We start from the raw sequence: 72,089 nt of genomic DNA, 5'->3' as shown, positions 1-72,089 counted from the left end.
GTTCTCTTGGTCAGAGAGGGTCCCCGGGTGGTACAGAGCTGGGCAGGAAGAGAGACTCCTTGACAACCAAGAAACAGAACGATGATCCGCCTGAAGAAAATGACTCCTCCACTGGGCAAAAAAACGTATCTGGAAAAAGGTTGCTGCCCAGGAGGGGTCAAGAAAAAATGCCCATAGTGAAGTATTACATAAACAATTTATTGTAATTAAAATGACAATAGCAGAGGGGATGCATCCAGTAAAAACAAACAAGAACAGACAGGACTAACCGTCCTGTCAGTTGTAATAGCCGTCGGAGCTCCACGATGCTCCGACAGCTTGACGTCACGGCGTGCCTTTGCAATGCCCCACTACCTTTCCTAGGCACCCACATCCGAAACACTTACCTGACTCCTCCCACCGCTCCAGCACTGACTAGGCTGCAGCACCACTCTTCCACTTCCTGCTTTCACAGGAGACACCAAGAGCAGTGGGAGCCATAGGCTCCTTCTGTTGTCAGTCAAACTCCTGTGAGGTGGGAGTTGGGGCATGGCTTACTGAAACTGTGTGTGTCTATGGCTGCACACAACCTGTCTCATTCTGCACTGATGCCATTCATATATGCATTGTATATTTTCAGTGAATACAAGGCGCTCTCTCTGATTGGACAAGGCGAAGAGGAGGGGCGGTGTCTTCATTACAAAAAAAATACAAGACTTTTTATGAATGGCGGCGGTGCTGAGCAAGCATCCCCCTGTGGTCTGTGTGCATAGCGGAAGCCGCACAAAAGAACCTGAGCAGGACAACGACAGTGATTTCCAGCTCCCTCAGTGGTCCAGTAAGCATGAGATATGCATGCTAACATTATGCCAAGCTGTAGGTATGCAAATAATTCCTGGAGCTTAGTTTTAATTACTAAAGGTATTACTAAAGGCCAAACATAGATCAAAATTTGGTTGGTTCAACAGGGACTGGCTGAGTTTTGATCCATGTATGGACAGTTTGGTTGTACAGAAGCAGGGGCGGACTGATCATTTGGAAACTCGGGCACTGCCCGAGGGCCCGGGGTCAGTAGGGGGCCCCATGAGATGCCCCTGGTACCTTTTTAATAGGCTTTTTTGAGTTTGGGCAAGGACACAGGGGCCCCATGATCCCCTATTGCCCGGGGGCCCCATGAGTTGTCAGTCCGCCCCTGTACAGAAGTCTAATTATTGGCTATAGCCGGTAGTGCTGATCAGTGTATTCTGATGGTGGGGAAGTCTCACTGCTGTTAGCATAGAAAGACTCAGCAGGGAGGATTCCCCCATCCACATCAACTGTGTGAATGGGGGAACTGACTCTTTTTTTTTGTTCAACCAGTGGGAATGGAAGGTGAATGTTAGTAAGTAAGGTAACCTATGTACACTTTGAATACCCAATCATGTGTAAGAAAAAATATTTTTTAAAAGCAGGATTTTTGGTAGCACATGCTTGTTGGATTGAAGTAAATACCACTTCAACTTACTTAGCAATCTCAGCGAACATTCACTTTTCTAAGTGTAAATTATCTATTTCTTTAATAAATTCATCTCATTATTTTCAGCACTGTTTACTTAGCGGTAGTATACAGTGCCTTGATAAAGTATTCATATCTCTTGAAATGACATTTTGTCATGTTCCAACCAAAACGTAAATGTATTTTATTGAGATTTTATGTGATAGACCAACACAAAGTGGCAAAAAATTGTGAAGTGGAAAGAAAATGATAAATGGTTTTAAAAAGTTTTTACAAATAAATATCTGGAAAGTGTGGCGCGCATTTATATTCAGCCCCTCTGAGTCAGTACTTTGTAGAACCACCTTTCACCAGCTGTAGAACCAGCTGCAAGTCTTTTTGGGGATGTCTCTACCAGCTTTGCACATTTGAAGAGTGAAATTTTTGCCCATTCTTCTTTGCAAAATAGCTCAAGCTCTGTCAGATTGGATGGAAAGCATCTGTGAACAGCAATTTTCAAGTCTTGCCACAGATTCTAAATTGGAATTTAAAAAGTTGTGGCCCTTGAAGAAAGCAGAACAGGACACCTCCTTCTGGGTCTCTGAACATGTGCTCTGATTCATGCTGAGATAGTCCTTTTCCTTCCTTAAAAGTGATAGGAGCATTCCCCAGTACAGTCTGATCTCACCAGCTGTCCAAATCATGGCTCATGCCCTTGCATTGAGAAGGTTCTGGATCTCTTTTATCCTCGGAGTTCTCACCTGATTGTGGTTCTCGCCTGATTGTGGTTATGGCAGAGGTGCAATCAGCCAGCAGCAGGAGCTTAGTCTATTCCACACACCTGCTTGCTTCAAGGCAATACTTTTTTTCTTTTCCTCATCATCCTACAGACCCTCTAGCCTTGCCCTGTTTCATCAGCCAATCACCTCCAGAACTGAATCAGACCCAACCAAAATGGCTGCCCACTGCACTGGAGAGACTTCATAGATGATTGTTGCAAAACAGTCTCCTTAAAGATGACTGCTGAGTTTCTGCATTAATGAATATTCAGTTTAACCATGGTGTCGCAAACATGCGCAACACACAGTGAAGGACGCAGACTCCATCTTGTTAAGAGTATATATTTTTTCTCTCATTTCTCCCTTTCCCCCCCTTCCTTCTTGGGAGACATGTGGCCAGTGTATGTGTACTGTGTATGGGTCACTGGCAGGGCAAGGCATCCCTAGTTCGGTGCCGAGCGGTCTGCGAAAGTGTAGCCTTTCTCACCTAGGCCAGAATAAGGCCAGAGTTCCCAAGAGAATTGGAGCCTCACTGACCAAAATACCTGTGTAATTTAACACCTCATAAAGAGATAAGGCCACTTTCCCAGGGATTGAAAGAGGTTTTAGCCTCATAAAACCTAGCAGCGTACATGACAGAATTAAATGAACACTCCTCAAATCAATTTTTATCCTATGTCTCATATCTTGGAATATGGAAGGCTTACACAAAAACCAGGCATCCCGTCGGATTGGCTAGGAGCAGGCGAACAGTTTGATGGGTCAATTATCTCAGACCATAAGGGGAGCTGAAACATAGAACTCGTGAACCATAATTCATATCTAGATAATCATCAGCCTTGTCTGCATAATAAAATACCCGCGGGAGGACTGTCGCTTGTGCAGACGGAAAGTTATAGACCTGAATATGAATTATGAAAGATGTTGGTTCCAGATTAGGGTTCCGCCTGACGATCCCTCCCTAAACAGGGGATTGGTCTTTCACTTCAGAACCACCCCCTGCTGCGAAACTTTAAAACAGGCTGCCAAGCCTCAGGAATTTTGAGTTGAAGAATTCTCCCATTTTTCCATCGTAACATAGGGAGATCAAAGCACCCTCCTGCTCTGACTTTGATCTGCTAAACCCAGGACTTTGGCAAGTACTTTAACCCTTTCACCTCTCTCTGATATCTCTTTATTGTACTATGGTTCTCTGTATATTTATATATATATAACTTAATTACATCTTCTCTGTAAATATTTTATTGCACCTGTTTGACCCTTTTAGTAATAAATCTCTCTTTCTGAAAGTGTTGAACTGTTTCTATAGTTCTTAATTGCAATTTACGAATCCCTGCCTTTGAAGAGACGCTACTGTTTGTTTAAACCTCTGTATAACTGGCCTGCAGACTGTTTTATACAGACGATTATTTCAATCATTATAGTGTTATAACTGATAACGCAAGTTTCCTCTTTCTCTGTACAAAAAGGAGGTGGTGGCAGTGTGGAGGGTTAGTTGCGTAATTAACCCGATCCAGTAACAATCGCTCAGGCTGACGGCACATCGATCTGTTGTCCATTAGCTGGAAAATCGTTGTGCACGTTGCAGCTGGTGTGGCATTGTTACGCACGTCACATAGCGGTTTTAGATCGGCCATTCCTTCGGTCACAAGTTTGGTGAGAAGGTCGGGGGTCTGATGCCGTGCTCGCGACACCTGGTTACACTTCAGAAGTATAATACAGCAGTAAAAAAAATGTCTTCAGCTACAGTCCATGTTACAGGTATGTGGCATTTCTCACATTCAGCAATGAAACTGTGATGGAATGAACAGACTGATGAAATTAATGAAAGTCATTGTTCCTTTTCAGGGAGTATTGGACTGAACAGCTGAATGACATTTTACCCCCAAGTCAGTTGCTGCCAAAGGAGAACATTGTTTATGCCCCTACACCATAACAATCAGCAAGCTGTGCAGGCCAGGTGCTAAACTTACACAGTGCTGAACATGCACTGAGAACAAAGTGTCCAAGATAGACACTTCAGCCTCATTGCCACCCCCACTTTGCCTCCATGAGTGCTGCCTGAGATGGCCATCTCAACAGGCCTCATGGGCTTCATGGCTCTGCCCTAGCCATTATAAATATTATATGTTCCTTGAAAACATGCCACGCTATTCCTTTTAAATATACCAACCATAACATGTATATAAAAAACAAAATTCATACATACCGATCAGCCATAACTTTATGACCGCCCACTTGATATTAAATAGTTCCTTGCTACCAAAGCAGACCCTTTTTCCACCATAACTGCCCTGAACCACCAAGGCATGGTCTCACTAGACCTCTGAAAGTATGCAGTGGTATCTAGCACCAAGATGTCAGTAGCAGATCCTTTACGTCCTGTAAGTTGCAAGGTGGGGCCTCCATGGATTGGACTTGTTTTACCAGCACATCTCACAGATGGACAATTGGATTGCGATCTGAAGAATTTGGACTCAAAACCTCAAAACCTTGTGTTCCTGAAACCCTCTTTGAACCATTTTTGCTTTGTGGCAGGATACATTATCCTGCTGAAAAAGGTCACTGCTATCAGGGAATGCAGTTACCATGAAGGATTGTTCTTGGTCAGCAACAATGTTTAGGTAGATGGTACATGTCAAAGTAACACCCACATGAATAGCAGGACCCAATGTTCCCCAGCAAAAAATTACCAAAAGCATCACACTACCTCTGCCAGCTTGCCCATAGTGTGTCCTGGTGCAATCTATAACTCAGGTAAACATTGCACAAGGCTCTGGCCATTCACATGATGTAAAAGAAATTGTGATTTATCAGACCAAGTCACCTTCTTCCATTGCTTTGTGGTCTAGTTCTGATGCTTTTTTCCCATTGTAGGCACTTTTGGCTGTGGTCAGCATGCACACCCTGACTAATTAAGCAACAAAGTTGAAACATCCCATAAGTGTGAAAGCGAATTAAAGTAATAAGTAGTTCTTGATGATATTCACTTAATATCATATCATGTGACTTCCTCTTCACCATCGTAACATGCAACCCCACTGAGGTCACTTGCACACTTTAAACATATGAGTAAACTTTATGAGTAAATGGCATCAATCAGCAAGACTTCACTGCAGCTTCTCAGAAGTATATACTGCCACAAACCAGATTCTACAGTGAAGTCTTGCTGATTGATGCCATCTACCATCATTTAAGAGTTGAATAGGTGAGTACATATCTGTTTCAAAGAACAGAAAGTTTTTAGCATTTATATGCAAACAGGAGTGTTAAAATAAACCATGGTCTTGAAAGGCTAAGATCACCTTTAGGAACATGTCACATGTCAATGTTGTATTTATTATTATTATACAGTATTTATATAGTGCCAACAGTTCGCTCAGCGCTATACAGTCAGGTCCATAAATATTGGGACATAGACACAATTCTAACATGTAAATCAAAGAAAATAAGTGAGCGCTTTAAAGGACGAGCAGCTGAAACACATAGGACAACCAAAAAATTCCTCACATAAATATAAAAGTAAAGTGCAGCGCTAAAGAAAACAAAAAACAAAATAAAATAAAATAAACGCACATAAAGTCAATAAAAATAAAAATAAGTCCGCAAAAATATGAGGGAGGGGGGAAGGGGAAGGCCCTAGGCCAAAAAAAGTCTCAAAAAAAGAAGGACGACTTCAAATGCCCATATACACTGATCAAAGATGTATATACTGCGGTAGAGATGGAGTTTGAAGATGTAGTCAGGGAACAGAGGTAGATGCAATCCCCGGATCAGTGAAGATCCCCAGATCAAGGAGACAAACGTTCCACAAGACAGCAAGGAAGCAGTCACAGCTCCACCAAAGAGAAACACCACTCCTTCACTTCATATCAGCGGCATCTAGGAGGAGATACTCCTCATAAAAAGAAAAGCCCATGGTGAGGTACATTTAAAAAGCATTTATTAAATAAAACAGGATGCATCCAGAGTATATATGAAAATGCACACCGCTAGTAAATAAACATGAAAACTAGCAATGGAGGCGGAACAGGACTAACCGTCCTGTCAGATGTAGTGGCCGCCGGAGCTCACCAGTGCTCCGACGGCGTGGCGTCAAGGCGTGCGCAGGTTCCTCCTTACGCGTTACGTGCCAAGCACATCCTCAGAGGAAAGAACCGGTGTACGCCGTGGCGTGCCAATCAGAGCTAAATAAGCCAAAAGGCGCATGCGCAGTAGCCAGGCGCCATTTTGTCGTAGCTCTCAGAAGTATATGTGTCAATCCGGAATTAACAGGAGGGACAACGGGTAATACAACAATAGAACCAATACATCATTAGTACAAAAAGATATGTCATATCATTAGTAAATGATGGAACAGGTAAAAAGGGAAGGTATAATGCAACCAAGGACAATATCATGAAAATATGCCGGATAAAAGGACGCATTATCGTCGTAGTAAAATGCCAATACACTCATAGTTCCAATAGGAGCAAAAATGAGTTAATTATACTGATAATATGGTATTGGTAAAACGAAAAAATTGTATTAAAGAATCAGAAATAAATAAAAGATCCCGCTAAAAGGAGCAAAACGGAGCAAAAAAAGGGGGATCACACATGAAGAATAGGTTATGGAAAAAATAATAATAATAGCAATGATCATGACATGGGCCAGTGACTACATGTACCACAACGAAGTTATACATAGTATGAACCATAATCACATAAAACAGAAAATTGCATAAAAAACATAAAAGACATAAGATGGGGAAAAAGGAGGGGGGGGGGAGAGAGGGGGGGGGGGGTGGTTGACCCCTTTGAATTCAGCTATTGTCAATAAAGCAGTTTACGTCTAGTTCGACGTTCAGGCCACGTGGATGTAAAGTATCTAGCTGGCAGATGTACCTAGTCTCTAGCTGCGACACAGCCCGGGTTTTATGAGTGCCCCTCCAATGGGGGACAACAATGTCAATTCCAATGAATTTCAAAAGGGAGGGGTCTCTCCCATGCTGACGTCTAAAATGTAATGAGAGAGAATGGTCTTTAAAACCCTTTTTAATGTTATTGATGTGCTCCCTGAGCCGATCACGTAGCCTTCTTGTGGTGCGGCCTACATACTGCTTGGAGCAGGGGCATTCAAGCAGGTATACTACATATTTGCTATTACAACATATAAATTTGTCAATGTCATAGGTGTTGTTATTAGAACTAGATCGGAAGGCAGTAATTTTCTTTTTCCTAGTGCCATCTGCTTTGCAAGCTATGCATCTATTGCACGGATAAAAACCTTTAAAATTAAAAAGTGCTAGCGGTTTGATAGGGGGATTAATCACATTGGGAGATATAATATCTCTAAGAGTAGACGGCTTACGGAAAATGACCTCTGGTGAGTGAGGTAAGATTTGGCTAAGGATGGGGTCAGCTCTCAGAATTTGCCAATTCTTCTTAATAATGTGACGGATAGATCTATGTTGGATGGAGAAGGTGGTAATGAAGGGGCATACTAAATTCTTGGGGGGTTTGGGGTTAGATGTAAGCAATTGTTCCCTTCCCATATCTGCAACCATATTGATGGTGCCATCAAGCGTGGACATATTATAGCCTTTTTCAATGAATCTATCCTTCAGAATTAAAGCTTGTGAATGGTAATCTTTCAGATCGGTACAGTTCCTCCTGATCCTCTGGAACTGGCTTTTAGGGATGTTAGAAAGCCAGTTTGGATGGTGACAGCTATCAAGAGGAATGTAACTATTCCGATCCGAAGGTTTGAAGTAAGATTTGGTGACAATCCTACCTCCAACGTTCATAAGAACCAGATCAAGATAATTGACTTCCATCATGCTATAGGTGTATGTTAAATTGATGTTACTAGTATTGTGATTCAGTGTTCCAAAAAAATTAATAAGAGATTGTTCACTGCCATTCCATAATAGCAGGACGTCATCTATATACCTCTTGTAGAAGGATAATTCAGGCCACTCCCTAGCATAAATGACCTCCTCCTCCCAGTAGGACATAAAGAGGTTAGCGAGGCTGGGGGCAAACTTAGCCCCCATAGCCACACCTTTAATCTGCAGATAAAAATTACCATTGAACCACATATAGTTCTTTTTCATAGCAAAATCCAACAGTTCAAGGATAAAGCCCGTATGTGGTGTAGTTAGGGAGCTATGATTTGTTAAATAATATTCAACTGCCTGTAACCCTTCGTGGTGGCTAATACTACTGTACAGAGCTTCCACATCTGCAGTAACCAAGTAAGTGGTGGTGTTAGTGGCCACATCTTGTATGGTGTTTAATACTTGCTTAGTATCCTTTAAGTAGGATGGTGTAAGAGCAACTATCGGTTGAAGGAAATGATCTATGTAGGCTCCAATCTTGGAGCACAGGGAATTGATCCCACTTACAATAGGCCTTCCTGGAGGGTGTACAGCATCCTTATGTACCTTGGGTAGAATGTACAAAATAGGTAATTTAGGTACTTTAGGACACAGAAAAGCCTTTTCTTTCTGATTAATGATCTTGTTGTCAAACCCTGAACTAATGATGCTCTTAAGAGATTTCTTGTAACTTGAAATAGGGTTTGTGTTCAAAGGTAAGTAAGTGGTGGTGTCGTTCAAAATTTTGTGCACCTCATCCACATAGTACTGCTTATCTAAAATGACTACACCCCCACCCTTATCCGCAGGGCGGATAACCAAATCTTTCTTCTCCAATAGAGAGCTCATAGCCTTTCTACTTGAAAAATCAGTGTGGTATTTTTTAATGGGAAGACTGTTCAAATCCCTAAGAACCTGTTCACGGAAAAGACCCACTGCAGAATTGGCTTGGGGTGGTGGGTTGAAGGTAGAAGCATTACTCAAATTAGAGTAACTGGATGCGACAGGCTCCCTGCTAATGGGGTTGGAAAGGAAATATCTCTTGATGGACAGTTTCCTAGAAAATTTGTGAACATCTATGAATGCTTCAAATTTGTTAAGGTATCTGGTAGGGGCAAACTTGAGACCTTTGTCAAGTAGTTTGATCTCATCCCCAGTGAGATCAACTTTACTGAGATTAAAAATCCCATTGCCTAATATTTCCTTTTTTTGGGGGTGTACATGCGTTCTCCTTCCTCCTCTTTTCCCTCTTTGTTTCTTTTTGTCCCCTGACCAGTCCCTAAAAAATGCCCAGGTTGTGGAGCATGAGGGTAATAATTCTGGGGTCCCTGTGACATGAGGGGAACTGCATAAATAAGAGGAGGTGGATAGGGCCCGTTGGGTGGTCTAGAAGGACCAGCATTCCTTGGTGTTCCTGATTGTTGGTATTGGTGATTGGGGTAATAATTCCCCTTAGAAGAAGGGCCGCCCTGGTGATTAGATCTATATGGGCTGTTATAGTTGTTAGATTGGGGTGGGCCTCTATAATAACCGTGTCTGGGTGGAGCATCCTGATAATCTCTATAATGTGAGTCAGGATAAGCTTGCTGATGGGGCCTAGAGTGACCCTGTGGGTGCCATCTAGAATCCCTGGGGCCTATGTTGGATTCGGGTATATAAGATAATGGTTCAAACCTATTCTGAGTAGGTATAAATGGAACTAGAGGTGCAACCCAAGGTTGGTTAAACCTCTTTTTAGCCCGTTTGTGTTTAGGGGGTTGTGAGTAAGGTAGCTGTACTGGTACAGATGGTGTAGGTATTGGTGGCAACTCCTCAGGAGACAGTTGCCACTTGAATACCAATTTAGAGTTATAATCATTGCTGTCACGAATATACTTTTTCTTTTTCTTAACTCTTTGTTCATTATCAATATCCTCTAAATGTTTTTTGAGTTTATTGGATTCTGTTGTATAGTCTTCCATACTCATAAATGGTACCAATTTATCTTTAATCTGACTGATCTCATTATCCAAATGTCTCAATTTTTTCTTCTTTCTGGTTAGAAGAAATTTTAATAACTCAATACCAACCGAGTTAAAAAATTGGTACCACTCTGAAAGGGTGACTGAATCGTCCGCATCAGGTGGGATGCTCCATCTGAGAGCTCTAGGTACCATCTGTTCTTTGATGTACCTCTCTAAGAAGGAGACATCCCATATGGTTTTCAGTTCAGAGGTAGTAAGATTATTTAAATGTAGAAACATACCCTTAAGGTCATTGGATTCATGAGAGAGTGTGTATATGTCATCCGGGATTGCCATCCTAGAGGCTCTGATATCAAATATATCTCCCATGATTCAATAGGACAAAAAAAGCTGCTACAAACTATATAATGGTAAATAAACGTGTAAATCAAAGAAAATAAGTGAGCGCTTTAAAGGACGAGCAGCTGAAACACATAGGACAACCAAAAAATTCCTCACATAAATATAAAAGTAAAGTGCAGCGCTAAAGAAAACAAAAAACAAAATAAAATAAAATAAACGCACATAAAGTCAATAAAAATAAAAATAAGTCCGCAAAAATATGAGGGAGGGGGGAAGGGGAAGGCCCTAGGCCAAAAAAAGTCTCAAAAAAAGAAGGACGACTTCAAATGCCCATATACACTGATCAAAGATGTATATACTGCGGTAGAGATGGAGTTTGAAGATGTAGTCAGGGAACAGAGGTAGATGCAATCCCCGGATCAGTGAAGATCCCCAGATCAAGGAGACAAACGTTCCACAAGACAGCAAGGAAGCAGTCACAGCTCCACCAAAGAGAAACACCACTCCTTCACTTCATATCAGCGGCATCTAGGAGGAGATACTCCTCATAAAAAGAAAAGCCCATGGTGAGGTACATTTAAAAAGCATTTATTAAATAAAACAGGATGCATCCAGAGTATATATGAAAATGCACACCGCTAGTAAATAAACATGAAAACTAGCAATGGAGGCGGAACAGGACTAACCGTCCTGTCAGATGTAGTGGCCGCCGGAGCTCCCCAGTGCTCCGACGGCGTGGCGTCAAGGCGTGCGCAGGTTCCTCCTTACGCGTTACGTGCCAAGCACATCCTCAGAGGAAAGAACCGGTGTACGCCGTGGCGTGCCAATCAGAGCTAAATAAGCCAAAAGGCGCATGCGCAGTAGCCAGGCGCCATTTTGTCGTAGCTCTCAGAAGTATATGTGTCAATCCGGAATTAACAGGAGGGACAACGGGTAATACAACAATAGAACCAATACATCATTAGTACAAAAAGATATGTCATATCATTAGTAAATGATGGAACAGGTAAAAAGGGAAGGTATAATGCAACCAAGGACAATATCATGAAAATATGCCGGATAAAAGGACGCATTATCGTCGTAGTAAAATGCCAATACACTCATAGTTCCAATAGGAGCAAAAATGAGTTAATTATACTGATAATATGGTATTGGTAAAACGAAAAAATTGTATTAAAGAATCAGAAATAAATAAAAGATCCCGCTAAAAGGAGCAAAACGGAGCAAAAAAAGGGGGATCACACATGAAGAATAGGTTATGGAAAAAATAATAATAATAGCAATGATCATGACATGGGCCAGTGACTACATGTACCACAACGAAGTTATACATAGTATGAACCATAATCACATAAAACAGAAAATTGCATAAAAAACATAAAAGACATAAGATGGGGAAAAAGGAGGGGGGGGGGAGAGAGGGGGGGGGGGTGGTTGACCCCTTTGAATTCAGCTATTGTCAATAAAGCAGTTTACGTCTAGTTCGACGTTCAGGCCACGTGGATGTAAAGTATCTAGCTGGCAGATGTACCTAGTCTCTAGCTGCGACACAGCCCGGGTTTTATGAGTGCCCCTCCAATGGGGGACAACAATGTCAATTCCAATGAATTTCAAAAGGGAGGGGTCTCTCCCATGCTGACGTCTAAAATGTAATGAGAGAGAATGGTCTTTAAAACCCTTTTTAATGTTATTGATGTGCTCCCTGAGCCGATCACGTAGCCTTCTTGTGGTGCGGCCTACATACTGCTTGGAGCAGGGGCATTCAAGCAGGTATACTACATATTTGCTATTACAACATATAAATTTGTCAATGTCATAGGTGTTGTTATTAGAACTAGATCGGAAGGCAGTAATTTTCTTTTTCCTAGTGCCATCTGCTTTGCAAGCTATGCATTTATTGCACGGATAAAAACCTTTAAAATTAAAAAGTGCTAGCGGTTTGATAGGGGGATTAATCACATTGGGAGATATAATATCTCTAAGAGTAGACGGCTTACGGAAAATGACCTCTGGTGAGTGAGGTAAGATTTGGCTAAGGATGGGGTCAGCTCTCAGAATTTGCCAATTCTTCTTAATAATGTGACGGATAGATCTATGTTGGATGGAGAAGGTGGTAATGAAGGGGCATACTAAATTCTTGGGGGGTTTGGGGTTAGATGTAAGCAATTGTTCCCTTCCCATATCTGCAACCATATTGATGGTGCCATCAAGCGTGGACATATTATAGCCTTTTTCAATGAATCTATCCTTCAGAATTAAAGCTTGTGAATGGTAATCTTTCAGATCGGTACAGTTCCTCCTGATCCTCTGGAACTGGCTTTTAGGGATGTTAGAAAGCCAGTTTGGATGGTGACAGCTATCAAGAGGAATGTAACTATTCCGATCCGAAGGTTTGAAGTAAGATTTGGTGACAATCCTACCTCCAACGTTCATAAGAACCAGATCAAGATAATTGACTTCCATCATGCTATAGGTGTATGTTAAATTGATGTTACTAGTATTGTGATTCAGTGTTCCAAAAAAATTAATAAGAGATTGTTCACTGCCATTCCATAATAGCAGGACGTCATCTATATACCTCTTGTAGAAGGATAATTCAGGCCACTCCCTAGCATAAATGACCTCCTCCTCCCAGTAGGACATAAAGAGGTTAGCGACGCTGGGGGCAAACTTAGCCCCCATAGCCACACCTTTAATCTGCAGATAAAAATTACCATTGAACCACATATAGTTCTTTTTCATAGCAAAATCCAACAGTTCAAGGATAAAGCTCGTATGTGGTGTAGTTAGGGAGCTATGATTTGTTAAATAATATTCAACTGCCTGTAACCCTTCGTGGTGGCTAATACTACTGTACAGAGCTTCCACATCTGCAGTAACCAAGTAAGTGGTGGTGTTAGTGGCCACATCTTGTATGGTGTTTAATACTTGCTTAGTATCCTTTAAGTATAAGTCCCTAACTACACCACATACGGGCTTTATCCTTGAACTGTTGGATTTTGCTATGAAAAAGAACTATATGTGGTTCAATGGTAATTTTTATCTGCAGATTAAAGGTGTGGCTATGGGGGCTAAGTTTGCCCCCAGCCTCGCTAACCTCTTTATGTCCTACTGGGAGGAGGAGGTCATTTATGCTAGGGAGTGGCCTGAATTATCCTTCTACAAGAGGTATATAGATGACGTCCTGCTATTATGGAATGGCAGTGAACAATCTCTTATTAATTTTTTTGGAACACTGAATCACAATACTAGTAACATCAATTTAACATACACCTATAGCATGATGGAAGTCAATTATCTTGATCTGGTTCTTATGAACGTTGGAGGTAGGATTGTCACCAAATCTTACTTCAAACCTTCGGATCGGAATAGTTACATTCCTCTTGATAGCTGTCACCATCCAAACTGGCTTTCTAACATCCCTAAAAGCCAGTTCCAGAGGATCAGGAGGAACTGTACCGATCTGAAAGATTACCATTCACAAGCTTTAATTCTGAAGGATAGATTCATTGAAAAAGGCTATAATATGTCCACGCTTGATGGCACCATCAATATGGTTGCAGATATGGGAAGGGAACAATTGCTTACATCTAACCCCAAACCCCCCAAGAATTTAGTATGCCCCTTCATTACCACCTTCTCCATCCAACATAGATCTATCCGTCACATTATTAAGAAGAATTGGCAAATTCTGAGAGCTGACCCCATCCTTAGCCAAATCTTACCTCATTCACCAGAGGTCATTTTCCGTAAGCCGTCTACTCTTAGAGATATTATATCTCCCAATGTGATTAATCCCCCTATCAAACCGCTAGCACTTTTTAATTTTAAAGGTTTTTATCCGTGCAATAAATGCATAGCTTGCAAAGCAGATGGCACTAGGAAAAAGAAAATTACTGCCTTCCGATCTAGTTCTAATAACAACACCTATGACATTGACAAATTTATATGTTGTAATAGCAAATATGTAGTATACCTGCTTGAATGCCCCTGCTCCAAGCAGTATGTAGGCCGCACCACAAGAAGGCTACGTGATCGGCTCAGGGAGCACATCAATAACATTAAAAAGGGTTTTAAAGACCATTCTCTCTCATTACATTTTAGACGTCAGCATGGGAGAGACCCCTCCCTTTTGAAATTCATTGGAATTGACATTGTTGTCCCCCATTGGAGGGGCACTCATAAAACCCGGGCTGTGTCGCAGCTAGAGACTAGGTACATCTGCCAGCTAGATACTTTACATCCACGTGGCCTGAACGTCGAACTAGACGTAAACTGCTTTATTGACAATAGCTGAATTCAAAGGGGTCAACCACCCCCCCCCCCTCTCTCCCCCCCCCCCTCCTTTTTCCCCATCTTATGTCTTTTATGTTTTTTATGCAATTTTCTGTTTTATGTGATTATGGTTCATACTATGTATAACTTCGTTGTGGTACATGTAGTCACTGGCCCATGTCATGATCATTGCTATTATTATTATTTTTTCCATAACCTATTCTTCATGTGTGATCCCCCTTTTTTTGCTCCGTTTTGCTCCTTTTAGCGGGATCTTTTATTTATTTCTGATTCTTTAATACAATTTTTTCGTTTTACCAATACCATATTATCAGTATAATTAACTCATTTTTGCTCCTATTGGAACTATGAGTGTATTGGCATTTTACTACGACGATAATGCGTCCTTTTATCCGGCATATTTTCATGATATTGTCCTTGGTTGCATTATACCTTCCCTTTTTACCTGTTCCATCATTTACTAATGATATGACATATCTTTTTGTACTAATGATGTATTGGTTCTATTGTTGTATTACCCGTTGTCCCTCCTGTTAATTCCGGATTGACACATATACTTCTGAGAGCTACGACAAAATGGCGCCTGGCTACTGCGCATGCGCCTTTTGGCTTATTTAGCTCTGATTGGCACGCCACGGCGTACACCGGTTCTTTCCTCTGAGGATGTGCTTGGCACGTAACGCGTAAGGAGGAACCTGCGCACGCCTTGACGCCACGCCGTCGGAGCACTGGGGAGCTCCGGCGGCCACTACATCTGACAGGATGGTTAGTCCTGTTCCGCCTCCATTGCTAGTTTTCATGTTTATTTACTAGCGGTGTGCATTTTCATATATACTCTGGATGCATCCTGTTTTATTTAATAAATGCTTTTTAAATGTACCTCACCATGGGCTTTTCTTTTTATGAGGAGTATCTCCTCCTAGATGCCGCTGATATGAAGTGAAGGAGTGGTGTTTCTCTTTGGTGGAGCTGTGACTGCTTCCTTGCTGTCTTGTGGAACGTTTGTCTCCTTGATCTGGGGATCTTCACTGATCCGGGGATTGCATCTACCTCTGTTCCCTGACTACATCTTCAAACTCCATCTCTACCGCAGTATATACATCTTTGATCAGTGTATATGGGCATTTGAAGTCGTCCTTCTTTTTTTGAGACTTTTTTTGGCCTAGGGCCTTCCCCTTCCCCCCTCCCTCATATTTTTGCGGACTTATTTTTATTTTTATTGACTTTATGTGCGTTTATTTTATTTTATTTTGTTTTTTGTTTTCTTTAGCGCTGCACTTTACTTTTATACAATTCTAACATGTTTGGCTCTATACACCACCACAATGGATTTGAAATGAAACAAACAAGATGTGCTTTAACTGCAGACTGTCAGCTTTAATTTGAGGGTATTTACATCCAAATCAGGTGAACGGTGTAGGAATTACAACAGTTTGCATATGTGCCTCCTACTTGTTAAGGGACCAAAAGTAATGGGACAGAATAATAATCATAAATCAAACTTTCACTTTTTAATACTTGGTTGCAAATCCTTTGCAGTCAATTACAGCCTGAAGTCTGGAACGCATAGACATCACCAGACGCTGGGTTTCATCCCTAGTGATGCTCTGCCAGGCCTCTACTGCAACTGTCTTCAGTTCCTGCTTGTTCTTGGGGCATTTTCCCTTCAGTTTTGTCTTCAAGTGAAATGCATGCTCAATCGGATTCAGGTCAGGTGATTGACTTGGCCATTGCATAACATTCCACTTCTTTCCCTTAAAAAATGCTTTGGTTGCTTTTGCAGTATGCTTTGGGTCATTGTCCATCTGCACTGTGAAGCGGCACACAATGAGTTCTGAAGCATTTGGCTGAATATGAGCAGATAATATTGCCCGAAACACTTCAGAATTCATCCTGCTGCTTTTGTCAGCAGTCACATCATCAATAAATACAAGAGAACCAGTTCCATTGGCAGCCATACGTGCCCACGCCATGACACTACCACCACCATGCTTCATGATGAGGTGGTATGCTTAGGATCATGAGTAGTTCCTTTCCTTCTCCATACTCTTCTCTTCCCATCACTCTGGTACAAGTTGATCTTGGTCTCATCTGTCCATAGGATGTTGTTCCAGAACTGTGAAGGCTTTTTTAGATGTAGTTTGGCAAACTCTAATCTGGCCTTCCTGTTTTTGAGGCTCACCAATGGTTTACATCTTGTGGTGAACCCTCTGTATTCACTCTGGTGAAGTCTTCTCTTGATTATTGACTTTGACACACATACACCTACCTCCTGGAGAGTGTTCTTGATCTGGCCAACTGTTGTGAAGGGTGTTTTCTTCACCAGGGAAAGAATTCTTCGGTCATCCACCACAGTTGTTTTCCGTGGTCTTCCGGGTCTTTTGGTGTTGCTGAGCTCACCGGTGCGTTCCTTCTTTTTAAGAATGTTCCAAACAGTTGTTTTGGCCACGCCTAATGTTTTTGCTATCTCTCTGATGGGTTTGTTTTGTTTTTTCAGCCTAATGATGGCTTGCTTCACTGATAGTGTCAGCTCTTTGGATCTCATCTTGAGAGTTGACAGCAACAGATTCCAAATGCAAATAGCACACTTGAAATGAACTCTGGACCTTTTATCTGCTCATTGTAATTAGGATAATGAGGGAATAATTCACACCTGGCCATGGAACAGCTGAGAAGCCAATTGTCCCATTACATTTGGTCCCTTAACAAGTGGGAGGCACATATGCAAACTGTTGTAATTCCTACACCGTTCACCTGATTTGGATGTAAATACCCTCAAATTAAAGCTGACAGTCTGCAGTTAAAGCACATCTTGTTTGTTTCATTTCAAATCCATTGTGGTGGTGTATAGAGCCAAAAATGTTAGAATTGTGTTGATGTCCCAATATTTATGGACCTGACTGTACATTACAATGGGAGACAATACATGAGACAGTACAATAACAATACAATGCGATACACGAGGGGTTCGAGGGCCCTGCTGCTTGGAGCTTACAATCTAGGAGGGAGAGGATAGTGGTACGGGAGGAAAAGCTGTGGGGGATGGGGTGGTAGGAAGAGTGGAGGAGATCGGCATTTAGCAGAGGGCGGGGTAGGCTTCCCTGAAGAGATGGGTTTTCAGGGTGCGCCTAAAGTAGAGGAGAGTAGGTGATAGTCTGATGGATTGGGGTAGGGAGTTCCATAGCATGGGTGATGCCCTGGAGAAGTCCTGGAGGAAGGCATGGGAGGAGGAGACCAGGAAACTAGAGAGAAGGAGGTATTGTGAGGAGCGGAGAGTGCGTTTTGGGTGGTATTTGGATATCAGGTTGGTGATGTAGTTTGGGGCAGAGTTATGGACAGCTTTGTACGTCAGTGTTAGCATTTTAAATTTGATCCGTTGGGTAATCAGAAGCTAGTGGAGGGATTGGCAGAGGGGGGTGGTGGAAACGGAGCGGTTGGTAAGGTAGATGAGTCTGGCCGCCGTATTCAGGATCGACTGAAGCGGGGATAGCCTGTGGCGAGGCAGGCCAGTGAGGAGGGAGTTGAAGTAATCAAGTCGTGATATGATGAGGGAGTGGATGAGTTGCTTAGTAGTTTCCGGGGTTAGGAATGGGCGTATTTTGGAGATGTTGGTGGAGTCTGCATGAGTTTGTTAGCGATTGGACTTGGGGCTGGAAGGACAGATTGGAGTCTAGAATGACACCAAGTACGGGGTGGGACTGAATTGTCATTATTTAGTGTGTAACATGTAACATAATCCCAAGCACCTGCTTCCCACCCCTAGAAGCCCGCCCCCCACCCCTCATGACAGCATCAGGGAGTTTCTTTTCCCCCGTAGCCCCTGTCACATTTAAAATCAATGCATTCAAGTGTGGCTCTGCCTACACATCTGCACCATTCATTCACAGAGATCTGTGAATAAATACACTACAAGTCCTCTCTGCCATTGCTGCAGACAGATTTGTAGTTCTCAATAGACTACAAGTGGAGTAATCAGCACACTCACAATCCATTGACACTTCCTCCAGCTTTCTAATTGAAAGCTTGTACAGAGGTAGGGGCAGAGAGCTGGAGGAAATGTCTGCCTGACCCTGACAGTGCACCCACGATCCACTGATCACTGTTGCAATGCTTTGCAGGCTCCTGTTAAAAAAATAATAAATGCACATTTTTTTCCTGCAAACACATCTACATTTATTATTTTTTAATAAAGGTGAACCTAGCTGTTAAGGCTGCAACCACCTTTGATCAGGGCTACTAATCAATCACTGTAGTACCACTGCAACTTTGTGTAGTATACTTTCTTTAGCCCACAAAAATTTATTGTCTGTAGCATGAAAGGGGCAGTTGAGTTTTTCCTCAATTTTCAGTTCTCCCCAGTCTTGGCTGTCATAGTGCTGCAAGTATACTTCTCAAATCAGAAACAACAGAAGACATTACATACATACTTCCTGCAAAACTCTTGCTGCATTGCTCAAGCTGATGCCAAATTTTGCACCAATATGACATGCTGTACATAGGGGACAAGAATATTTCCCATCCACTGTCTGTAGGAATGACAACTCTTACATCTCCCCCTAGTGGACATCTGATTGAAATACATTGTTTGTACCCAGATGTACCAGTATCAACATGGCTGAATCCATTAGACCCGCCAAGGCACCTTCTATGTGCAATACAATTACAAAAGGCCAAGTATGGTCAGTGCATGTCATTATTTACAATAAAACGACAGAGGTTATGAGGAGGATTGCCACTGATTATGGGGTTATTACTTATATTGATGTTTCTCAACCTTTAATTTTCAATGCCATACAACAAATATTTACCAAATACCATCTTCTATATGTCAATTTTTCTCAGATTTCCCTTCAATTCTGTACACTTATTGCCCATTCCATTTACATATACACTGTATTGCCAAAAGTATTGGGACGCCCATCGAAATAATTAGATTCAGGTGTTCCAATCACCTCCATGGTCGCAGGTATATAAAATCAAGCCCCTAGGCATGCAGACTTCTTCTACAAACATTTGTGAAAGAATGGGTCGCTCTCAGGAGCTCATTGAATTCAAGTGGGGTACCGTGATAGGCTGCCACTTGTGCAATAAGTCCATCCATGAAATTTCCTTGCTACTAAATATTCCACGGTCAACTGTTAGTGGTATTATAGCAAAGAGGAAGCAACTGGGAACAACAACAACTCAGCCACGAAGTGGAAGGCCATGTAAAATGACAAAGCGGGGTCAGCGCATGCTGAAGCACACAGTGCACAGAAGTCGCCAACTGTCTGCAGAGTCAATAGCTAATGACCTCCAAGCTTCATGTGGCCTTCAGATTAGCACAACAACAGTGTGTAGAGAGTACTTGCCTGGTTGCATTGTGCCAGGTGTAAAGTTTGGTGGAGGGGAGATTATTTATTTTTAATTTATTTCAGGTACTTATATAGCACCGTCAATTTTTACACAGCACTTTACATATATATTGTACATTCACATCAGTCCCTAACACTCAAGGGGTATACAGTCTAAGGTCCCTAACTCACATTCATACATACACATACTAGGGCCAATTTAGACAGGATCCAATTAACCTACCAGCATGTCTTTGGAGTGTGGGAGGAAACCGGAGTACCCAGTGGAAACCCATGCAGGCACAGGGAGACCATGCAAACTCCAGGCAGGAAGTGCCATGGCTGGGATTCGAACCAACGACCCTACTACTGCCAGGTGGAAGTGCTAACCATTTAGCCACTGTGCTGCCCAGATAACTCTTAAGGCATCAGCATACCAAGACATTTTGGACAATTTCATGCTCCTAACTTTGTGGGAACAGTTTGGGGATGGCCCCTTCCTGTTCCAACATGACTGCGCACCAGTGCACAAAGCAAGGTCCATAAAGACATGGATGAGCGAGTTTGGGGTGGAGGAACTTGACTGGCCTGCACAGAGTCCTGACCTCAACCCAATAGAACATCTTTGGGATGAATTCGAGCGGAGACTGCGAACCAGGCCTTTTCATCCAACATGAGTGCCTGACCTCACAAATGCACTTCTGGAAAAAAGGTCAAACATTCCCATAGACACTCCTAAACCTTGTGGACAGCCTTCCAGAAGAGTTGAAGCTCCTATAGCTACAAAGGTTGAGCCAACTTAATATTGAACCATACTGCGGGGATCGTCAGCCTTCTTTACAACTTACCTTTTTGTGAAGCGGGTCCGGTGTCACCCCGTATAGGTTGCATGCCGACGATCCCGCAGGATGGATTGGATCTGCGGATTAGGGAGCATAATGGATCAGACTCCGATCCATTATGCTCAATCCACAGATGCGAACCATCCTGTGGGGATCATTGGCATGCAACCTATACGTGGTGCCACTGGACCCGCTCCATGAAAACGTAAGTTGTAATGAAAGCTGACGATCCCCGCAGGATGGATCGGATCTGCGGATTGGGGAGCATAATCCAATCCATTATGCTCAATCCGCAGATCCGATCCATTCTGCGTTTATCGTCGGAGGGGGTGTCACCAAATGTTATCGCACAGAGTGACACCAACCCTAGGTTTGCCCCTGTGTCCAAATACTTTTGGTAATATACTGTATATAAGTGCTTTCAAAACAATTCTTTAAAATAACCAATAATAATCTAAATAGTTTGTATTTAGTACACTTTCAAACTGGTATACTTTTATTTGATCTGAGAGGACTGAGTACCCCATGAGCCTTTTTTCGAATTACCCCTACAGTATCACATGGGTGTCATACAAGTGTGTCATATAATATGGTGTCAGGAGCCCAGGATAGCTGAGCGCAGGGCTCTCAGTAATGATACACCCCGATAGGAGAAACATGTTGGAGAAGCTATGGCTGACTTTTAGGGGCTGTCATCCTCATCACTATCTAGTAAGCCACAATGGCAGCATGAACATTAGCATAGAAAAGATAAATAAGATTACCTTACACCATAATTTGTGGCCTCTGGGCCTTGGTGAGATTGATACCAATCAGCCTTATCATGGGATCTAGAATAAACTGAGGATCTCAAAACATGTGAGAATGTGCTCCTGCACTGGATCTGGGGATCCCATGGGATTGTTGAGTGATGTCATCCCTGTAATCACCAGAAGCTTCTTTTACTTTTTTTCCCCCTAATGTTTGGTCCAAAAATAAATAATTCTGCATTTTTACATGGGGGCTGAGGACCATGACTGCTTTTTTTGTCCAGGATTCCTTCAAAGGTATTTATTGAGAAACTAGCAATTTCTGCTTCTCAGATACGACTGATAGTTACATAGTTACATAGTTAGTCTGGCTGAAAAAAGACAAAAGTCCATCCAGTTCAGCCATAGAATTACATAGATACCAATGGTCTTTTTTATCTTTCTGTAAGTAGCCCATTTTTTTTCCACAGACTGCCACTGTAAGGATCATTCGTTTCACAGACCAGCAATGTAAGGGGCATTCTTTTCATTGACCAGCAATGTAAGGGGCATTCTTTTCATTGACCAGCAATGTAAGGGGCATTCTTTTTATTGACCAGCAATGTAAAGGGCATGCTTCTTACTTATCACCAATGTAAGGGACACTCTCTGCCAATCCCTCCACTGGCTTCCACTCACCCAACAAATAAAAATTCAAAACACTAACAACAGCTTACAAAGCCATCCACAACTCTGCCCCCAGCTACATCACCAACCTGGTCTCAAAATATCAACCAAACCGCTCTCTTCGATCCTCCAAAGACCTTCTGCTTTCTAGTTCCCATGTCACCTCCTCCCATGCTCACCTCCAGAACTTCTCCAGAGCTTCTACTATCCTATGGAACTCCCTACCCCAATCTGTCCAGCTATCTCCTAATCTATCTACCTTTAGACGATCCCTGAAAACTTCTCTCTTTAAAGATGCCTATCCTGCTTCTAACTAGTAAACTGCCTTTTAATTCCTCCATGAGCTCATCCCCCACAGCTATTACCTTTTGTATCACTGAACCTTTCCTCCTAGATTGTAAACTCTTACGAGCAGGGCCCTCTGCTCCTTTTGTACCAAATTGTATTGTAACTGTAATGACTGTAATGTCTACCTTCATTTTGTAAAGCGCTGCACAAACTGTTGGCACTATATACTGTAAATTCTGTATAATAATAATAATATTAATAATAACATTCTTCTCACTAACCACCAATGTAAGGAGCATTCTTCTCACTAACCACCAATGTAAGGGGAATTCTTCTCACTAACCACCAATGTAAGGGGAATTCTTCTCACTAACCACCAATGTAAGGGGAATTCTTCTCACTAACCACAAATGTAAGGGGCATGCTTCTTACTTACCACCAATGTAAGGGGCATTCTTCTCACTAACCACCAATGTAAGGGGCATTCTTCTCACTAACCACCAATGTAAGGGGCATTCTTCTCACTAACCACCAATGTAAGGGGCATTCTTCTCACTAACCACCAATGTAAGGGGCATTCTTCTCACTAACCACCAATGTAAGGGGCATTCTTCTCACTAACCAACAATGTAAGGGGCATTCTTCTCACTAACCACCAATGTAAGGGGCATGCTTCTTACTTACCACCAATGTAAGGGGCATTCTTCTCACTAACCACCAATGTAAGGGACATGCTTCTTACTTACCACCAATGTAAGGGGCATTCTTCTCACTAACCATCAATGCAATGTAGAATTTTTCTCACTGTGCACCAATGTAAGGGCACTCTTTTCACTAACCACCAATGTAAGGGGAATTCCTCCCATAGACCTGCAATATAAAACACATTCATCCCACTGACCCTCAATTTAAGGGGCATTTTTTCCACCGACCACCAATGTAAGGTAAGTTCACCTCACTGATCACCAATGTAAGAGCATTTTTTAACTGATTGCCAATGTAGGGGATGTTCTTCTCACTAATATAAGGCATCTGTCCCAATAACCACCAAGGTAAGCAGCATTCTTCTCCCACTGACCAACAGGTAAGGGTCATTCTTCCCACTGACCAACAGGTAAGATACATTCTTCCCACTGACCAACAGGTAAGGAGCATTCTTCCCACTGAACAACAGGTAAGGGGCATTCTTCCCACTGACCAACAGGTAAGGAGCATTCTTCCCACTGACCAACAGGTAAGGAGCATTCTTCCCACTGACCAACAGGTAAGGAGCATTCTTCCCACTGACCAACAGGTAAGGAGCATTCTTCCCACTGACCAACAGGTAAGGAGCATTCTTCCCACTGACCAACAGGTAAGGGGCACTCTTTCTAATGACCACTAATGTATGAGGGCATTCTTCTCACTAATAAAGGACCATTCTTCCCATTGACCACCAATATATGGAACTGGGTTATGCTTTCATCTTGCCACCAACTAGGCGAGCATGACATCACTTGACCTTATTGTAGGATCCTAGGTAAACTGAAGATCCCAAATCTTGTGAGAATATTTTCCTGCACTGGAGCACATTCTTGCAGATTTCAGATTCTTAGCGCTCCTGGGATTTCAATGAAATGCTGAGTTATATCACCCTCATAACCACTGGAACTATATTTTTCTTTTTTCTCCTATTTGTTTGAAAAAAAGATTCATACCATTGACCACTAATGTAGGGAACATTCTTCCTATGGATCACCAATGCAAGGGGCACTTTTGTCATTTACCACCAATGTAAGCAGCATTCTTCTCACTGACCACCGATGTAGTAAGCATTCTACTTACTTACCATCAATGTAAGGAGCATTCTTCTCACTGACCACAGATGTAGTAGACATTCTACTTACTTACCATCAATGTAAGGAGCATTCTTCTCACTGACCACCAATGTAGTAGACATTCTACTTACTAACCATCAATGTAAGGAGCATTCATCCCACTAACCACCAATGTAAGAAACATGCATTTCACTGACCGCCAATATAAACAGTTTTTTTTATTACTGACCACCAATGTAAGTGGCACTCGTTGCACTGACCATCAGCGGTTTATGAACGGAGGAGGCGGACTTTCAATCATCCGGCCATCTTTCTTTTTTGTTTTTCATTTTGTTTCATTTTTTGTTTGTTCTTTTTTGGGTTTTTTTGTGTGAGAACCTATAGTATGGTCAGCTATGAATGGAGCACAGGGGTAGAAAGGAGGGGTACTCTTTATTTATGGTGAATACTATCCCAGATGGGTTTTTTTTTCTTTTTTTTTAATAAAAAAAAAAGGATTTTCACTAAACTTCAGCTATAAGTGTCCAAACACAGTGACTATAAGGACTGCTTATTATAGATCCTCCGTTTTCCTGAGAATATTTGATGTATATTTGCATAATTTGGCATTGGAAGATTTCACTAAACAGGCTTCAGTCTGAAGTTACCTGGACAGGTGATCCCTGCAGTGACTAATCAGGACTGTACTTAGCTGAAGGGATGCCAAGGGTGGCGGTTTGTTCACATGACTGCTTTGAGAACATGCAATCCTCCTGACAAAGAGGGCTGGGCAGGAACTAGGCTGCCTTCAGGTATCTACACTGAAGAACCTCGAGAGGGAGGAAACCTGCCTGTGACATCACCGGGGGAAGCTTTAAAAGAGCCCAAAGAAAAGAGCAGTCAGCTGAGAGCCGGCTACATCGCGGACGGGACCGAGCCATGGACAAGTCTGGCGCCTAGGCATCGCACTGACAGCGCAGCGACATCGGACTACCAGCGATCGGAGCGGAGGACTCAGCGCTTCCCGACATGCAGGTAATTCAATGGCCGGGATCACAGTCGGGGGATCACACAGAGAGCTGTGAACTATACCAAGGTGTGTGTGTTTTCTGTGATACATTGTAACTTTGTAAGATTGTAGTGGAACAAAAGACAAATAGGTCTTCTCACAGCTGGGGTGAGAAATTCCCAACTGACATGTCCCGAAAATTCAGGAGTAGCTTCTAAATGATTGGCTGCAGAAGCTGATGATCTTGTATGACACTGGGAAGAGGTTCTGCAGCAGACACTTCTGTTTAAGCTACACCAGTAACCCAGCTTAAAGTGAACCTGTAAAAGATTGACTGCTGAAGCTCTTACTGGTGGATGGTATTGTTCAGAAGAAGCAAAGAGGTTCTGCAGCAGTGCCACTTGTGTGTTTACTATCTACAGAAACTATTACTAGTGCCTAACACTGTTGGGAGGGAACAAAGAGGTTCTGCAGCAGTGCCACTTGTGTGTTTACTATCTACAGAAACTATTACTAGTGCCTAACACTGTTGGGAGGGAACAAAGAGGTTCTGCAGCAGTGCCACTTGTGTGTTTACTATCTACAGAAGCTATTACTAGTGTCTAACACTGTTGGGAGGGAACAAAGAGGTTCTGCAGCAGTGCCACTTCTATTTTTATAAATCTGTAACCCAGTATAAAGTGAACCAGTAAAGACTGGCTGCAGGAGCTCTAACTATAGTGGGTGAGAGGGAACAAAGCGGTTCTGCAGCAGTTCCACTTTTATTTTTGCTACATCTGTAACCTAGCATAAAGTGAACTAGTAAAAGATTGGCTGCAGAAGCTCTTTCTGGTGGATGGCACTGTTAAGAAGAAGCAAATAGGTTCTGCAGCAGTGCCACTTCTGTTTTTGTTGAATCTGTAATCCAGCCCAAAGTGAACCTGTAAGGGCTCATTCACACTTGACTTATTTCTAACTCTTGCCAAATGCCCCTATAGTATTTGACAGGCGATAGACAGGCGTTTGGGAAACGTTTTTAACGCTACTCAAATGGTCCCCAAATGCTTCCCAAACGCCCTATGTGTGGTTTTGAGGCGTTTGCTAGGCACTTGCCAAGCTTTAAAACTGCACCATAAACGCCTATAATGACGTTTAATGGTATTAACGCTCCGCAAACCGCCCCACAAGTGTCTGCCAGCCGTTTCAGGAGTGTCACCATAGACTTGAATGGGAGGCTTCACCTCCTCCTGACTGGTCATGAGGCGTCAGTTTTGCCGTGACACAAGCACTTCAGTGTGAACAGCACTGTGTGCTGCCATGTGCAAAATTTTTATAGGCATTTGAGCGTTAAAAACTCTTCCCAAACGCCTGTCTGATTCCTGCTGACAAAGCTAGTGTGAACGCAGCCTAACATTGGCTGCAAAAGCTCTTACTAGTGGATGACACAGGGAACAGGGAGCAAAGAGGTGCCACAGCAGTGTCACTTCTGATTTACTGTAGCTACATCTGTAACTCAGCATAAAATGAACCTGTAAAGGATTGGCTGCAGAAGCTCTTACTAATGAAAGCAAAGACGTTCTGCAGCAGTGCCACTTCTCTCTTAGCAAGATCTGTAACCCAGTTTAGTGAACCAGTAAAAGATAATGAGTGGCACTGTTTATAGGGAACCAAGAGGTTCCGAAGCAGTGACACTTCTGATTTATCTACATCTGTAACCCATTATAAAGTGAACCTGTAAAAGAATGGATGCAGAAGCTCTTACTAGTGCATGACACAGGGAAGAGGGAGAAAAGAGGTGCTGCAGCAGTGTCACTTCTGATTTATCTACATATGTCACCCAGTATAAAGAGAACCTGTAAAAGATTGGCTGCAGAAGCTCCTAATTGTGGATGACACAGAGAAGAGGGAGCAAAGAGGTTCTGCAGCAGTGCCACATCTGCCAGCCCTTCTGTGTGTTGGTTACTTTGTGTGTCGGTTCCCAGATTAGTGCTTTGTCACTGTTGGAGGTAGATGGGTTCAGATTTCTGGAGTCTCTGTCCAACCTGACTCTAGAATGGCAGCAGGGCACAGAGGAGCCAGAGATCACACTGGAAAAATGAATAATGTATTGGCTTTGGTAATGTTCCATGGGAATATGCCATGATTGAAAGGGATAAACGATAACAAAAACATGGCAGGTAGACTTCCTAAGGCAGTGGCTTAGTGTTTAGCAGTTCTGCCTTGGAGCATTAGGGTCCCTGGTTTGGACTACCAGCTACTGTCCAGCACAGTATCTGCATGGAGTTTGCATGTTCTCCATGTGCTTACATAGGTTTCCTACCACACTGGTAGGTTGTATGGCTCCTGTCTAAATTAGGACTAGTATGTGAGATAGGGACTTTAGATTGTGTGCTCCTTGAAGGCAAGCACTGATGTGAATATAGTTTGTAAAGCACTGCGTAAACTGTTGGCACTATATAAATACCTGAAATAACTAACTGGTTCCTCTACAATGAAAGCAATCAGTTGCAGGTCCTTTAGCCCCCCATTGACACCTAGTAAGCATGTCTGGGCATTTTTCTTTTACTTGTGCATATGCATGTTTTTAAAATGCTTTTCAAGTGTTTGCGCACATGTCTTGGGTGGGAGAAGCACAGGAGTACAGTTGTTGAGGCCACAAAAAATGCGCAGATGCTTGTGTCTCAAGTTTACAGGTTTTTCCATTGAAGTCTGAGGCCAAAATGAGAAATGGCTTTAAAAAAACTCATATACCTTTTCTGGCTGCATGTGACTGAGTGTGGAGATGTGAACAGCCTGAATTAAAAAGAATCAGATTCCTACTTCTGAGCGTCGTTGTGCGTAGGCTTAGGTGTAAAACACATGCAAAGATGTGAACGGGGGCTTAATGGAATTTAAATACACACACGTAGATTACACATGTGTACACATGTTCACAGGTTGGGTGACGTTCTCTCTCAGTCCAATCTCTGCCCCACCACTCTTATCACTTATACAAACACACGTCGGCTAAAATACAAGGAGTTGTAAAATAAAATGATTCTACACTTGTAAGTGTATTGAACTTTGAACTGGATCTTTGCTGCTATGCATAGGAATACATCTGCTGAGGAACTACAAGTGGGCAGCACAGTGGCTAAATGGTTAGCACTTCCGCTGGCAGTACCAGGGTCATTGGTTTGAATCCCAACCACAGCACCACCTGCCTGGAGTTTGCATGTTCTCCCTGTGCCTGCGTGGGTTTCCTCCGGGTACTCCAGTTTCCTCGCACACTCCAAAGACCTGCTGGTAGGTTAATTGGCTCCTGTCTAATTGGCCCTATTATGTTTATGTATGAATGTGCGTTAGGGACCTTAGATTGTATGTCCCTTGAAGGTAAGGCTGCCCATACACTATACAATTTTCTGTCCAATTTCTTTTAGATTTACCTTCAACTATGTAGTGCAAGAGCCTGCCTAATTGGATACAATTTAAAGTGTTAGTTTTGACCTCCTATTATATGGCTTTTGGTAAATCTAAACCAAAAATCTCAAGAAAATTGTATAATGTATGGCCAGCCTTGGGGACTGATATGAATGTACAATATATATGTAAAGCGCTGCGTAAATTGACGGCGCTATAGAAGTACCTGAAATAAATAGGCATCTACAAGCAAATCCAGAATTTAGAAACCAGTCAGTGTGTGTATAGGAGAGACCAAACTTTTTTTAGGGAGCCATAGACCATAGTAAAAAAAACAAAAAAGGTGCCAGCTGTAATATTTGAGGCATTGGTGACCAAGCTTCTGGGGTCATTTCCATCCCTCCAGTTGGGCTTCCATGGTCATTTCCATCCCTCCAGTTAGGCTTCCATGGTTTTAAATGATTTGCTGCAACCTCATACATCTTCTATGAAGCTTGGCATATAAAAATAAAACTGCCATGAAAGGTTTGTTTTCTTAAAAAGAAAAAAAAAAGAAAAAAAAAAAGTGATAGGTGATGAGTAACGTGGAGATTTCCCAACATTGTAAAAGAAATGGCCTACAATAAGCTACAATTCAGTACTTTACTTACAAAGTTATTGGATAATTGCAAATGATGCTCGTGTCTGCTGCAGCTGTGCTCTGACAGTACGAGTCTACATGACCAAAAACAATTTTGCGGTCAGTTTGTGTCAATGGTCAGTCACAACACGACTCCCAACTGTTCTTTATTTGGAACCAAATCCTTCTGTCCCTGTTTTTTCAGTCGTTGGCCTGAGACTTCTACCTCTTTAAGTGTTGTTTAACCAATAAAAGTGTTTTGCTGCAACAAACCTTTTATCTAGCCTTTAAATGATAGGATCTTATCATTTGAAAGGAAAAGAAGTGTAAGGGCCCATACACACCAGAACCTGGTGAAAGCCATGTTCTGTGCATGTTTCCCACACCGTGTTTAAAATGAACTGGGTGTGTGATCTGCTGCAGGTGTCAATGTATTCCTAATGACACCCCAAATGCAGATCGCAATTGCACTGCATTTGCCTGCAAGGGCTCGCATAATACCGTAGTACCATTTGATTCAGTTGCAGTGCATTTTTAATAGTAGTACAAGCTCTACTTTTGGTGTGATGCAGTGCGTTTTCAGCCTGTGATTTGGGAAAAATTCACAATGGTCTGAATTGTACACAGTGAACCAGCACTAAAGCAAGTGTTGATAACCATCATATATGGAGACCATTTTATTTCTAGCGTACAAAGGCCCTATTCACACTTGGGTGTTGCTGTAAAATGCGGTAAAACATTAAAAGAATAAAGTAAGGTGTATGCATGGCACTTTTCATTGTGAATTATACCCCAACACACTGTATATTAGAGGATGAGATCTGATCACAGCGCACCATATACTGAGTCTTTTGGTGTGCCATATTGCTAAGAAAGGGTCATGCGGATTTTTGGATTGGTGCATTGGCAGTCCGTTCATAATGAATGGGCTGTCTTAACACAGCCCATGTTAGCATGCGATATAACATGCATTAAGACCCAAATTCGAGCACAAAAAAAAACCCCTTGCAGTGCCCCCCCCCACACTAGAAGGATTAAATGCTTAAGTCTAGGTGCTTGCAGGCCGTATTGCGTATCTTCTCCTCGATCCAGCAAGCTCCCTCAATCTGTGTGAATGGTCTGCTGCAGCCTCTGTGTAACCCTAGGGTCACACCAAAGTTTTTTTTCCACAGTGTTTTGAAGAAACGCAGTACAGTCCATTTACCATGATTTCCTATGGGACAAGTTCACATCTCCGCATTTTCACCTGATGCATCTTTTTTGGAAAGGGTCAGACTTTTTTGTATGCAAAAAGTTGTGTTTTTGGTTCTATAGACTTCAATGGATATGCTGCTGAAAAGCATGTAGTGCATTTTTGCCATGTGTTTGTTTTTTTTTGTTTTTTTCATTTTAAATCTGCCTAGCAACAAGAAAAAAAAATTAACCCCCCCCCCTCCCCCACAAAACGTATCAATAATGCTGCAAAAAATGTAGGTGAAAAAAACGCAAAACACAATGCAGAAACGGGTCAAACGCAACCTGCATAGGTGTGAATCTAGCCTTAGCTGTTCCCAGTCGCAGTGCATTGTACATGGTGATGCCAAGGCTTCACCCCCAGACTGGAGCTTCAAGGATAATAGAGCAGCGCTGGAGTAGGAATAAGTAGTTGGATAAGTAATGCAGCCTCTTATTCTAATCCTGAAGCTTAACGAACATTTAGCCCTTGTAGTGTGGAGGGGCCCCACTGCAAGGGTATTTTAATTTTTTTGGTTATTCCCTGAAGTTGGGCTTTAAGAAAAAACTAGTCACCAGCACTCAACTGAAGATCAAGAATCAAGGTGGGTTTCTTGACCATGGGTCACATTGGTCATGTACTGCCAATGTTTTGGGGCCTCGAAGGGTCCCTTCCTCAAAACACATGGACCACTGTATCACCTTGAGGAAGGAACCCTGCAAGGCCCCAAAATGTTGGCTGTATTTGACTGATGGGGTGCTATGTGAATAAACTCAAATTAATTCTTGATCTTCAGTTGAGTGCTGGGGCCTCTATCCTATGTGGTATTCCTTAGCGCCATCCATTGCCATCACAAAAACCACCATCCATTTACCTTGGTCTCAAAACTGTATGGAGGGCAGGGTAGAACTGTAGCACAGGGGATCGCAAATTGTGATTGGCATTAAAGAGCGTATGTCCTTTACCTACATACTTTGTTAAATGTTGTCCCTCATCTCCATTCTAGAACACTGATTGGTATGTTACAAGCTGACCTTAAGCTACCCATAGACATTATCAAAATTTGGCTGGATCAGCGGGAACTGGGTAAATTTTGATCCATGCATGACCATTCCAGCTTGTGTGGATGGAGAAACCCATTGTTTCTGTGTTAGTTTCTGTGTTTGTTTTTTTATCAACCTAATCGCTAATTAAAAAACAAAAAAAAGGGGCATCTGTGGACAGCCTTAGATTAGTCCATTTTTAGTTGGTTGCAACACAAGATCCAACAGATGTCCATTTTGTGCTTCTTTTGCTGCAGACTATTCCAATACACGGATGGTACAGAGAACCTTGTAGATACTTGAAGTCATGCAGCCACAGCTTTTTGTCACAGCAATAAACTCACTGTTAACTCACACGCTATATAGTTATTTCTAGTAGGCACCTGGATTCATCCTATCACTAAAGAAAAGTGTTCCTATATATCTGCCACAGTCATGCTTTGTAACTGTACAGAGATGTCATTGATCTGGGTAGGGGATAACTGGAGTCCAATTCATTTAGTGCACAGTTACTGGAATACTTCCTAATTACTTTCTTCTCCAACCTGGCTGTAAAAGGCGTCTTATTGTTCCTGCATCACTCAGCTTTATAGATTACTTTTTATCGCTTCTGTGGTTTATTGCCAAGCGTTACCATATGGTTTAGTTCTGCGGTTTTTGATGAAGGGTTTGTACTTCACAGTCCCTCTCCTCTTCATATGAACCGATCATTATATCTGCCGTCTATGAAGGCTTACGTAACGTAATGTAACCCATCGCAGAGCGTGTAAAGCTGTCGGTGGGGTTCGGATGTGTGCTTTACATTACGTACAAATCTGTTTCGAATGAAAGGAAAAGCTACAGGCTTGTTTGTTGGCAGGAGAGCTGGAATGTATGTGACATTACCGTACTGACGGCATTCCTGCAGGGTTCCTCTGAGTTTATTGCATTTTTGTTGTACGCACCACAGGGGTGGGAGATGGTAACTCACGAAACAATATTTTAATGTTAAATTCCTGGGCTGGTGAATGTAGGATAATAAGTCAGCTTTAGGGGCTTGGAAGAGTAACTCGGATCATTTTTAGGATGTCGAAGAGTTGGGAGTTGGATATACATTAAGGGGTATAGTTTTTTGGAACAGATGACATACTGAAAGGAGAGGGTTTTTTTTTCTTTCTTGAATACGTTCAGTACCACTTTTTTTTTTTTTTTTTTTTTTTTTTTTTTTTTTTTTTTTTTTCAGCTTAATTTGTAAACATTCACATTATATTCAACTCTCAGTCATTCAGACCAGAACATTTTGTCATGAAATTCCTTAAGCACAACAGCACTCAAGATGAAGAATCCCATTATTCACAATGAACCCGTTCATGCCTGAGCATTGTGTCGCTTGTCCCCTGTCATGTCAAACTCAAAAGAGAACAAGCTTCTATGGGGCAAAATGTTTTTAGGCCAATAGATTGGAATGCCTGAAAAACACATGAAAAATGCGTGTTTATGTATGTTTTTCAGACGCTCCCATTTAAAGGAGCAACAAAAGAACCCAATTCTGCTCCTGTTCTACAAGTCACATGTAAAAAAAAAGCACAAAAGTGCTCAAAAAAGCCTTAACGTGATAATAGTAATGTTTTTTTGTTTAAAAATGTCATACTTAACTGCTCTGCATGATTGTTTTGCACAGAGCAGCCCCGATCCTCCTCTTCTCAGGTCCCTGCTCTCTCTTCAATGGCTCACTGGCTGTGATTGCAAGTGGTGGGAGCCAATGGTGCTTCTGGTTCCTCTCTTGCCTAGTGCCCCATAGCAAGTAGGCTCACTTTTGAGTCGCTGCTCTATCCATTCATACACAGAGCATGGCTCAGCCTCACCCCCCCCCACTCTCTTATCATTGGCTCACTGGTTCTGATTGACAGTGGTGGGAGCCAATGGTTGCCACTGCTGTCTCAGCCAGAGGAAGGAGAGACCTAGGAGAGCTGAGGCTCTCATGCACATCACTGGTTTTGGATGAGGCCCAGAGATTGGGGCTGGTTTTCTGTGTTTTTTTTTTTTTTTTTTTTTTTTTTTTCTTCTTTAACTTTCATGCATAGAATGCATGAAGGTAAAAACTTCACCCTTTTTACAAGCACTTCAAAATGCCTGTCTATGCTGACACTCAAGTGTGATTGGGGACAAGGATTTATCAGGTCCAAAGAATCTATAAAACATTGAGGTTTAACCTTAGATTGTGGAAACGGTTCTTTACTGTTAGAGCAGCAAAAATGCAGGACTCTCTCCCCCAGGAAGTGGTACTAACAGAGTGTTGACAGCTTAAAAAACATTTCAGATGTCTTCCTCAGGAAGCAGAATATACAGGGCTATAGGAATTGGAGAATAAAAATCAAACACATAGGTTGATCTGGATGGACCTGTGTATTTTTTCAAACTTATAATCTATATGTACAATCTCCTTTTGGATCTATGAATAACTGCCTGATTGAATAGAGACGAAATGTTCATTTAGGCCTGCACTTTTCCTAGTTATGGATTCAACACTCCAATTTTATATTTATATATATATATATATATATATATATATATATATATATATATATATATATATATATTCAAAATAAATGAACACTTTGAAAACAAATCCGATCAATGGGGAAAATATCATACTGGATATCTAGACTCGTATGGACTGGGTAATGTGTTAGGAATGTAAGGATGGAAATGAAAATTATCAACCTACGGAGGACTAAATTCAAAGACACCCCAAAAATCAAAGTGAAAAAATTATGCATCAGGCTTGTCCATTTTTGCTCAAATTTCATTGCAGCAACTCAGAATAGTACTCAGAGGTTTGTATGGCCCCCACGTGCTTGTATGCATGCCTGACAACATTGGGGCATGCTGCTAATGAGAGGATGGATGTTGTCCTGGGGTATTTCCTTCTAGATCTGGACCAGGGCATCACTGAGCTTCTGGACAGTCTGAGGTGCAACTTGGTGGCGTCTGATGGACCGAAACATGATATCCCAGAAGTGTTCTATTGGATTTAGGTCAGGAGAATGTGGGGGCAATTCAATGGTATAAATTCCTTCATCCTCCAGGAACTGCCTGCATACTCTCACCACATGAGGCCGGCCATTGTCGTGCACCAGGAGGGTCTGACAATGGGTCCAAGGATTTCATCCCGATACCAAATAGCAGACCGGGTGCCATTGTCTAGCCTGTAGAAGTCTGTCCCGCCATGGACATGCCTCCCCAGACCATCACTGACCCACCACCAAAGCGGTCTTGCTGAACGATGTTACAGGCAGCATAACGTTCTCCACAGCTTCTCCAGACCCTTTCACGTCTGTCACATGTGCTCAGGGTGAACCTGCTCTCATCTGTGAAAAGCACAGAGTGCCAGTGGCAGACCTGACTATTCTGGTGTTCAATAGCAAATGTAAATCGAGCTCTATGGTGCCAGGCAAGGAGCACAGGGCCCACTAGAGGACGTCGGGCCCTCAGGTCACCCTCATGAAGTCTGTTTCTGATTGTTTGGTCAGAGACATTCACACCAGTGGCCTGCTGGTGGTCATTTTGAAGGGCTCTGGTAGTGCTTATCCTGTTCCTCCTTGCACAAAGGTGCAGATACCGGTCCTGCTGATGGGTTAAGGATCTTCTATAGCCCTGTCCAGCCCTCCTAGAGTAACTGCCTGTCTCCTGGAATCTCCTCCATGCTCTTGAGACTGTGCTGGGAGACGCAGCAAACCTTCTGGCAATGGCAAGTATTGATGTGGCATCCTGGAGAAGTTTGACTGCCTGTGCAACCTCTGTAGGGTCAAGATATCGCCTCATGCTACCAGTAGTGACACTTACCCTAGCCAAATGAAAAACGAGTGAAAAACAGCCAGAAATTATGAGTAGGGAAAAAAAATGTCAGTGGCCTCCACCTGTAAAACCATTCCTGTTTTGGGAGTTGTCTTTAACACCAAAGCAACTGAAACTGATTAACAACCCCCTCTGCTACTTAACTGACCAGATCAATATCCCAGGAGTTTAACTGACTTGATGCTATACTCTGATTAAAGAGTGTTCCTTTAATTTTTTTTGAGCAATCGAGAGATCCCGCTTTAGTACTTCGAAGCAAGTCAAACGCCCAGGTTGAAGCCAGGCTTAAAGTTGAACCCACAAAGGATTGCCTATGCAAACCCAGATATTACCCTCTAAAAGAGGCAGTAACAACATCACTGTTGTACACATCCTGTGCAGAGAGCAAAGCTATAGGGAGGGGCCCAGCAGTTCTACCCCACAGACTGCCAACAGAAAACTGGAGGAGGAGGAGACGAGACCAGTCACCCTGCACAAGGAGAGAGCAGCAGTGACAAGTCTTTATTACAGGAAGCTCGTGCACAGAAGCAAAGTTTCACACTGGAAATACTGTACAGATCTGAAAGAAATACACATCACTCCAATATTCACATGACTTTTGTATTGAGACAGCATTTGCTTTTCCCGGACTTTAGCTTTAACAGTTACAGCAAGCACTCCCATTTTAGATTTGTCTTCAGTAATTCTAATTAGTGGGTTGGATGATACAGTTGGTTTTAAGGAGGCTTTTCAGTGCTTTTTGAATGTTTTGGAAATGTTTTCATTTTTTTTTTTCTAATCTAAGCATTTACAAATCTAATGGCTACCTATTAGACTTAAGTAAAGGAAAAAACATTCTATTGTGAATTCTTGAGCATTTGCACAGCACGTAAATTGTGCTTGTAAATACATTTCTCAGACATTTGTGATTTTTAACAATGATCATCTTTAATGGCAAGGGAGGGGTCCTTTGGATGAGACCGTAGCACACAGCTCATCTGGTATAACACTGTTGCCCCTTTCGTGTTTGGGTCCTCCTGTCCATTTATCAGGCGGACCCGATAGGACCATCCATTGTTCTCTGAGGACGTGGATGTAAATGCACTTGTCCCTTTACACCTGCCTGCATCTGATTCACTAAAAACAGACGGATGGGGACACGTTCCCCAATTTATGTAGTGGATTGGATCAGATGTAAACATACAAGTGATTCATTTACACCTGGCCATCCCATGAAGAACAGCGGGCTGTGTCCATATTTGCTCTCCACAAGTGGAGTAGATACAGACCTGTCCTCCCTCAGCTTAGCAGATTCACTTGCGTGTGTGAAAGAGCCCTTGGAAAGTTTTAATACCTTTTTTTTAGGCAAGGAGAGAAGTGGCCTTCTGATGACACCAGTCACCATTCATAAAGAATTCACAGTATGACAACCACCTGCAACTGTCTAAATTGGTTAGTAAACTGAGATCATGCAAATAATTAATATGTAAAGTAAGGAACAAATTACACGTGCAGTTGTAATCTCATGCTGCTGTGTAATTTAACCTTCTGTCAACAGGCACAATAAAATCAATGACGTGATTGCCAACAGGTGGATAAAGCTGAACTTTAGGCAGATATTCAAAAACAAAACAAACATTATGGATTCATTAAAATATATTTAAAGTATTGTTCAAAATGCGGCTTTATCTTAGTTGAACTTCAGGCAGGTTTATATTCATTAATACATCACATAAAAATAATTCATTTCTTTTAATGCAAGCAGTTACATCTCCAGACATTCCTAAAAAGCACCTCAGATTTAACCACTTTCCTACAGGGCACTTCTACCCCCTCCCTGCCCAGACCAATTTTCAGCTTTCAGGGCTGTCACACTTTGAAAGACAGTTGAGCAGTCATGCAACATTGTACTCAAAATAAATTTTTTATAATTTTTTTTTTCACACAAATAGAGCTTTCTTTTGGTGGTATTTAATCGCCACTGGGTGTTGTATTTTTTGCGCTATAAACAAAAAGTTTTTTTCTTTGTTTCTATTATAAAATGTTGCAAACAGGCAATGTTTCTCCTTCGCTGTTGTGCGTTGATAGGGTGGCACTGGTGGGCAGCACTGCTGGGCACTGATCATCAGAAAATTGTCCACACCCCTGATCTCCCTAAAGTTGAAAGCAGAATAAATGGACACATGTAAGGATTGGAGTGACTTGGATAAGGGCCAAGTTGTAATGAGTGAATGACTGGGCCAGAGCAGCTCCAAAACTGCAGCTTTTGTGGATGTTCTCAGTCTGCAGTGATTAGGGCCGACCAAAATTTGTCCAAAGAAGGAAAACCAGTGAACCGGTGGCAGGATCATGGGCAGCCAAGGATCATTGATGGATGTGGGGAGCAAAGGCTGGCTCGTACAGTTTGATCCAATAGAAGAGCTATTATATCTCAAATTCCTGAAAAAAATGGTTCTGAAAGAACAGTATCAGAACACAGTGTATTGTAGTTTGTTTTGTATGGGACTGCATAGCCACAGATCGGTCAGGGTGCCCATGCTGACCTGTGTCCATAGCCAAAAGCTGCTAAAATGGGCACGTGAGCATCAGAACTGGACCACAGAAGCAATGGAATAAGGTGACCTGGTCTGATGAATTCAATAATGGTTTCAGAAACACAATGAGTTTGAAGTGTTGACTTGGCCTCCAAATTCCCCAGATCTCAATCTAATTGAGCATCTGTGGGATGTGCTAGAAAAAAAAATTTGATCCAGGGAGGCACCATCTCGCAACTAGCACGATTTAAAGGATCTGCTACTGACATCTTGGTGCCAGCATACCTTCAGAGGTCTAGAGGAATCCATTCCTCAGTGGGTCATGGTGAGCGGCCATAATTGTGTGTGTGTGTGTGTGTGTGTGTGTGTGTGTGTTGCATGTCAGCAGTGAGGCAGAGAAGCAGCAGTACACTGACCTTCCCAGTGAAGAGCTACGTGGGGGTGAAGTTGTCATGACCAAAGTATTTAAACTAACATTACTGGTATAGTGTGAGTAGTTTATAGGTACAAGCATTCATCTTCAGTGAGTAAAACTGGGGTGGGAACTATTTAAATACATACTGTCCCTTTTACCTCAAATGGGTGTTTCTACAATTGAATAGGGACAGTGTCTCTTTAACCACTTCAGCTCTGGAAGATTTTACCCCTTTCATGACCAGGCCATTTTTGCAATTTGGCACTGCACTACTTTTAACTGGTAATTGTATGGTCATGCAACACTGTACCCATTTGAAATACATATATTTTTCACACAAATAGAGCTTTGGTGGTATTTGATCACCACTGGGTTTTTTGACATATGAGCAAATAAAGATAGACTATTTTTGAATAAAAAATTTTTTTTTTACTTTCTGCTATAAAACTTATCCAAAAGGTCTTCTTTGCAAATTTAGGCCAAATGTATTCTGCTACATGCCTTTGATTAAAAAGTGTATATTGAGTGGTATGTGTGAAAGTTATAGCATCTACAAACTATGGTATGTATATCCTATCTATCGGAATATTTTATTTTTTTCTCTGCGAACAGGAAACGGGAACTTTATTATAGAGAAAAGACATAGTTTAATCATAGAGACCAGCTACAAAGTTATAAACACTGCCAACTACTGGCTGAAGAATATATCTGTGATTGTTGCACAACATACATGAACAGTGTATTCCAACCATCTTATTGCTATGCTGCAGTGAAATGCAGACACTTATTTAGTTCCGAAAAAAGCCACAGTGCATGGTGTTTTAGTGCAGGCAGAAAGCAAAGGCACATTGCCCAGCCTCGCTTCTAGTAGTCTGAAAATGTCTGAGTGGTTGGAAGCTGCTTCGGATGGACGGGGCTTGATGGTGCATCAAGTGGTACTTCATTTAGGATAGTATGCATCCAGGGACGAATGCCCCAGATCGCAAAGCACCTAAGTGTTCATGCCTGAGTGCATATGGCCCTAAAGTTTAGTACCACTTGGTGCACCATCCAAATCAGTCCAGCTGAAGCAGCTTTCGGCCTCTCATAGAACTATACAGGCTGCCTGTTGATCAGTGCACCTGTACCTTCCACCCACCAAACAATGCCAGGAGCTCATGCATCGGGGCTAAACAGCCATTGTACATGGGGGGCTAATAAGGACACAGTGTCATTCGTAGTTGGCAGTAAACAGAATGCAAAGTGCAACAACCCATATTAACCAGTCAGAGGTAATATTTGAGTGATCTGACTCTATAAACACATAAAATCTGGTTAAATTACTGCACTTTGTACATTATTACCTTTGGCATTGATTTAATGAAGAATTTAGTATGTCTTTTGTATAACACATGTCACAACCTCCCAATCAGTAAATCTCTGATGTAGCATTTTTCTAACTGGTCAGACCAGTATAGATGGTCCCACAGATGATTCATTGATGCATACCCCAGTGAATAATCACCTCCTGCATAGGCTCAGCACAAATGCGGTATGTACAGTGTATGTCCTGGGGAACTGTTCAGGTTTTTGTTCACACGGTGTGAATCATTTCCAATTTTTAAAGGGAATCTCCACCCTTTTGGCAGATTTGAATAAACCTGAAACAGAAGGGCAAGGTAGTGGGATAATCAACTTTTTAAAGACGAATTCTAGGCACAAATATTTTACATAATTTCAGCTTGAACCAATGTAATTATGTATATACCAGACATGTGGGTTCCCTCTAGAAGCTGAAAATCACTGTAGTAAGCGTCCCTTTGCCTTGTGATCTCCACTTGCTTCCACATTCCATGCTAACCGGCTCAGTTATGTGAATTCCATGCTAACCGGCTCAGTCATTGTGAACACAGGAGGTCGGCTGCTGGAAACGGGCTCCATTCACATAATGCTTTGCGTTTTCTCAATGAGTACAAAGTTTTCTCTGGGCGATGTAGATGGTATGATGTCACCACCTCGCCTCTCCACCTTTTTCCAATCAAGAGAACTCTTTGCATTCATTGGGAAAACGCAAAGTAATCTGAGTGGTGCCTGTGCCAGGCAGCCGACCCCCTGTATTCTCAATGCAGAAGTGCAAGTGCTTGGCACGGGACCTGGAAGCAAGTGTAGATCACTGTACCAACGGTCTCTAGGTGTGATTTCCAGCTTCTAGTGGGATCTCACAAATTAGGTTAGCTACATTAGACAAAGTTGGACTAATATACCTATGTAAAAATATCCATGGAATTTTTCTTTAACTAGTGTATATGTTATCCATTGTGTTCCATTTATGTGTAAACCTTGCATAGTGTAAAAAAAAAAAACAAAAAAGGGAAGATGGCACTACAGATACAAATGCTAGTTACTTCTTTCTAAAGTACTCTTCTAACGATCTGGAGCTGTGTAGCTAAAGCTTTGCAACGCCATAGTCAGAGGCTGTTGTGATGCTTCATATTGGCGGAAACTGAAAAGAAATTCAGCAATAGACTAGAGAAAAAATCAATAGCTGTATTTTAGAGATTACGACTGTTACTCTCATATAATGCAAGACCTTTTGTCCCAACTCCTCTCTTGTGACCTTCACTCATGACTCCAGTAGAATGAAAGATTTAAAACCTTGCTTTGCAGCTATACACAAACTGAAGGACAGCACTGGGTTTCCCTGTATCAGCCGTTGTGGGAGCATGAATAGTGTATACCACAAACAGGATAACATGGCTCAGGCAGACATCTCTATTTTTGGACTGTATTTATGGCCATTGACTGACAAATCTGCCCAGATTGCGTTTGCCAAGGGTTTTGCAAATCTTGTTTAAAATTTGGCAAACACGAACCTTGACTAACGTCTATGGGGGAAAATATTGTAGTCAAATTCTGGCCATTTTTAGGGCTAACAGGCCAAAAAAAGAGCTTGGCCCCATAAAAACTGAAGCAGGAGAGGGGTTTTTCATGCGGCTTTGAAGGCAACATTGGAAATACACAAATCCTTTCAATAACATACTTGTGGGATGCCTTAAAGCTGTATGTAATCTTGTGGAACAGTATGGGTTTTACAGACGGTCTCAGCGACAGCATGTATTGGCATGCTTGTAGAACTGATTTTTTTTTTTTTACAATTACTTTGATCTACATACAGCAGCAGCATCTCAATCTGATTCATCTGAATTTGAAAAAAGATTTTTGTTTAGGATGCTTGAGTAGTGACGCTTGCTTTTCCATCCAATGGTAATAGGCCTGCTTTGACTGGCAGAACTTGGAGACCGCAGTTGATACAGCAATGTAAAATTGGCCAGCAGCAAGATCCTTTTAAATAGCAAAGCTAGGCCCAAATTTACTAGGGACAAAGAACACATGCTTTATCTATGTCGTTTTTCAGCTTTCCCTACAATAACTTCCATTTCACTGACAATATAGCTGCTCTGTGCCTTTAGGACACTGACTTATTAAGTGAATAACATTGATTATTTCATTACTATGCCATCTGAAAGTCCATGGGATAGAACAGAAGCTGATGTGTTGAAACCAGAAAAAATGGACATTGCCAGTTTGTTGAAAATGGGACAGCCGCAGACCAGTCAGGGTGCCCATACTGACCCATGTCCACAGCAAAGAGTGCCTACAATGGGGCAGTGAACATTATTATACAGGATTTATATAGCGCCAACAGTTTGCTCAGCGCTTTAAAATATAACTGGACTACTGATCAATGAAAGAAGATGACCTGGTCTGATGAATCGCATTATCTTCTACATCATGCGGATGGCTGGGTGTGTGTATCGCTTACCTGGGGAAGAGATGACACCAGGATTTAGAATGAGAGGAAGGCAAACTGGCGGAGGCAGTGCGATGCTTTGGGTAATGTTTTGTTGGGAAACCTTGGGTTCTGCCATTCCTGTAGAAGTTACTTGACACCACCTACTCAAACATTTTGGAAACTGTATTCTCTGATGGTAGTAGCATTGTTCAGCAACATAATGCACCCTACCACACTGCAAAAATAGTTAAAGTATGGTGTGAGTAACAGAAGGAGTTTGAGGTGTTGACTTGGCCTCCAAATTCTCCAGATCCTAATCCAATCGAGCATTTGTGGGATGTGCTGGAAAAATAAGTCCATGGAGGCCCCACCTTGCAACTTACAGGACATTAGTTATTTTCTACTGACGGCTTGTTGTAAGAGACCACAGCATACCTTCAGAAGCCTAGTGGCATCAATGAGCCAGGGCTGATTTGGCAGCAAAATGGGGACCTACTCAATATTAGGTGGGTAGTCAAAGTTATGGCTGATCAGTATATATGTGTGTATACACATATATACACTATATAATATATAGTGTGTGTGTGTGTGTATATATGTGTTTATATATAGTGTGTATGTATGTATGTGTACACACCCACCTCTCTGAATTGGCCTGGAATTTGTAAATTCTCTATCAGCATATTGTCACACGTTTGTCTAACCATATGCATAGTGCAACAAATGTCTTTTTTACCGTATGACACAAACTGAGGTTTAAAAATAAATGCCGGGTACTAACACATGAGATACTGCTGTAATGCCATTGTGATATTAACATCTGTTAAATAAGAAAATAATTCTAGAAAACGTGACTACTTAAAACCTACAAAGCCTACATCAAATTTGAAAAAATATTATTTTTATGTGACCACCGAGACAATTAACTGTTCTATCAATATTCTGTCTTCACGTTTTCCTGACCCTTCCAGAGATCAGCATTAAAACAGAAAAATAAACCATTTAATGCCACTTTATAAATCCAGAGCTCTGCTGCCCCTAGCTACCAGATGTTGCTGTGTTTCTGCAGTTAGTAAAATGTTAAAGATTGAAAACCAGTATATGACATTATGTTGGCAACAAAACGTGTTTGTTAACTTTATACTAATGTTTGAAATACATCACCAAGTAATTTACAGATCATACATAAATATATCATATAGATAAAGGTAATGTGAACACCTTGCATGGGTAAATGTTAGGCTTCTGTCTACAAATATATACTTCCCTGTTTTAAAGCTGAAGGTTAAAGTGTCGCTAAAGGCAAAACTTTTTTTTTTTTTCAGTTAGTTTTGGCTAGATTGGAAAGGGATTAGACCCTTTGTCAATTTTTATTGCTGTCTGAGCCCCCATTAGTGGGTTTCATCATATGTCCTGTTTACTATTATTGAATATGAAAGGAAAAGAAAATTTGGATTGTCACCAGAACAGGAATAGAGGGTGAATCTTCCAATGGGGACACAAATACTGGTGGCATCTCAGGGTTCAATCACTTTTTAGGGATTTCCTCTCACTTCCTATTTTGTTTGCAGGAAAGGAAGGGAAATCTCAGGAATGGGACACAGATTGCAAAAAAACAAAACAAATGGGGTTATAACCCTTACATACTCCTCACTTATATTTTTCATTCCCTGGTTGCTCCTTTACCCCTCAATTCCATGCTAATTCCTTTAATGCAGGGGTTTCTAAACTTTCTAAACAAAAGGCCAGTTTACAGTCCTTCAGACTTTAGGGGGGGCCAATCTGTGGCCGTTGGGAGTTGAAATTGTCCTGATGACAGTAGGAGTAAACAATCCATCTTTGGTATTAGGGGGAGGAATAGTGCCCTATTGTTGTACATTTGAGTGCCTCATCATGGGTGTCAGTGGGAGGCCCCTCTCCCAGGCCCCCCACCCAGCCACCGACGCCATCCCCACAGTGAGTGGGGTACGAGGAGCTGCAGATCAAGACAGAGGGGCGAGAGCTTCCCAAGTCACCGTGACAACAAGTGAGCGACTAACCGGCCCGCCAACTTGAAAAGACTCCCACCCTCAGCCGCAGAGACCGGTAGTTCCAACACACCAACAAGCCAGGCAATCACCAGCTCGTAGCCCCCAATACCCTGCCCACGGTGAGGATGACACCAGCGGCCAGACGGGAGGCCTGGAAGAGGACACCCAGAAGCAGCAGCGGCACGGCCATGGTCCGGATAGGACCACCCCTTGGACGAGGCGTGAGGAGCTGAAGATCGGGACAGAGCCACCCAGCCAGTCAACATGCAAAGACCTCCATTCTCTGCAGCTCGAGACAGAAAGCGGGAGGCACCCCCCCCCCCCCCCCCCGACACCAGCAAGCCAGACAATCGCCCACCTGCCCAAGGTACATTAGGACTGTACAGGGGAAGACTTGCATTAAGGGGCTTTGTGTTGTGTTAGGGGGTGCTACGTTGTGAAGGGAAAAGAGGACACTGTGGGACTTCTTCAAAGAGGTGACTGTGATGCAGAGGGGACTACAGTGTGAAAGGTACACTAAAGATGCTAAGGTACCAGGGGGATTGATGTGGGGATTGTTGCATCGCTAACAAGATTCGGACCTCTGCTGGAAGGACCTCCATAAATTAATTCAAGACCCCTGACGTATAGCGTATGAATCGCATAAGAACCGCACCACATTCCTGTACAATTTACATGCTAAGTGCAGTGTGATTTTTAGCCCCTTCATTTTGAATGGGTTTGATTTGCACTGCATCTACACCAAAGTTGTGCATGCAGCAATTTTGGGAACACACTGCAACCAGATTGGTGGTTTTGTACCATGCGATCCAGGGCAGGCAAAGACACTGTGACCTGTATTTGGGGTGTTGTAAAGATGGCACTGATACCCATTGCAGATTACAAGGGCAGTGCAATTTGAATGTGGTGCGGGATACATGCATGGATCGCGGGTTTCTCACACCACATTCTAGTGTGAACCAAGGCTTATTAACCTCTTCCTGTCTGCCCTATAGCAGATATACTGCTACAGTGCGGCACAGGGGTGCAAAATCACGTACAAATATACGTAATTTTGCATTTCCAGGTAGGGGGCACGTGCCCTACCTGCACCACCACTTGCAGCCACGGCTGTCAATCACTGGGTCCCAGCCGGTGATTATTCGTTGGTGCCCGGTGATTGCTGAGTATCTCAAACGGGGGGAGAACTGTTAGTAAGCAAAACAATTCTCCTCCCTGTCAGCTCGTACACGCTGCTTTGCATGGCTGTGTGCACAGCCATGCAAAGCAGTGTGCTTACAGTGAAGCACACACACAGCCCCATAGTAAAACACACCCAGCACACAGTTAACACTTTGCTCACCCCAGATGTTAACCCCTTCCTTCCCAGTGCCATTAGTACAGTGTCAGAGCTTGTTGTTAGCACTGATCACTGTATTGGTGTCACTGGGGATGTCGGTGACAGTCAGTTCCCCCTAGTGTCAGAATGCCCACTGCAGCCCTGCTAGTCACGGAACGCCGCCATTACTAGTAAAAATTAACAAAAAAAATCCCAGTATCTATACCGCCATTTTGTAAATGCGATTAACTTTCACGTAAACCAATTAATTTACACGTATTGGGATTTTTTTTTTTAGCAAAGACATGTCGCTGAACACATTTTAGCCTACATTTTTGATGAAATTTTTTTTTTTGGATATGTTTAATAGCAAAAAGTCAAATATAATTTTTTTTTTCCTCAAAATTGTCAGTTTTTATAGCGCAAAAAATAAATGCTACACAGGCGATAAAATACCACCAAAAGAAAGCTCTATTTGTGGGAAAATAAAGGACATACATTTTATTTGGGTGTAGCGTATGACCGCACAATTGTCAGTTAAACTAATGTAGCGCGTAATGCAAAAAATGGCCAACATAAGTAAAAGGTTTTTGTTTTTTTTTTTTGGTTAACATGAGGACCTCAAGAAGAAGAAAATCTGTGTTCCTACAATGCTTTCGACATCAACCAGCGAAAGCTGTGTGGTCAGCCAGTGATACTATCAAAGAGGGAAAAGTACTTGCATAGCCGAATTTCTAAATGCGTAGTGAATGCTACCCAGCCAAGGCAGGCTGCAGCAGAATAACATCGGATCTAGAGCATGTACCCCTCTAAAGACGTGATCAGATTGGGTTTTTGGGGCAGGTTTTGTGAACACTTGAAGAAAATAAATGCAAACTGTGAACTTTGATGCAACCCCACTGAAATTCATGGAAGCAGATTCTTGAAAATCAATTATCTTCCTTTTCAAGGCCAGTAGGCAGGGGATAATGAAACGAAGGGCATGTGGAGCTGGGCACTGCCGGGGGAGGGGGGGGGGGCCATGTACCACTACAAAGTGCAATTTGTAAAAATACAGTTCAGTTGGGAGCAGCTTTTATATTAAGGCTTAAAGAGTAACTTCCGCCCCCATCAGCACCCTCATCTGTATAGACCCGGTGCATGCACAGATGCCAGGTCCCAAAGGCAGGACGATGCCCTATTGGTGCATCTGCACACACAAGAGTTTGCCTTACAGCAGAAAATGCAAAAAAGTACCAGAAAAAATATTGTTTTTATTTTGGGGTGAAGGTCTTCTTTAAACTGAAACATTAAAAGGGCAAAATTATTTCAATGACATGCTTGGAGTTTGCCTTAATCCTGCCTTTTAAAGTGACAACTAGTCAGGATGTATTACAGCAAAAGGAACATTTAATAAGAAATGAGAACATTTGACATCCAATGACTTTTTCCTGCAGAATATTTGTTACTCAATGACTTTTTCCTGCCAGCTTGTTTTATAAAAAACATCACAGGGACCCCCTAAAACAAATGGCACAGGGAACTGGACACTGCTTAAAAATGTACTAATGCAAGAAAAAAAATTTACGTAAAGTGACATTTACAAAGAATAATTTAAATTGCTGGTTGCCAAATGACATTTCCCACTTTGTTCTGTTTGTAAAGCAAGTAGCCAGAGGTTCCCTTTCAGCTGTAACAGTCCTTTATATTAGATGAGGGTCTGCTATGGATTATAAGGACCCCCATGAAAAAAAAAAATGCATGGGGGGGGGGGGTTCCCCCTAAAAATTCATCTTATCCTTGATGAAGGTCTGATATGGATTTTAAGAGTCACTTCAAGTCACTCCTTTAGTAGCCATTGTTGGGAATCCTTGTTCTAGGGGATAAACTTTGCTGGTGCCATTGAGCTCCTTGAAGTAGTGCATCTGCTTAACGCGTAACACTTGTTTCATGTTCCACACTTTGATGGCTGTTCTGTCTGGCAGGGATGTGCACAGGATTATTATTCCTTTGGCAGGTAACACAGCCAACATTTATGTATTTCAACTATTCACCCAATTTCTTGGCATTTACCTTAATGGAATTCTCTAAGCTAATAATCACAGAAAGCTTAAAGCGGTATTAAACCCAAAACCAAAAATGTAATATATTGCAGCTTACCAATCAGATGTGGTGGTTTCTATAGCTGGAGAAGGAAAAAAGCCTAAAAAAGGAAAACTAATGCAAACAGGTTGTTTTTTTTCCTTTTTGGATATAGGTTTTAAATAAACTTATAAAAGCTGATCATTATAAGCACCCATGTCAGTGGTAAATGGCTTATCTCATCCATGTAACTGCTAGATCTGCAGGACAGTTTGTTTTTTGCAAAAACAGACTTACCGACTGGATCTCCAGGGAAAAAAATGAAGAAAGAGCCTAAAAAAGAAAACTAATACAGCCATCACTTCGAAGAAATGGTAAGGTGCAATATAATGTTTGCTCTTGGGTTCCATACCGCCTTAAATATTTGCTTTTGTGGTATTGGCCTTAAATTCTATTCTCCAATATCTTTTATAGAGAAAGTATTATTACTATAGATTTTGCTCTTGCTGGGTGTCATCTGTTGGCCGAATACATGTTGTTTTGTGGAATTCTTAGCGCTTATTAGTTCAGCGGTAAAGGATGACCTTGAGTTTCATGGTGTGGGAGATTCTTGTTCTCAGATTTATATTATAGCATGTATTTATATTCCGACATGCTGGCTTTTGTAAAACTTGTATAGGCAGCTTGTATTCTTGGTAATATTACTGATTTTTCTTTTGTAAGGCGCTTTACTCCTAAGTGTCTTCTCTGTATTACTGACAAGCCACAGATAATAGTGTGAGGCTGCAATCAGACTCTGTCTGCCAGACATGACCTTTAATACTGAATTGAGACCTTCATGGAAAAATCCTATGAATATTTTCTTATAAGAGAATAAAAGGTATTTTGTATAAAATTGTGCACCACTACATAATGCCTTATAGAAAAGGAAAGGAGATGGCAGTATTAAATGTCTATAGTGTTGGAGAAGTTAACTCTGTCTAACCTCCACTTTTTTACATTCACAGCAACGTCGTCTTAATGTTACTAGTAGTAAGTGGTATCCAAGCTGCTGTAGTGAGTTCAGTAGTATACTTAAAACTGCTGTCTGCAACAATCGGTGCTGATTTTCTGTGGGATTAAAGGCTAAATCCACCTTTAAAAATACAAAAATAAAAAATATAAATAAAATAAATGCATCCATATCAATTAATTTGTATTAATTTTTATTTCATTGGAGTGGATCGTGGATATAATGTTTTGACTCCTGTAAACTATTCTTCCAGCTACAGGTCCCTACTGAGGTACAGACCTTCAATTTAAGGTGATGGACCAAGTATGAATGGACTGCTAGTTCAGTGATGGCCACACACTTGTGTTCCATTGAGAACTACGAGCTCCTTTTGCAGCGGCAATGGGACTTGTAGGTTTTTCATTCACAGACCTCTGAATGATTGATGCACCAAATTCAAATGACAGGAGCCAACAGGGAGAAGAACTCCCAGGTTCCCGAAGTGCGGAGTGGGGAGGTTGGTGGGTTTGGTTTGGAGGGGGGCTGAAGACTCCAAACATGTTTCATGTTACACACTAAACAGAGAATCTTAGTTCTGTCATATTGACCCGAACACCTAAAACTGGATTAAAAAACGGAGCAGTCCATATACAGTCCTAAGGGTTACACTGCCGTGACAGTCAGGTTGGTGAACAAAATCTTTGCTGCCGTAAACAGTACAGCCTGGCCACCTGTCTGTGTGTTTTTTCTCTGCTGTGTCTGCTCACTGATTGTCCAATCATAGCCTGGGGATAAAGTGAACCTTCTGTTCACTCTTCTCTCTCTCTCTCTCTCTCTCTCTCTCCAAGTCATCTTGCTGTTCCATGTGTAAGCAGCATATCTGATTGTCTCCTAGTGCACTGGTGCAAAGGGGAATTAAACCAAAAAGCAAACATTTTATTATATTGCCGCTTACCAATTCTTCAATGTGATGTCTGCATTTGTTTTCTTTTTAGGCTTTCCTTTATTTTCATTTGTTCCAGCCAGTTAGTCTGTTTTTTTTCATCAGTTGCAGATACTTACACTAGTCATGTGTAGAATTTAATATTTTTAGTGAACCCACAATTACAGGAATTTTCCTTAGAGTTTGTTCATACCAGCTGCTGTATTGCAACACAGTTGCTGGTATATGTTGGGGTGGAGTGTTGATGCGCTGAGCTCAACTCTTTGCACGAATTCCTTTTTGTTTAGAAGAAAAAAAAAAAACTTTGAGATGTTGCACAGACATTTCAAATTTGCCAGCCATGCGGTGTGAGGCAGTGGAAGGCTCGCACTGCATTGAGCTGAAAAAAAAAGCACTGCATGCAGTATGTTCAGTACACTGCCTGAACACCACCACAACACAGTGGTGTGAACCGGTCTGATAGGAGACAAGGTATTTTGCCTTGCTCATGCGCCGGGACTGTGCTGGAATAGCCACTCAACACAGTCCCACCGGATGTGATGTGAACATACCCTTAATGTGCCTGGGGTTCAGCTTTGACTAATCTCATGGTGATCCCATTTTATTGATCATTTTCTTTTTATTATTTTTTTAAGAAAGAATACTCATACACATATGACAAGTGATGGTACTTACAGTAACCAATGTTCCTTTCGAAGAAAGGAATTATGTATAACATCTGGACTCTAAAATAAATACAATAACAGTAAAAAAAATAAAAGAAATAGAATGGGGTGACAAAGGGAGAATAGGTGGGGGGAGTGGAAGAGCAAGGATGGGTACTATGTTTGTGGCTCACTAAAATGCAGAGACCATTTCACAAAACCTGTATTGCCTCTTCCTCATATAGGAGCAGTACCACTCCGATCCTACTCCACACTTTCTCCCCCAATGCTAGTTATTTGACTATACTTTTTCTTCCGAAGAAAAAGCTTCCTTAATTTGTTAATTAAGGAAGCACAGACTGTATCATTGTGGACAGATACTATCCCGGTGTTGAAAACTTGTTTTCGGTATGATAGATTGGCAGTTCACTCATTATTCAATCAATTTTGACATTCAATCCAGTAAAGTTGCAGAACCATTTCTTCAGCATTGATTGTCTAGACATGAAAGGAAATTCAAGATTACCAAAGGATATTGTAAGAGTAGGGCAGAGATGGGTGTTTGGCTCAAGAAGCATTATGTGATTACAGAAGTAATTGTCACTGTGTAAAATATTAATGTGCCACCCATAAAGCTCACTATATTTGCTATAACGGTTATTCTTATGGTATACAAGATTATTTATATGTTTGTTTGATTATGCCTATCATGGTCAAAATCTGAACTGGAACTGGCAACCTGCCATGGCAAAAAGGTAGATCCAGTTAGATGTTTTTATATTGTATGCTGGGAAATGTTGGCAGGTAATAAACCACATATTTAGTCATGTGCCCACAATGCCATCACATTAATGACTCTTTACATCTGTCTAGTGAAAAGATTCCAACCTTTAGACCCTTTTCCTTTATATCAGTATTTTCCTTTTTCTGTGCTGCGCAGCTGTCTGGGTGTGGCACGGGCTTGATCGATCAGGCAATCAAAGTAAACCAACACTCGGGTGGGATACAAGAAGATTGCGAAGTTTATTACGTACATTACAGCTTATATTGACAAAAACCACCAACCCAAATTATCCAATAGCAAAGCATACCTTTTCTCTTTTACCCAGATACTAGACAAAGTTTAACTTTCCCTAAACAGTTAAACCCCAGTCTGCACATTCTACCTATTTGGTTATGTCCCCGGCTCTCTTATCTGAGTATCAATCTATATTTTCTAAGAAACTTTGAGAACATCTGTGATATAGCTTTCATCCTTGTACAATTGCAGTTACACCTGTTACATACACATTCTAAAACATATTCTAAAATTTTCCATATAAGCTTGAATATAATGCTGATATTTCTTTCATTTACTTAAAGCATCACTCTAACTCATTATAAGACAATGCAAGCATAATGAAAACAAAATGGTACATGAATCAATAGCCCTAGCTCATATATTTTCCCACATCTAGCACCTTCATGTGTGCACGAGAAGATGACTTTAGAAGGAATGCATGGACCTTTTTTGATTCTCTGTCTATTTAACACAGGTTGGCACCTTAATCCACTATCTTCCACCTAAAACTAAAATACAAAATGTAACACGTTTATCATTCCTATTGGAAATTCCATTAGCTTGAGCTCCTGATAATGACCACAACCTTGAAACCCCCAGGAGATGGAATATAGTGGTTCATTTAGCACAACTGGTCCAACATATAATTCAACTATTAGTTTTGAGGGAACAGTACGTTGAAAATGAAACTCGCTCCAAAATGTTAACTTTTTCTAGTTTTGTATAGTGTTGAAGAGTTCGACATCAATAAATACTGACAGAAGTTCTGTTTCCATCACTGCATTTTTTTTTTCTGCTCTTCCTATTCCAGAAGACACATCAGGAAGTAAGCTAACATCTCCCCAAATTGAAGGAAGTCTTTTTTCCTTGACAGTTGTCAGTGTAACAGGGGTCCTTATTGGAAGATTTCTCCTCTCTCTCTTTGTTGATGACAGATGATAAATGCAGGGTTCCCCCTCACCTTCTGTCCTGGGAACAATGGCACCTATGACAGTGTCAATCTTCGCGTTTAGGCAATGTAAAAAATGTCAACACTCTCAAGCTAGAATCAACATCCCATGTTACAATAACCTTCCAGGTTATACTTTAAGAAAGGACTAATAGAACCAAAAAAAACCTCTACTGAACCAGGCATTGCATAGCATAGTAAGGTCTTCCCACTACAGGAGGTGTCCATTCCATCACGAATACCCAAAATAAAAGGATTCTTGCTCATTTCATGATAATGACTGCAGCCATGCAAATCAAAGCAAATACAGTAGATTTTAAAAACCTTCCAGGAGTTCTAACAGTTCTCGTCCATTCCTAAGACTCGAAAGCAATTTGGCTGAAGCTCCTTTAGCTATAAATTTGTAGAATATGAAGGATATATTTGAACTCCCCAAACTTAAATTGCAAGAAGATTGGACTTGCATCAAGACTTCACTTATTTCAATTTTATGATGACAGGAGGTATTTTTGTGTTCATTTTATGGATTTATTTTAAATAGTTGTGGCCTACAAACTGAACACATAGGTTTAGCTGAGCTCTTCACTAACAACATACTGCTTGAGAGTTGTGAACAATATCTGGACTGAGAACCTAGAAGTTATTACTGATCTATAAAGAAAAAATGTACCTAAAATTGCAGTTTTTATTACAGGTTATAATGCCATCAGTTTTACGCAGCACTTTACATATTTATGATACGTTCAAGTCAGTGCCATCCCTCAAGGAGGTTACAATCTAAGGTCCCAAACTCATTCATACATATAGAAGGGCAAATTTACTCTAGTAAAAAAAAGTTTTGTTTCTCTGTTGGAGAACTGCATATCTGAGAGAATTTGGGAAGATTGGGACTCTAAATCTTTTATGTAAAATACTTTACCTCTGAACAATTTTATTGCTATTTTTATTTTCTATAACAAACGAATAAACAGATTTGTTTTTAGTTTTCTTTCCTAATTCAATCAGTGCATGTTTCCTTCACCATTTGTGGTCCATGGGCATGCTACACATGCCCAAAAATGTCCTGCGAGTGCAGCGCATGTGTAGTAAACCTTTCCTTTCTGATTAACGTCTTCCCCTTCTGAGCTAGTATTTTCCTGTCAATTTTTGTTTTTATTTATTTTAAACAATATTTTTTTTTTGTTTTAATGAGCTTTGCTTAATATTTTTACTTTTTTTTTAGTGCTGCATTAAAAAAGCACAAAACTGAAAAAAAATGTAAACAACTTTGTAATGCTTTCTTTTAAACTAACATTGATTTTTTTGAGGGTCTGTGGATTGCATTAAAAAAAGCATTTTTGTAAGAAAATATCCCCCAAAAAACCCTTTTTGTCCTAAAAAATGATATATGTAATAGTTATCTTAAGTAATGTCAAAGTTCTTGCCAAATAAACAGGCCCAAGGCAGACATCTAAAATATGCTCTGGCCCACAGGTGTGAGCTGAAATGATTAAACCAATCTAAAGAAAACAATCTTCTGCTGAAAAGTATTGGTGGACCCCTTTTGTCTGTCATCTGGCAGGTAAAACTAGATGTTCTGTAAATCCTTTTCCAATGTCTTGAGCCTTGAAGGAATTCCGAGTATTTTTTGCCAAAAGCACATTTCCTTTCAATAGACCCTGATCAAGAGTTGAAGTTACAAATTACAGAATTCCTGATGTTAGAACAGATTTACTACCTAGATTGTAAGCTCGAAAGAGCAGGGCCCTCGAACCCCTCGTGTATTGTTTTGTTACTGTATTGTCTCACGTTCTGTCCCCCACTATAATGTACAGCTCTGAGCAAACCTTTTGGCGCTATATAAATACTGTATAATAACATTACAGTTAGACTTGTTAGGAAACAGACTTGCTATTGGCTTAATGTAGAACTGTAGGCTGTTAATTAAAACACAACTCAGTAGGGTACATGATTCAAAATCTTTAATATGTTCTTTTAAACAAAAAATCTTATTGGTAGGTACATTCTAAGTTGTGCAACCTTAGAGCCAGTCATTCTTGGTATCTTAGGGGCACCAAAACACTTGAGATACATCAGGATGGTAACATATGGACCAAGGTAGATCACGTGGACTTTGTCCCATTTGAGCATTGTTTGACAGATTAGTTGATTTTTGTTTTGATGTTTTGAGAATCGGGTAACACCATTATGTCTAGAGACACCACCTGCAGATGCTGCTCATACTGAGATGAGGCCAGCAGCAGGGCACATCTGCAGACTACGTAAATATGGGCATCTTATGAATGCAGTAGTGTATATGTATGCATATATGGTTTATTGCCTGAGATCATGCTTGTTTGTTCTACCACTGAATTAAGTCTGTGGCCCTTACCCCAGGCTAAATAAAGTGGTAGACAAGCAATAATTCAGATAGTTGTGTAGAGTAAAATATATCACACTACTTTATGGTCCTGGCGGTTTAGAAGTCTTAACTCATTCTTGAACAGGAGATAAAGGTTTGATTGCTCACTGCATTTTCTACTTTAACATACTGCTTCTGGTAAATCTAGGAAACAGCTGCTTAAGAGTATAAATTACAGGGCACCAACCACAGCATTATGTTAGAACATGCTTAACTTAATGAAAATATTAGGGGGTCACAAAATGACATACTACTACATAGGGACATGTCAGTAAAATGGGGTGGAACTAAAGAAATTTTGAAATCTTTCTAATAGTTTCTATTTTTTCTGATTCTTGACATCACTGAAAACTTTGTTTACATTAACAGCTACATTTTGTCCTTGCAAAATCATGTAGATTTTGTTGCATTAGTTTGCTCGACTTAAAGAAACACTATGCAGAGTAAAGCAACAAGTTGGCCTTAATGCCCCTCTCTCTAGCAGAACATGCTTATCTATCTACTGCTCCCATGAACCTTGGTCTAGGCAATGGGAGTGAGAAAAAGAAGCCCTGTATACAGCATCTTATGAAGTTTATTCAGGGCTGAAGACCTTCATACCATTATGTGGCAGTGCTTTGTCAAATATCAAGCACTTGCACTGACACTATCCTCAGCTCCCCCACTGAACTGACCAATGGGTGAATGTAAGAAATGTATAAGCTGCCAGGGGACGGAGGAGGGCCTTAAAACCCGACCTGTTTCTTTAAACTGCATAGGCATTATAATGCGGTTTTAAAAATACTCTTTTGCCATCTAATAACAATCTTAATTTCATTTTCAGAAGCCATTATAAGGATTAGATGCAAGCAGTGAGACCTCAGTCCTGGAAGATCTGACCTATGGAGCATAGTCCTGGTAAATGAGTCGCGTTTTGGATGTCATGGCGTCAATACTGCTTGGAATGTGTCTCCTCTTCAGCCAGCCTAAGCTGGTTACTTCTTACCCAGCTTCAAATGAAAAGGCCTATTCACCACCACCTCCCATAAATGAACAGAGGACTGCCATTCACCCTAATGGTACCCAGCAGTATCTACCACATACCATTATTATTGGGGTACGTAAAGGTGGAACAAGGGCCTTGCTAGAAATGCTTAGCCTTCATCCTGACATTTCTTCAGCAGAAAGTGAAATCCATTTTTTTGACTGGGAAGATCAATATAAAAAAGGTTTACAGTGGTATGTTGGCCAAATGCCATTTTCTTATCCCCATCAGCTCACGGTGGAGAAAACCCCTGCATACTTTACATCCGTTAAAGTCCCAGAGCGCATCTACAATATGAACAGCACAATAAAACTCCTTCTCATCCTAAGAGACCCTATTGAAAGAGTTTTATCAGACTACACACAAGTCTTTTACAACCACTTGCAGAAGAATAAATCCTATCCACCGGTTGAGGACCTACTTTTGAGGAATGGTGAGCTGAATACAGACTACAAAGCAATAAATCGGAGTCTGTATTATAGTTTCATGGAAAACTGGTTATCGTATTTCCCACTTCATAATATTCACATCGTCAATGGAGATTATTTAATTCGAAATCCTTTTCCGGAAATACAAAAGGTAGAGAAATTTCTGAATCTATCTCCCCAAATAAATGCATCAAACTTTTACTTCAATAGGACAAAAGGGTTTTACTGTTTACGTGACAGTGGTCGGGAACGTTGCTTACACGAATCCAAAGGGAGGGCCCACCCACGTATAAACTCATTCCTGCTGGACAAATTACGGGATTACTTCCATGAGCCCAATAAAAAATTCTTTCAACTTGTTGGAAGGACATTTGACTGGTTGTAAAATAAACCAACTGACACTGTTTTTCCGAAGGATATTTAAGCTATAACTTATTTGTAAATTGAATATTTCTTGCCAGAATTAGACGAGAAGGAGATAAAAAAAAAAGCTAGTTTTATTTTTATACTAATTAAGTGTGACTATAATTTGTATGGATTTTCATGGATAATAAATTATATTCATTTTGCAATATAGTAGACTTTTTTTTTTTTGTTTTATAATATTGTTCTACATAATTGAGCTTTTCTGACAACTAAATAATAAAGCTCTATGGGTATGGTTTTTTTTTTTTACTTAAAAACAAAAAATGTATGATCAGGAGGCAATATCACGGGGGGGGGGGGGGAATTGTAAAAATCATATTGCCCTGTATGTAAACTCCACCGTAAAAAAGGAAAAAAAAAAAACTTTCTTTTGGGAGAGCGGGGGATTACAACCTATTCCAGTTATTGCTGTCTGTTTCCACTGGGGAGATTCATTGCATGGTAGTTGGTACAGGAGGAGAGGGTAAATTTCCCTAGTAGTATATCACCCACCTTCAAGAACACCTGACTTAAAATGCTAAACCTTCTGTACTCTATATAAAACATCAATACATTTTACATTCATTATCTCATCCGCTGGGAATAAACAGGATAGTGAATCCTTTTCACAGCAAATTGTAAAATGGTGTTTAATGTTGTATGGGATGAACATGACTGCCCCATAAATGTGTGAAAATAAACAGAATGTTTTTTTTTTTTTTTTTTTTTGGATAATAGATTAAGTAATGAAAAGATTGATGGCCCTGATTCCAAGTCATCTGTGTTAAGATGATATGGTCTTTCATTAATTAAGATCTTTATCCAGTTACTGTTTCCGTTTTGTCTTTGTGCACCTCTAAAATGCACCGGTGACCAGGCCATGGGCAGTAGCAACTTACATATCCTTAAAGCGGACCTTCTCCTGAAAATGAAAGTTGCTTTTATGGTCTTCCTCCCAGAAACTGCTATTTTAATTGCAGTGTATTTTTTTTCTTGCACAGAGCGAGTACCTTTTTTTTAAATCACTTGTCTCCCCCCTATAGCAGATTACTGCTACAGGGCGGACTTCTGTGCAAAATCGCGTATATAAATGTGATTTTGCACTTCTGGTGTAGTGGGCAGAGTGATGCTTCTGCTGTCATTTGACGCAGCAGAAGGCACCCATTGATCGTTGAGGAGAGTGACCAGTCAAAGCTCTGCCTATGTAAACAAGGCACAGCTGTGTCTTGTCTCCGGCGATGTGCTGGATTGTTCTGTGCAAAGCAGGGAATGCAATCCAGCACATCTATTAGTAAAAACACCTCACTGTACATGGTAAAACACTGGTTAGGCACATATTTAACAATTTGATTGCCCTCGATGTTAACCCCTTCACAGCCAGTGTCATTTAATACAGCAACAGTGTATAGAAGTCGCTGATCGCTGCCATTACTAGTATAGGAAAAAAAATTCCAGTGTATATATACACCATAGTTTGTAGATATAACTTTTGCGCAAACCAGTCAATATATGCTTATTAGGATTTATTTTGCCAAAAATATGTAGCAGAATACATTTTGGCCTAAATTTATGAAGGAATTAGATTTATTTATTGGGTATGTTTTATAGCAGAAAGTAAAGAGAATTTCAAAATTGTGGGGTTTTTTTTATAGCCAAAAAATAAAAAGCCCTGAGGTGACCAAATATCACCAAAATGTTTTTGTGGGAAAAAAATTATGTAAATTTCATTTATGTACATTGCATGCATGACCATGCAATTATCAAAATAACACCGCACCATATAGCAAAAAAATTGCCTGGTCATAAAAGGGGGGGGGGGGTATAAATCTTCCGGTGGTTAATGAGTATGCACTCCCACTTCCTTAAAGTGCTTGTAAAAGCTTACATATGCCTAGTGAAGTGACTGGCCTCAGGTGATGCACAAAGTTTTACCTGTCTTCTCTCCTGCATTTATTCAAAGTGCTGAGCTTATAAAGCTTCTGAGAGTTCATAAAAAAAGGGGGTAGAGAGCTGAAGTCACACTCTGCAGAGCTCAGTGAGAAGAGCTCTGAGAGCTGATTGGAGGAAAGACACACCCCCTGCACACAAGAAGTGATTCATGCAGATAGAGGAATGAAGCAGCAGACAGAAATAACACTTGGTGTTCCTAATTGAGACAAGTACACACTATAGAGGGATTGGCTTTGTTCATATTTCATGTCCAGAATACTTTTGGGGTGTTTTTGTTTAAAAAATGTAGTCATTTTGTGGATGTTTATACTTTTCTTGCACTTCAGGGCTCCAAAATGTGATGGGTAGTCAGGAAATTGGATGTGTAATTTTTACCACTTGAAAGGCTAAAGGTGAGCCTTAGATTTTGGATCCCTCTGTGTCTATGCAGTTTTTTAGGCTGGTTCAGACTGTTTTTGACAGGCCATTCATTTCAATATGCTGCCAAATGCATGAACACTCAAAAGTACAGCAGGGGTGATTTTTTTAAATTGGTGTTCTGTGGTACCATGGAGTTTGATGGCCACGTACCTGCACGCATCTAACAGAAGGCAGCACATTCTCATGCATTGTGGGAAGCCCAGCACATTTTTTTTTTCTTTTTTTTTCTTTTGCCATGTCCCATTGAAGAGATCTCTTCACATTCGGTACTATATACACAACAAGAAGTGAGAGGACATCTTTTTAAGGTAAATAAAATGCCCTATTAGCTGTTAACATAAGTGTCACCTTTGAAAGATTTCCTCTCCATTTAAGTTGTGGTGGCAACTCCGCATTTGGACTTCACTTTTTGTCCCAGAGATAGAAGTAATCAGGGCAAAGAAAAAAAATTGTAAAAATGACAGGAGTACCAACCCCCCTGCACTCTATTACATTTTGACATGAGTTGATCAACACAGAAATAATTCTCATGCTTAACCGCTTCCCAACCGCCCTATAGCAGAAATACTTCTACAGGGTGGCATGGGTGTGCAAAATTGTGTGTGTGTGTGTGTGTGTGTGTGTGTGTGTATATACATATGTGATTTTTGCATTTCCAGGTAGGGGGTGCGTGTCCTACCTACACCGCCATTTGAGGCCATTCGAAGCAATACAGGTTTCCTCCCTGTCAGCTCATGCACACTGCTTTGGTTGGCTGTGCACAGCACAGCCATGCAAAGCAGTGTGCTTAGTGAAGCACAGACACACAGCAGTTAGTAAAACCCCACACACAGTTATCCCTTTGATCGCCCCTCATTAACCCCTTCCTACCTAGTGGCATAAGTACAGTGCCAGTGCTTTTTTTTTTTTTTTTTTTTTTTTTTTTTTTTTTAGCACTGATCACTGTATTGGTGTCAGTGACACCAAGTCAGTTCCCCCCAGTGTCAGAATGCCCTCTGCAGTGCCGCTAGAAGTCACTGATTGCTGCCATTACCAGTAAAAAAAAATCCCAGTGCATATACAGCCATTTGTAAATGCTATAACTTTCACGTAAACCAATTAATTTAATTTTACATGTATTGGAATTTTTTTTTTTTTTTTTAGCAAAGACATGAAGCAGAATACATTTTGGCCTAAATTTATGGCAAATTTTGTTTTTTGTAAGAAAATTTTTTACTAGACAGGTTTAATAGCAAAAAGTCAAATATTTTTCTTTTTTTTTTTTTTTTTTTTTTTTTTTCTATAGTGCAAAAAATAAAACCTGCACAGGTGATCAAATACCACCGAAAGAGGAAAAATGTGTGGGGGGAAAAAGGACATAAATTTTCATTTAGGTGCAGCGTTGCATGACCATGTACTTGTCAGTTAAAGTAACATAACGTGAGAAATGGCCTGGTCAGGAGGGGGGGGGGCGCAAGTGGTTAATCATTAAGTCTTACAGTGATGTTCCCTGGATTGCTATATCAGAGAGCTTCCTATTCTGAAGTAGGAGCCACTGTAAGTATTACGTGTAAATCTAGTACCATGGTCTCACCTGTCATAAAAATGTTGTGTAGTGGGGTGCGAGCATTTTCAGGTGACTTCTGGGCATAATCTGAAGGTGTCCCGTTTCTGGTAAAATGGAAAAACACACTGAACACATATCAGATGAACCTTTTTTCTATTGCATCATGGCATGATTAAAAAAAAAAAGTTTGTAAGCTCTCCGTCTATATATATTTTATTAATGCATTCTGTACTTGCCTCCCTGCAAAGTGGAAACAACCACTCAAGATATAGATGTGGGTTTCCACAGGATAAATGAAACTAAAATTATGGGAGATCTAACTTCTGCAGTACCTTTTCAGAAGGTATGGCATTACCAGATTGTATGCCACAGGCTATAAGAAACTGATGGCAGGACCAACAGTAGAAATGTAAGTTGAGGCCTCACTAAACCATCATGCTTGTGGATCTACCCTCCCCCTCTACCTCAACTAACCCATTTGGTTTCCATGCTAACTTTTTTCATTCCCATAATTAGTTTCCTTCCTACCATTTTTATTCCTCTTCTTCTTCCTTTCCCTTCTGCCCATGCTATCCTCTCACTACTCTCCAGCATATCCATCATCCTTAATCTGTATACCCACTCATTTGCCTTGCTTTCCAACAAACCTTTCTATTTAGCACTCTTATTAATAAAAATGTTAGAAGAAATAGGATGCCTCAGGCTTGCTTACATTAACTTCAACCACTTATGGCAGTTGTTACCCCTCTCCATTGAATTAATCATCTTTGTTAGGAACATTCCCTTTATACTTTCTGGGAATACCGCAATGTCTCCATTGATACCATTCTAACGCAAGCAAGTTTGCTTACTAAAGGCAAATGGGCTGTTTACTTTAAGGGACAGTGCAGTTTGCAAGGGAATTTTCCTCAGACCTTAGCGAGTGTGGTGGTGTTTCGCTTTCCAAAGAAAACCCAATCACAAGCACAGAAAATTACAAAAAATAATTTTTTGCTTGCACGATTGAATGAAGTCAGTGGCGCTTCACTTTATTCACTAAGCTCTCAGAAATATTCCCTCACAAAGTGTGTTTCCCCATACAAAGTGAACAGTCGATTTACCTTTAGTAAATCTACCCGAGGAATCGGAGGGGTAAACAGCCAGTCGGACCAGTTGGCTTGCACTCCTATTGTACCATAATAAAACATCTTTACTTTGCCTATGTTTAGCTTTTTGAGAATATTGTGCTACTTGCATGTGTTATTAAATGAAGAATTTAAAAAATAGGAAGCCTTTTTAAGACTTGGTGAATAGGGGCTTCAGAAGTGTTGTGAAAGTTTCTGATCTATATAAGGCAACACATAAGGAAGCACATTAAAAATTCTCAGCCTTATATACAGTATGTAGTGTGCAATCTGGCATACCTAAAATGCTTTCTGTTAGAAAATGCTTAGGGAAAGAATAGTTATTGAAATTATGTTTTTTCTTAAATATTTTAGAGACCAGATTTATATAAATGGCCGGTTCATATGGAATAGCATTGAATATACGAAGGAAGTCCCTCAAGATAAACACTACATTCCTCTAGTATCATTTGGTTACAGCTGTACAGATATTCCTCACATTAGATATTCTGAGAACTTTAAGGCAAGATTTTAAGTTTGACTACTCTCTGCTTATCACATAAAAATGAATAGTTTAAAGTAAAAATAACTGACCCGTGAAATAATCCACTGTAAAGAATTTAAAGTGAAAACACAATCTACAGATAAGGCAGAGCACTGGCAAAGACATTGCTTCTGGTCTATGCAGATGATTGACTGTCACTTTGGAGCTCCGTATCAAAGACAATCAAAATTGCATAAGAAATGTTCTCACGGAGCAATTCTATATCAACCCTAACACCCTCTATATTGGCCTTTCTTATAGGTCAAGGTAAGATTTTCTTTTATTTTCAAGCAAGCCAAGTTTGAAATACATTGAGGAAGCCAATTGTTTTGGTGTTCCAAAACAATGGTGAAACAAAAATGTCTGTGTGATCAAATGGAGTGCTACTGCCCAAGATCATGCAGCTTTTGTCTGTTACAGAGAGCTTAATAGAGTGACCTCCAAATTGTAGATTTCATATACAGGCGTACCTCGGTTTACGAATTAAATTCGTTCTGCGGTGACTTTTCGTATTGCGAAAAATTTGTAAAATGCGGTTTCCCATAGGAATGCATTGAAAACCAATTAATCCATTCAAGAGGTCAGAAAAAAAGTTTAGAAAAAAAAAAGTCTTTTATCTGTTCAAAACTCTTCATAAAGTGCACTTTAAAGGCATAAATACTGTGTAGGGACATAATTAAAAATTAATTCGTAAATGCATTGAAAACCAATTAATCTGTTCCGGAGGTTGGAAAAAAGTCAAAAGTTTTATCTGTTCAAAACTCTTTATCCAGTGCACTTTAGAGGCATAGTACTGTGCAGGGACTTGATTAAAAAAAGAAATTGTAAATGCATAGATAACCAATTCATTCATACTGCGAAAAAAAATTCGTAAACCGAGCCATTATTTTCAATGGATTTTCATTCGTATTCTGAAAATTATGTTAACCAAGGAGTTTGTAAACAGAGTTTATGCCTGTATAAAAATCAGGATAAATCAATAGTTGGCTGTTGCTCATAGATTCCTCCATCCACACAAACGAGTTGGTTGAAGGAATCCCCTCTGCTGGGACATTGTACCAGTATTTTACAGCGGTACACACAGGTGTCAGAATACACTGATCAGCGACTGCAGTCACCGATCGAGAAACATTCTCTTTTAACAGAAGTCCATCAAATTATTGACCTCTATTGAGTAGAGATGGCCACACACTTAAATTCAGTCAGTGCATGGCCAGCTTTAGTCAGAACATGACTCACTGTTTATCAGGGTAGGCTCAGTGTAGGTCTCAAATGGACATCAAGAGCATTAAAGCAGGTAATGTCGACTGTGCGGTCTCTAAATACCCTGTGGTGCTCTGGGGGGTCCCCTGCCCTATATGAAATTTTATGTATTACAATATAACAAAAGATTATAATTTTAACCACTTATACTGCTACAGGGCGGCACGGGTGCAAAAAATCACTATATATATATATATACACACACACACACAGTTGTGTTCAAAATAATAGCAGTTAGACATCACTAACCTGATCAATCACTGTTTTTGGTAGAAATGATATTTCTACATGGCAAATAATTTACTAGCAGGTGTAGTAGAGTAATAGAAATCCAACAGACCCAACAGTCATGACATGCATGCTGCTGATTCTGTGTAATTGAATCACTAATTGAAAGGGGCATGTTCTAAATAATAGCAGTGTGGAGTTCTATTAGTGAGGTCATTCAATCTTTGAAAAACGGGTGGCAATTATTGCCCTTATTTAAGGAAGGAAGGCAGCAAATGTTGTACATGCTGGTTACAGTGCATTTCTCTCTGAAAATCTGAGGAAAATGGGTCGTTCCAGACATTGTTCAGAAGAACAGCATACCTTGATTAAAAAGTTGTTTGGAGAGGGGAAAACATATAAAGAAGTGCAGAAAATGATAGGCTGCTCAGCTAAAATGATCGCAAATGCTTTAAAATGGCAAACAAAACCTGAAAGATGTGGAAGAAAGCGGAAAAACTACCATTCGAATGGATAGAAGAATAGCCAAAATGGCAAGGACTCAGCCAACAATCAGCTCCAGGAAGATCAAAGAAGGTCTAAAGTTACCTGTGAGTACTGTTACAATTGGAAGACGACTATGTGAAGCCAAGCTATCTGCAAGAAGCCCCGCAAAGTCCCACTGTTGAAAAAAAGACGTGCTGAAGAGGTTACAATTTGCCAAAGAGCACATTGACTGGTCTAAAGAGAAATGGCGCAACATTTTGTGGACTGATGAAAGTAAGATTGTTCTTTTTGGGTCTAGTGGCCGGAGACAGTTTGTCAGACGACCCCCAAACACTGAATTCAAGCCACAGTACACTGTGAAGACAGTGAAGCATGGTTGCGCAAGCATCATGATATGGGGATGTTTCTCATACTACGGTGTTGGGCCTATTTATCGCATACCAGGGATCATGGATCAGTTTGAATACATCAGAATACTTGAAGAGGTCATGCTGCCTTATGCTGAAGAGGAAATGCCCTTGAAATGGGTGTTCCAACAAGACAACGACCCCAAACACACCAGTAAACGTGCAACATCTTGGTTCCAGACCAACAAGATTGACGTTATGGAGTGGCCGGCCCAATCCCCGGATCTTAATCCAATAAAAAACTTGTGGGGTGACATCAAAAATGTAGTTTCTGAGGCAAAACCAAGAAATAGAGAAGAACTGTGGAATGTAGTCCAATCATCCTGGGCTGGAATACCCGTTCACAGGTGCCAGAAGTTGGTTGACTCCATGCAACACAGATGTACAGCAGTTCTCCGAAACAGTGCTTATACAACTAAATATTAATTAAGTGATTCAAAGGAAAGCAAAATCTTCAAACATTTTTCAGTTTATATAGTGAATGTTAGAGTTTGTAAAGAAGAATACAAACGCTGCTATTTTTTTGAACAGTCTAATATTCACTTTTCTTCAATTTTTTTAGAGGGACAACACAAGTTTGATATATTTTTCTTCATGTTTTAATTTGGAATAGAATGTGTAGTGTTCCCAATGCATTTGTGTGTATGGAAATAAAAGCGATTAGAAGGATTTTGAGCGTTATTCACTTTTTTCAACACACTGCTATTATTTTGAACACAACTGTGTGTATATGTATGTGTATATATATATATATACAGTCATGGCCGAAATTGTTGGCACCCTTGATATTTTTCCTGAAAATCAAGTATTTCACACAAAAAAGGTATTGCATTAACACATGTTTTGCTATACACATGTTTATTCCCTTTGTATGTATTGGAACAAATATAAAACAGAGGCAGAAAAGCAAATATGACATAATGTCACACAAAACCCCAAAAATGGGCTGGACAAAAGTATTGGCACCCTTAACTTAATATTTGGTTGCACACCCTTTGGAAAACATAACTGAAATCAGTCGCTTCCTATAACCATCAATAAGCTTCTGACACCTCTCACCCGGAATTTTGGACCACTCTTCCTTTGCAAACAGCTCCAGGTCTCTCTTATTGGAAGGACACCTTTTCCCAACAGCAATTTTAAGATCTCTCCACAGGTGTTCAATGGGATTTAGATCTGGGCTCATTGCTGGCCACTTCAGAACTCTCCAGCGCTTCTTTGCCATCCATTTCTGAGTGCTTTTTGACGTATGTTTGGGGTCATTGTCCTGCTGGAAGACCCAGGATCTTGGACGCAAACCCAGCTTTCTGACACTGGGCCCTACAGTGCGACCCAAAATCCTTTGGTAATCCTCAGATTTCATGATGCCTTGCACACAGTCAAGGCACCCAGTGCCAGAGGCAGCAAAACAACCCCAAAACATCATTGAACCTCCACCATATTTTACCGTAGGTACTGTGTTTTGTTCTTTGTAGGCCTCATTCCGTTTTCGGTAAACAGTAGAATGATGTGCTTTACCGAAAAGCTCTATCTTGGTCTCATCTGTCCACAAGACGTTTTCCCAGAAGGCTTTTGGCTTACTCAAGTACATTTTGGCAAACTGTAGTCTTGCTTTTTTATGTCTCTGTGTCAGCAGTGGGGTCCTCCTGGGTCTCCTGCCATAGCGTTTCATTTCATTTAAATGTCGACGGATAGTTCGCGCTGACACTGATGCTCCCTGAGCCTGCAGGACAGCTTGAATGTCTTTGGAACATGTTTGGGGCTGCTTATCCACCATCCGGACTATTCTGCGTTGCAATCTTTCATCAATTTTCCTCATCCGTCCACGACCAGGGAGATTAGCTACAGTGCCATGGGTTGCAAACTTCTTGATAATGTTGCGCACTGTGGACAAAGGCAAATCTAGTTCTCTGGAGATGGACTTGTAACCTTGAGATTGTTGATATTTTGCCACAATTTTGGTTCTCAGGTCCTCAGACAGTTCTCGTCTCCTCTTTCTGTTGTCCATGCTTAGTGTGGCACAGACAGACACACAATGCAAAGGTTAAGTGAACGTCTCTCCTTTTTATCTGCTTTCAGGTGTGATTTCTATATTGCCCACACCTGTTACTTGCCCCAGGTGAGTTTACAGGAGCATCACATGCTTGTAACATTCTTATTTATCCGCAGTTGTGAAAGGGTGCCAATACTTTTGTCCAGCCCATTTTTGGAGGTTTGTGTGACATTATGTCGAATTTGCTTTCTTTCCTCCCTTTTTTTGTTTTGTCCCAATACACACAAAGGGAATAAACATGTGTATAGCAAAACATGTGTTAATGCAATACGTTTCGTGAGAAATACATGATTTCCTGGAGAAATATCAAGGGTGCCAACAATTTCGGCCATGACTGTATATATATATATATATGTATGTGTATATGTGTCTGTGTGATTTTGCATTTCCATCATCTTTGTGTTATTTTGCATTTCCGCCTCCCCAGTAAAACACTCCCAGCACATAGTTAACCATTTGATCACCCCTCATTGTTAACCACTTCCTGCCCAGTGCCATTAGTACAGTGTCAGTGTTTTTTTTTAGCACTGGTCACTGTATTGTCACTGGGGATGTCAGTGACACTAAGTCAGTTCCCCCTAATGTCAGGATGTCCGCCGCAATCCCGCTTTAAGTCGCTGATCGCTTCCATTATTAGTAAAAAAAAAAAATAATAATATTCCAGTATCTATACTGCCATTTGTAAACTCTATACCCTAAACCAATTCATTTACACGTATTGGGATTTTTTTTAGCAAAGACATGTTGCAGAATACATTTTGTCATAAATTTATGACAAAATTTTATCTTTTAATTTTTTTTTACTGGACATGTTTAACTGCTTCTGTGCCGCACTATAGCAGAAATACTGTTACAGGGCGGCACAGGTGCGCAAAATCATGTGTATATATACGTGATTCACACTCCCGTGGTTTTCGTGCCCCTCCTAGTTAGCGTCAGATTGCCCCTCAGTACACCAGTAATCACATTGAACCCCTTGATTGCCAGGAACACGCTCACATACACAATAAACCTACATTGCTAGTATAATGTCTGAACAGATCAATATCCTTGATCAGATCAGCACTATACCAGCATTCACATTAGTATAGTGTCCCTGGCACCTGCCAGCACCTGCGTATAGCCCCTACGCTTACCCCCCCTTTCTCCCCCAGCAAGTGCAGTGTCAGTAGGTCACTGTCAATTGATACATTGCACACAAAATCGCAGTGTTTGCAGACTCAGGCCTGATTTCTGTTAGCACTTGCCGGTAAACCTTTTTGTAGCGGTTCAAGCAATCCCTGACAGCCAGGTGCTCCGTAGTGAGTCCCATAAGTGCAGTGCAAGCTGGTGCACAAGTAGTGTCCCGCAGCCACCAAGAATTTGCACACAGGCCCGTAGAGCCCCTAGTATCCTTCCAGATGTGCTTGCAAATCCCGAATGGTAGCCCACAAATTTTGCAGCAGCTGTACTTCCCCCATTCACTGCCCAACCCGGAATTCAGGTGGAAACAGCAAATTTAACTACTCCCCTTGATTTTTTGGAGCTGTTTTTCACGGAAGATCTATATGCATTGATTGTGGATCAAATCAATTTATATGCACAACAGTTTATCGCCGCCAACCCAAATTCAAACCTTGCCAGACCATTCGCATGGAAACACATTCCAGTTTCCGAATTTAAAGTTTTTTTTTGCCTAACCCTCAACATGGGCATTACTAAAAAAAAATGAATTGCAGCTGTATTGGTCCACAGACCCAATTAATCATATGCCCATGTTCTCTCCTTCCATGGCCAGGCATAGATATGAGAGTATAATGTGTTTTATGCATTTTGACAACACACTGTCATCCTCGGGGAGACCCTGAATTTGACTCTCCACAAAATTCGACCCCTCGTAAATCACCTTAACCAAAAATTTGCAGATGTCTATACTCCCCAGCAAAACATCTGCGTTGATGAGTCACTCGTTAATTTTTCTGGCCGCCTTGCATTCAAACAAGGCTATACATGTAATTTTCTGGATTTACGAGGGAAAAGATAGTCAGGTGGAGCCCCCCGGATGCCCAGACTACATGGGGAGCATTGGCAAGATAGTTTGGGACTTGGTGTCATCCTTTTTCCATATCTGGTACCACTTATACGTGGACAATTTTTATTCAAGCATGCCACTATTTAGACATTTGCACAATCTTGGAATTGGCGCATGTGGCACCGTGCGACCTAATCACATGAAAAATGAGGATGTCATTCAGCTGGAGCACCGACTTGTTTATTCTGACAGCAACAGGGTCTTGTTTTCAGAATATACATAAGTCAGTGTGGGCAACGCTGTTGGATGAGATTTTTCATCCACAGTTAAAAAAAGAGCATATATGCCTAAGCATGGGGGCCTGGGGTAGCCAGTGGGTGGATGACCCCTATGCTTTGGCATATATATTTTATAATAATTTTTTGCACATTAGAAGTGGGTAGATGCAGGGCGGTATATTCTAATGGTGGGCATACCACACACTTTTTCTGGCAGATATTTCTTCTCTTTTTTTCTTTCGGCTCGCATACAAAAAAAAGAACATAGCATATATACCCAACAAGGACCAGCGACGTACTGGTACCTCAGTGGACTTTGAGTGGATATACCAGGATGAGGCCTGCTACTGCAGGCCTCATCCTGGTATTGTTTTCTTCAGCCGGCGATCGGCTTTCATGTAAAAGCAATCCTAGCGGCTAATTAGCTGCAGGATTGCTTTTACAAGCAGTGGGAGATGATGACCCCCCTTCCACAGCCTTCTAGGGCAGTCCCGTGCCATTGGAGGAACCTGAGAATGCAGCCGATGTTTCTGCCAGCTGACCATAGAGCTGATTGAAGAGCAGAATGGTGCCAATCATCTCTATAGTCTAAGAAATTGGAAGCTACAAACATTTCATCACTTCAGTTTCGCAGGATATAAACAGCGCCATTTGTAAATTGGGAAAGCATCTGATCACACCGATCTTGGTGAGATTACACAATGCAAGGGCAGAGGAGAGATCTAGAGTCTGATAAAACCCAGTTTTCTCAAAAAAAAATATATGACAATGCCCATTGAAGTTATGCATTTCCTGTGATAGCATTAAAAGTGATCACAAAAAAAAAAAAGGGACAGTGTAAAAATAATTAAAAAAATTAAACTAACTTTAAAAAAAGCACCCTGCCCCCCCCCCCCCCTACACACACACATGCGTGCACCTGTGTGCTCAAGCATTGACCCTGTGCCAGTATGTAAACAGCGGCTGCACCATGCATGTGAGGTATCGCCGCAAATGTCAGATTAAGGCCAGTAATTATAGCACTAGATCTCCTCTGTAAATCTAAAATGGTAGCTTGTAAAGTCTTCTAAAGCATTGCATTTGAATATTAAAAATATATGCAGTTTGTTGCCATTGCACAAGGCATGCACACTTTTAACTACTTGCCCTTCTGAGGATTTACCCCCCGTCCTGACCAGGCCTCTTTTTGCTACTCGGCGCTGCACTAATTCAACTGCTAATTGCGCGGTCATGCAATGCTGCACCCAAACAAAATTTACGTACTTTTTTTCACACAAATAGAGCTTTCTTTTGGTGGTATTTGATCACCTGTGCACTTTTTATTTTTCATGCTATAAACAAAAAAAGACCGAATATTATGAAGAAAAACATTATTTTTTACTTTTACCTATAAAAAATATATAGTAAACTCAAAGTTAGTTATAAATTTAGGCCAAAATCTATTCTGCTACATGTTTTTGGTAAAAAAAATTCCAATAAGTGTATATTGATTGCTTTGTGTGAAAGTTATAGCATCTACAAACTATAGATACTGCAATTTACGCCTTTTTTTGCTATACAGTGCTGCGCTAGTTTAACAAACAATTGCGCGGTCATGCATTACAGTACATAAATAAAATTTATGTCCTTTTTTTCACACAAATTGAGCTTTCTTTTGGTGGTATTTGATCACCTGTGCGCTTTTTATTTTTGGCGCTATAAGCAGAAAAAGGTTTGAAGAAAAAAAACATTTTTGAAAAAAAGTATATTTTCTCATTTCGGTCATAAAAAATATCCAAAAAAACTAAAATTTCGTCATAAATTTAGGCCAAAATGTATTCTGCTATATGTTTTTGGTTAAAAAAATCCCAGTAAGAGTATATTTATTGCTTTGTGTGAAAGTTATAGCGTCTACAAACTATGGTATAGATAATGGAATTTACACAGCTTTTACTTTCTGACTGCCCATAACATTTCTTGAGATGCTAAAATACCAGGATAGTACAAACACCCTCAAATGACCCCTTTTCGGAAAGTAGACACCCTAAGCTATCTGCTGAGAGGCATATTGAATCCATGGAAGATTTATTTTTTTTCCACAAGTTTCTGGAAAATTACAAAAACTTTTTTTTTTCTTTTTACACAAAGTTGTCATTTAAATGATTTATTTCTCGCACAAGCCATGGGTATATGTGGAATTACACCCCAAAATACATTCTGCTACTTCTACTGAGTATGGGGATACCACATGTGTGAGACTTTTTGGGAGCCTAGCCACATAGAGGAGCCTGAAATCCAATGACCACTTTGAAAGCCTGAAGGTGCGCAACTTCCTCATTACACTTCCTCACTACTACTATTTGGAGGGGTTTGATGCTATCTTGGCATTTCTGGGCCTTCGAAACTATACTAGGTAGTGAGGAAGTGAAATGAGGAAGTTACGCACCTTCAGGCTTTCAAAGTGGTCATTGGATTTCAGGCTCCTGTATGTGACTAGACTCCCAAAAAGTCTCACAGATGTGGTACCCCATACTCGTTAGAAGCTGCAGAATGTATTTTGGGGTGTAATTCCACATCTACCCATGGCTTGTGTGAGCAATATATCATTTAAATGACAATTTTGTGTAAAAAAAAAAAATGTTTTTGTCATTTTCCAAAAACTTGTGGAAAAAAAATAAATCTTCCATAGACTTAATATGCCTCTCAACAGATAGCTTAGGGTGTCCACTTTCCGAAAAGGGGTCATTTGGGGGTGTTTGTACTGTCCTGGTATTTTAGCAAGAAATGTGATAGTTTGTAGATGCTATAACTTTCACACAAAGCAATCAATATACACTTATTGGGATTTTTTTTACCAAAAACATGTAAGAATACATTTTGGCCTAAATTAATGACGAAATTTGAGTTTACTATATATTTTCTATAGTCGAAATGAAAAAATATTGTCTTTTTTTTCAAAATTTTTGGTCTGTTTTTGTGTATAGCGCAAAAAATAAAAATTTGTGTGAAAAAAAGACGTAAATTTTGTTTGGGTACAGCATTGCATGACCGTGCAATTACCAGTTGAAATAGTGTAGTGCTGAATAGCAAAAAGAGGCCTGGTCAGGAAGGGGGGTAAATCCTCAGGAGGGCAAGTGGTTAAGTAAAAATAGATATAAGCAACAGTTTAAAAATTTAAAACAGCTTAAAAAAAATTTACCCAAGACCAGATAGTTTTTTGGATATTTTTTATGACAGAAATGAGAAACTATCATTTTTTTTTTACATTTTCGGTCTTTTTTTGTTTATAGCGCAAAAAATAAAAAGCACACAGGTGATCAAGTACCACCAAAATAAAGCTCTATTTGTGTGAAAAAAGGACATAAATTTCATTTATGTGCAGTGTTGCATGATCACGCAA

General features: G+C 40.8%; 1 protein-coding gene across 2 annotated transcripts; it reads left to right on the top strand.

Annotated features, from left to right (window-relative positions):
• The first annotated feature begins 25,253 nt into the window (after positions 1-25,253).
• Positions 25,254-56,590, top strand: HS3ST1 (heparan sulfate-glucosamine 3-sulfotransferase 1). Of its 2 annotated transcripts, none has more exons than XM_089677412.1 (2): positions 25,254-25,403; positions 55,388-56,590. In XM_089677412.1, the coding sequence occupies exon 2, from the start codon at positions 55,466-55,468 to the stop codon at positions 56,399-56,401; it is 936 nt and encodes a 311-aa protein (XP_089533538.1). In that variant the 5' UTR covers positions 25,254-25,403; positions 55,388-55,465; the 3' UTR covers positions 56,402-56,590. The 2 variants fall into 2 exon arrangements, with proteins under 2 accessions (XP_089533538.1, XP_089533540.1); XM_089677414.1 differs by having other exon boundaries at positions 25,260-25,464.
• The last annotated feature ends 15,499 nt before the right edge of the window (positions 56,591-72,089 follow it).

Source organism: Staurois parvus, unplaced genomic scaffold, assembly GCF_062004578.1.
Source record: "Staurois parvus isolate SC_StPar_1 unplaced genomic scaffold, SC_StPar_1.0 ptg000186l, whole genome shotgun sequence".
Lineage (NCBI taxonomy): Eukaryota > Metazoa > Chordata > Amphibia > Anura > Ranidae > Staurois > Staurois parvus.
This window is presented reverse-complemented; position numbering and strand designations above follow the sequence as displayed.

Bases quoted from the DNA above. Each gene is read 5' to 3' on its own strand.
- HS3ST1 (XM_089677412.1), top strand. From the start codon at position 55,466: ATGAGTCGCGTTTTGGATGTCATGGCGTCAATACTGCTTGGAATGTGT.